General features: G+C 33.2%; 1 protein-coding gene across 1 annotated transcript; it reads right to left on the bottom strand.

Moving 5' to 3' along the window:
- Positions 1-11170: 11170 nt before the first annotated feature.
- LOC128204451 (deleted in malignant brain tumors 1 protein-like) lies at positions 11171-55331 on the bottom strand. The gene is made up of 17 exons (XM_052905866.1): positions 55114-55331; positions 51081-51228; positions 50570-50736; positions 46017-46164; positions 45461-45627; positions 43195-43342; positions 42678-42844; positions 39732-39908; positions 38960-39127; positions 38011-38178; positions 37576-37752; positions 36811-36978; positions 25504-25671; positions 18083-18259; positions 17431-17598; positions 14382-14513; positions 11171-13893 (listed from the first exon to the last, which is right to left on the bottom strand). Exons 1-17 carry the CDS (start codon positions 55175-55177, stop codon positions 13538-13540), a joined length of 2868 nt encoding a protein of 955 aa, XP_052761826.1. The 5' UTR covers positions 55178-55331; the 3' UTR covers positions 11171-13537.
- Between the last annotated feature and the right edge of the window lie 9140 nt (positions 55332-64471).

The following is a 64471-nucleotide window of genomic DNA, read 5'->3' as shown; positions in this document are numbered from 1 at the left end:
TGAAGGTCTGTCTGTCCGGCGGTAGACCATTTCACGTAGGTTTGTCTCAAATGAAGGTCTGTCTGTCCGGCCGTAGACCATTTCACGTAGGTTTGTCTCAAATGAAGGTCTGTCTGTCCGGCGGTAGACGATTCACGTAGGTTTGTCTCAAATGAAGGTCGGCCTGTCCGGCGGTAGACAATATCACGTAGGTTTGTCTCAAATGAAGGTCGGCCTGTCCGGCGGTAGACCATTTCACGTAGGTTTGTATCAAATGAAGGTCTGTCTGTCCGGCGGTAGACAATATCACGTAGGTTTGTATCAAATGAAGGTCTGTCTGTCCGGCGGTAGACAATATCACGTAGGTTTGTCTCAAATGAAGGTCTGCCTGTCCGGCGGTAGACAATATCACGTAGGTTTGTATCAAACGAAGGTCGGCCTGTCCGGCGGAAGACAATATCACGTAGGTTTGTCTCAAATGAAGGTCTGTCTGTCCGGCGGTAGACAATATCACGTAGGTTTGTCTCAAATGAAGGTCGGTCTGTCCGGCGGTAGACCATTTTATGTAGGTTTGTATCAAATGAAGGTCTGCCTGTCCGGCGGTAGACAATATCACGTAGGTTTGTCTCAAATGAAGGTCTGTCTGTCCGGCGGTAGACAATATCACGTAGGTTTGTATCAAATGAAGGTCTGCCTGTCCGGCGGTAAACAATATCACGTAGGTTTGTCTCAAATAAAGGTCTGCCTGTCCGGCGGTAGGCAATATCACGTAGGTTTGTCTCAAATGAAGGTCTGCCTATCCGGCGGAAGACCAATTCACGAAGGTTTGTATCAAATGTATGTCTGTCTGTCCGGCGGTAGACCATTTCATGTAGGTTTGTATCAAATGTATGTCTGTTTGTCCGGCGAAAGACCATGACATGTAGGTTTGTATCAAAGGTAGGTCTGTCTGTCCGGTCACAATAAAATTTGTTGAAATGTTTCTGCACACTTGTTCTTGAGCGGTTTGACATAGTAGATTCCCCTTGACCCGTAGATGAACCCTACATTTTGAAGGCACTTAAAAAAAGTTCAAGGCAGCATTTAATGTTTGTTGGGAAAAACTGACGTAAGAAAAAAACACCGTGGTTAAGCAGGTCAAAGGTTCACCGTTTTAAGAAAACATTTCACAATTACTTGAGAAGGGTTTGACGTAGGACCAGTATTTATTATTGACCTTTTCCTTGTCCTTAAATATGCCTCAGTGATTCCATTTAACCTATTGGTCAGCTAATAACTTTTGTTTTTAAGGTTATATGGTCAGAAACGGAGATTGGCTTACTTTATCCAAGGCACTTTATTGTTCGGTGACAAAACTTAGTACGAACTCATATCCTGATCAGTCGATGAACCATATGGGTTTTGAGGTAAAAGGCCAATGTCGTAGTGACAAAATGCTTTGCGCTCAAGATATTGATACTCTCCCTTAAGGTCTTCAAACAAAATAGGAATAACATTCTAATTAAAAATATATCGTTCGCTACATCATATCATGTTGGGGACGACAATAACGACGATGACGGCGATATTTCAGTGTTGAGTGAATCCCACATATGGTGCACACTTTAGCCACTGTTTCATCTGAATTAGCTCTCCTATAACCACAGTATATTGAAATGACTCAACTAGTGTTAATATAATATGATTTGTTTAGAATAATTAAATTCAAAACATCAATAGTTCAGAATGCATAAGTGCGATGCAGACCTGTTATGATTTACTAATTGCAATTTTTTTGTTTGTTGTTGTTTTTCTTCCTGTAATTATGTCATTATGTGAATATATTATATCTTCTCTGAATAAATATATTATCATTATTATTATTATTATTATTATTATTATTATTATTATTATTATTATTATTATTATTATTATTATTATTATTATATTAGTGGGCATCGTCATCGTACAGCAGTACAATATGTTCGTAACCAATTTACACACATGACAGACAGTCACTAATAAATTGGAACAATATTAGGAGAAAGTCATTATTATCATGATCGTCAAGCAGTGGCGCTAAATGTGCACCCATGAGTTTCATAGTAAATATGGATTCGTCCAATTGAAGTACTTCTGATACAAACTCAATGCCAAAGTAAGAAATAGCACACACATATTTAGTCCGCAATTCAGTTGTTGCTGCACTTTCACTGACTAGGTGAACAATTTTGTCGTGGCTTGGACATTACAGTTTTGACAAAGTGTTAAAGAGTCAAGTGGACAGCTGTGACATCATAGTTTTGCAACCTCGTGCGTAATGTTTTCTGAGCAGCACGACAACACGTCCTGTACACAATTGACGGAGAGATAATTGGTTGTAAAATTCTGAAGCTAGCAAACTCAGAGTCTGTCATAATTCTGTATCTCCACATTCCTGTTTCGTATGTATATACTAATTGCTTGACAGTTCTTTCCCATACATTCTTACTCGGCAATGTTGTCGGATCTACTAAAATATTAACAAAGTGTGTTACAAATATCAGGAATAAAACCGTACTTTATATGGTAGTGTTACAATGTATGAATGACAGATATCTGCGTATAAAAAATATTTCGACATGTACTTTTACAATCAAGGCTTAATATTTTGTGTAAAAACACAAGTTTCCTAATAATCACATCGCAGGTAAGCTTTTGCAGTCCAACCATTGCTTCACACATATCTAATCTTGTCGAAATTTTTCAATGGTATACCTGTTATGCACAGTTAGGTTACACCATAATTCACAACCATAAATAGCTAAAGGCTTGTTTATTTTTTGTAAAGATGAGCGCTTACTAAAGGGTTCACTTCAAAGGGCTGGACACCCTGTGCAGACAGAGAAAAAATGCAATATTAGCCTTTTGTAGTCTTTCTTGAATTCTTAACGAAAACTTTAAATTGGAATCCTGTCTAATTAATATTTATTATTATTATTATTATTATTATTATTATTATTATTATTATTATTATTATTATTATTATTTTTATCAATATTTTTAGCTCGACTATTCGAAGAATAAGGACGACTATTTGAAGAATAAGGAGAGCTATCCTAGTCACCCGAGCGTCGGCGTCGGCGTCGGCGTAACCACTTATGTTAAAGTTTGCGTACCACCTCAAATATTTTAAATCCATTAACAAATGGTTTTGAAACTTTGCACACTTGTTCACCATCATGCCCCAAACCTGTACACAGGAGGAAGTAACTCTATCAAGCATTTTGACAAAATTATGCCCCTTTTTCGACTTAGAATTTACGTTAAAGTTTGCGTACCATCTCAAATATTTTTATAGTCCATTGACATCTGGCTTTGAAACTTTACACGCTTGTTCACCATCATGCCCCCAGCCTGTACACAGGAGGAGGTAACTATGTCAAGCATTTTGACAAAATTATGCCCCTTTTTCGACATAGAATTTACGTTAAAGTTTGCGTACCACCTCAAATATTTTCAAAGTCTATTGACATCTGGCTTTGAAACTTCGCACGCTTGTTCACCATCTTGCCTCCATCCTGCACACAGGAGGAAGTCACTGTATCGATCATTTTGACAGAATTGTGCCCCTTTTTCGACTTAGAATTTACATTAAAGTTTGCGTACCACCTCAAATATTTTCCAATTCAATTTATGTAAATATCTCAGCACATCAAGTATTGCATTGAAATCTAATCTAACAGTGATCCATGCATGTTTCGCCAAAACTTTTAAATCCATACACCGAACAGCGGCGGAATAGTCGAGCGCGCTGTCTCTGTGACAGCTCTTGTTATTTTTATTATAAATATTATATTTTTATTATTATTATTATTATTATTATTATTATTATTATTATTATTATTATTATTATTATTATTATTATGTGGTAAAATAGCACAAATTAAATATGTAGCATTTTAGCATGTGGTGGAGGGATGTCTTTTAAATAGTATGGTCATATGTTGTACTTTTTATAAACATTGAAGCAATGTTTTAGATTTGGTGTTCACACATATTTGTGGGCCAATCCAATTCGAGGATAAACCCTATTTAATGAAACTCCAAATCATGTAGCGCAGATCTGACGGTGAATACAAACATTCATTTTCGTGTATTTTTTCGATCTACATTCGGTAGAGTCATATATTTTCATAGATCACTGTGCCCTCCGCGCATGCGCGAAGTAACTATGATTGGCAGTTAAGGATGCCGTTTTCAAGAGACAGATGAAGCTAACGTAATGAAGCCAAATTTGAAATCGATGTGTAATCAGCTACCAAATGGTATTGACATCTATTCAGTACACAACTAAAATATTTTTCTTTGTATATATTTAAATACAACTCTCATTTACTTTCCCTCCTTTAATATGCTCTTTATAATATACAGCCATTCAAGTATTTTCAGTACCATAATGTGCAAACTACTGTTGATCATTATGAATAAAATTCTTAACGAGGTCAACCCAGTCAACGTCTGTACGATGCAATCATACCAAGGTAATTATATTAATCTAAATATCCACAACATCAACAAAAGAGCCATTAACGTTCATGTTTCGGTGTTTTCCACCTTTTGTACAAAGATCAATCCATTTTATTTACTTTTATAACTCACATAGCCGAATAAAAAATATATATCGCCCGACGCGAATGGATGAAACTAACGCCTGGTCGGTTAAACTTTCGCGCAAAAATATCACGTGAGTACAGAAAAGAAGGAGCTTATGGGTCGAATAAGTGTGGACACCAAATAAGTAATACTAAATGTTCATTAAGGCGATCTTTAGAAAATGGTGTGAGCTTTCACGTCTTTTTTCCAATGTGGCCTTCTAAAAAATAATTTACATAATAAGCAAAACATTGATAACCGATCATTAAAAACACACGAAAACATTCATTCATTGGCGGTTCACGTTTTTCTCTTATTTCCAATTCACAAATTTATACCACTGTTACATATTCAATTTTAGTTAACACAAAGAGCGACATTTTAAGTATTTAGTCATGTGACTGAGGTAATGCCATTTGTAAGGAGATACCGTCAATACTGATATTGCGTTGATTGGCCTCTTTTTCATATCCTTTTTATATTGCAGGAATTCATTTACTTAGAAAGACCCCCGAACCACAGAGGTAGACGATATTAGATCAAAAATGGAAAAAAAACCTTTTGAAACAAGTTTTGACCTTTTCTTTCCGTCCCATGGTTTATATTATATGGTTGAATTTAAACTTTATTTACATTCTTTGTTTGCGATATTTTTATTAAAATAATCGTCAATGCTATTTTTATATATTTATACTAAATAAATGTATGTAACTATGGATGAATATCAAAATGACTGGGCTGATGAGGCTTGTTATTAATTTTGTAATTATTGATAAATGTTGGGACATGTGTGTCCGTCCACTTGGGCTACTTAGTGGGTAGCGTGACTCCAGTCTCTGACCGTCCAGCGTGTCGCGCTAGCAAGTTTGCTTCTTAGTTACTCCTGAATTGGCGATATCATTAATTGCAGCAAAACATAGCAATGGGCAATGTCAATGATTGTTGCAAAAAAGCAAAGGGCAAAATAAATAATTGCAGCCAAAAAATAGCAATAGGCAATATCAATAATTGCAGCTAAAAAGCGGAAGGCAAAATCAATAATTGCAGAAAAAATAGCAATAGGCAATATCAATAATTGCAGCTAAAAGTGGAAGGCAAAATCAATAATTGCAGCAAAAATAGCAATAGGCAATATCAATAATTGCAGCTAAAAAGTGGAAGGCAAAATCAATAATTGCAGAAAAAATAGCAATAGGCAATATCAATAATTGCAGCTAAAAAGCGGAAGGCAAAATCAATAATTGCAGCAAAAAAGCAATAGGCAATATCAATAATTGCAGCTAAAAGTGGAAGGCAAAATCAATAATTGCAGCAAAAATAGCAATAGGCAATATCAATAATTGGAGCTAAAAAGTGGAAGGCAAAATCAATAATTGCAGAAAAAATAGCAATAGGCAATATCAATAATTGCAGCTAAAAAGCGGAACGCAAAATCAATAATTGCAGCAAAAAAGCAATAGGCAATATCAATAATTGGAGCTAAAAAGTGGAAGGCAAAATCAATAATTGCAGCAAAAATAGCAATAGGCAATATCAATAATTGCAGCTAAAAAGTGGACGGCAAAATCAATAATTGCAGCAAAAATAGCAATAGGCAATATCAATAATTGCAGCTAAAAAGTGGAAGGCAAAATCAATAATTGCAGCAAAAAAGCAATAGGCAATATCAATAATTGGAGCTAAAAAGTGGAAGGCAAAATCAATAATTGCAGCAAAAATAGCAATAGGCAATATCAATAATTGCAGCTAAAAAGTGGAAGGCAAAATCAATAATTGCAGCAAAAATAGCAATAGGCAATATCAATAATTGCAGCTAAAAAGTGGAAGGCAAAATCAATAATTGCAGCAAAAATAGCAATAGGCAATATTAATAATTGTAGCAAAAACTAGCTATAGGCAATGTCAATAATTGCGGAAGGCAAAATAAATAATTAGCAGCCAAAAAGTAGCAAAAGGTAATATCAAAAATTGCAGCCAAAAAATAGCATTGGGCAATAACAATTATTGCAAAAAAAAAGCAATACAGTTTCGTTCAGCTCAGCAAATATGCAGTTCAGTATCGACAAATATAAAGCATTCTATTCAAGAAAGAGGTACAAAATCCGTCACGATAAATCAATGCCTGGAAAGCGCATACAATAACCTTATGTTTATTTTTCTCAATATTTGGATGCAAAATAGTGCTGCCAGACGCTCGCTAAATATATGGTAAGTTCAACAGGGGTTGGCGCGGCATTCAACGTACTGAACCCTGTAAACCCAAACTAAAACATGCATGAATGAATTGCAAAGGCTGCTATTAAATGAAACATATTACAATGTTTAATTAGGGCTTAAATTATATTTATTACAATCTAAATACACCTCACAGTTACGGTTTGCAAGCTAGGTATGGATATATTGTAAAATATGGAACAGACAACAGCATGAATCTGAATCTAAATCAATGACTATTCACAAAACAAGCTATACTGATGGAGCTTACGAACGTGGTCGACTCGCCGAGGCAAAACTGAGATAAAACCCTCCTTTTGGAGAAAACTCAGAAACCTCTGCACATTTGTCACCAGAGATACTGGATTGTCAATTACCAGTTGATGTCGGGTCTCATCTACCGCCAGCTGCTTAATGACATTGTATTGAACAATTTCAAAATGATATACACATAAAATGAAATCTTCAATTTGTATTATTGGCATACATTTGTAATCATTAAAATGTTAGATTAAATAATATCATCAAACATTAAATGTGTATAAGCAATTCGATGTCAGCGCGAAAAGATACTCGCTAGTGATGATTTTAAACCAAGTATATCATGATTACTAGACCACACACAACGGTTTGTTTTACAATGTCATTGAGGCTAATCGTAGGAACACGGGGTACTTTAATGTTCTGGAGCCTCAACGGTCTTGGGTTACGTGTAGATGATGCATCTAGCGTCTTCGATTAAGTGTTGCATAAATTGATGTTCTGAAATAGTTCACAAGCGTCCACGACTTGCCTCAAGCGTTGATCCAATGGGATGGCATTACTGAACATATCCGAAAAAAAACCAGCAGAAGGAGAAAATGCATTACAATCATCATCATGACTGGTTTTTCTGAACAATTACTCATAAAACAAGGTAAAAATCAAATATCAAGCTTAAAGTCAGATAGAAAGTAAACAAAACAATGTTCAACGTGTTTTGAAAGAGCTGAAACAATAACAGACACGAATATTACATTTCCATATATGGCTTTTCAAATATTCTGAGAAGGCGGAGCTTGAAAATCCCGCTGAAGGTTGAAATTTTTGAAGATTCGGCGTAGTTCCTAGTACAGGCCGATGAGCTGTTTTATTGGTTGAAAATGTGAGTTGCATTCTAAACAGTATTATTCAATTGATTGATCATTCAAAGTTGCCTTTTCTTAAGTTGTGCAAGACACAGTTCGTTTTGGAAATAATTAAGAAAAATAAATCAAAAAAATGAAATTTTATTTTCAGTTCAATTTTCGTCATTTATTCATGACGATGACATCAAACTAATACATGTCTGGACTAATTGTAAGAAAATACATAAAAGCTGTTATGGACGTGTTGCCTCGGTAATTATGTTTGGGTAGGTTTTGCTTTTATTTGTTCTGAAGGTCAAATTCAATTGAAATATTTCTATTTCGTAATTCTTTAAGATATGATCAACTAACTCTTTTCCATTGCCCTACCTGCAACAACTATCTACGAACGATGTTGGTGTTACGAGCAAGTACTATATCTTATCTTATTATATACCCATCATAAATCCACACGCAATACATATCGCAAAAAATACGGTAGTCCGTATTCCACTCCAGTGCAATACGGCCGTATTCCATTCTTATGACGTTCCGTCATAACAAGTATCGTTGCGCGATGTTAAAATGACGTCATAAAACAAAATAGTGCGTCTTTAAAATGACAAGTGGCTTTAACTGAACTAACCAGTAATGTATATCATAAAAGGGTTATTATTATAAATGCGTTTTGATCCTGAATATCGTATTCGACTCTCGTGGATTTTGGCAGATTTTGATTTCACTCGGCTTTCGCATCTTGAAATCCGAATCTGCTAAATCCACTCGAGTCGAATACAACCTCCCGAATCAAAACGCAGTACTAATTACCCTATTATATTTGATTCAATTTAAACTTAACACTCTTTGCTTTACAATGCAAGGTTTTATATAGCGGTTTGTCAAATTCAATGTTTCTCAGACAATTCGACTATATAATGGCTTCTCGGCCTTGCAGTTATTAAGTGTCAGCGCCTTCAGGAATTGCCTGATCAATACCCTGTTGATAGCTTCGCCATTGACAAATCAATAATCGCTCACTGTAAAATAACGTATATTAAATAAGAAGTGGTTTCAACAAGTTGATCTGGGAAAGGCTGGGATATCTGTGAATGATGGAATAAGTAAATTAACAAGACAGTCTGTCGCATCAATGGCAGATTTAATTCATCAGAGACGCAAATTACTTACCTCATAAGTCATTTAATGTGAGGACATGTCCTACTAAATTTTTGACTTTATTTCGTTAGCTGTCGAAAATGTATTTATGTATACCTTGTATATATATACATCAAAGAAACGTCTGGTCAACAAGCAACTGGCGGTCGTTCTCCTCTAGTATTCCTTGTAGGAATCATAAGCATTTTATAAATATTTGGTTAACCAATATAAAGCTGTGCTTATCTCACGAGCCTTAAAGAAGTAGTCCCCGTAGTCTCCTTACACTTCGTTTGCTTTGTTAATGTCGGTACATGAAGAGAGGTGGTAATATGTGTGGTCGGATAAGAAGTAGTCCCCGTAGACTCCGTACACTTTGTTTGCTCAGATAATTTCGGTACATGTAGAGAGGTGGTAATATGTGTGGTCGGAGAAGAAGTAGTCCCCGTAGACTCCGTACATTTCGTTTGCTTAGTTAATGTCGGTACATGTAGAGAGGTGGTAATATGTGTGGTCGGATAAGAAGTAGTCCCCGTAGACTCCGTACACTTCGTTTGCTAAGTTAATGTCGGCACATGTAGAGAGGTGGTAATATGTGTGATTGGATAAGAAGTAGTCCCCGTTGACTTCGTACACTTTGTTTGCTTAGTTTATGTCAATACATGTAGAGAGGTGGTAATATGTGTGGTCGGATAAGAAGTAGTCCCCGTAGACTCCGTTTGCTAGCTTAATATCAGCACCTGTAGGGAGGTGTTTTTCCATGTTTTCGGAAAGTATATAGTGCCTGTATGTATTTAGTATTTGCTTACACCCACTGGACTAGATATGTCATTCAAATACCAGAAAAAATAAAGCTTTTTTCAATTAATATTATTTTACAGTGATAGGTGTAATATCAAAATAACATGATAAATATCATACCGCCTCTTAGCAATACTTTCCCAATATATTTCTTATCAAGCTAGATTAATTATAATTTTTTTTACAAACTACACATCGATGTACAAAGCTGTTATCTCCTCGTATATTTTGATACTTACATTTTTTCTATTTCAGTTTATATGAATACCCTTTAAATTATACTTTTGAAACATCTAACCATTTTACAGTGGTGTATCAACTAGTGGAACCGTGCGCGTGTGGACTGGCTGTACAGCCCGAAAACTTCTTAATGTTATCACTTTTATCATGGATATTGTATTCTGTGTGGTCAGATTAGATAGCCTCCCTAGACCCCATTTACTTGGTAAATATCGGCACATTCAGGTGTTGTTTTTGTGTAGTCAGGTAGGCTGTGGCAGTTTTATTTCTCCTATGTTAGTTTTAACGCTATGTTTTTGTATGCGACAGTTTGCTGGCAAATGACAAATTGTATAATTGTTATTTGTTAGCAAAGCCGCTCTTATATAAAAGCTATAGATTCGTTGGCTAAATAGTTTCTATTATACCGTGTGCATCTTAAACTCAATACATTTTATTAAAAAAATTGTGCAAAGTCCTGGACATAATACAGGAAACAAAAGCAGATTTAATAAATACCAAATGAACAATGGATAAACGGTATTTCAAAAACAGTAAAGTAGTAACTTAATGCTAAAGAATTATTGTGTAAATTTGAACCAAGGTGTATTTAATACAATTTAGTAGCTTTATTGAAAGAGATTCGGTTGTCTGAACATTTTATGTCTCCTCATATGTATTTTGGAATGCATAATCTTAATACTAAAGAAATAAACTCTTCAAAACATGTAACTCTTCAAAACATGTTTAATATATATATATATATATATATATATATATATTAAAAAGCGAAAATTGCATAGCAGAACATAAAAAAGGTTAAGAATTGCACTATTAGCAACATGAACATGTATAACTTGAGAAGAAATAGAAAATTGTTAAAAAAAAGTTTCATAATTATTTTGCAAAAGCACAAGGAATGGTTGAGTATTAAACGTTAATACAAGTTTTAAGGTGAACAATTTAAGTTAATGCAAAAAACATTTTTACTAATGCATTATCATGTTTTTCTCTTTTGTTAAAATTTTAACACATAAAAGTTGAACGCTTCGGATTTTTTATGAGAGTAAAACGTTTTCAAATGAAAAGCTTTGGCAAATTCGTTCACGCTGTTTTTTTCGGGCGTATTTTCTTCTCAATAAAAGGGTCCACAGTTTATTAAAACAATTATCAAGGCGAAATGCCCATGAGTAAACATTTAATGGTGACACACATCCAAAATATTATCAATGTACAATATAAATCGCATAAACAAATCACACAGCCAAAAAACAACAAATTTATATACCAATGTAAAGCAATCAAATGTGAAACGAATTTTAACTACAAACAATTATGAAAATAAAATGACATTATCGTAGCCAATTTATTCATACATACTGTCCTCCATAAAAATTCGATTTACATTTTAAGGTCAACGAAATCAAATCTTGTCGTAAACACTACATTGTTCACCGTTAGTTTCTGTGTTCTAGAGAGTGTTGTAGTGTCTCGTATTCATTTTTATCGGTATTTGTTCATTTATGTAAGTATTTCCGTGGTCAGCCTCCCCTCGCAATAGTCACAGTAGCGAGATACTAGCAATAGTCACTGTAGTGATAAACTGACAATGGTTACAGTAGTAATAAACTGGCAATAGCCTAAAAAGCGATATACAGTCATAGTAGTTAGATACTTGCAATAGGCACAGTAGCGAGATACTGACAATAGTCACATAATATCGTACTGGCAATTGTCCTAGTATCCATAAACGGGCAATAGTCAAAGTATATATAAACTGGTCACAGCAGCAAGATACTGGCAAAAGTAACAGAAAATATATTTGGCAAAAGTCACAGTATCGAGAAACTGGCAATAGTCACAGTTAATAAAACTGGTAATTGTCACAGCAGCCAGATACAGGCAATAGTCACAGCAAATATAAACTGGTTATTGTCACAGTAGCGAGATACAGGCAATAGTCACAGCAAATATAAACTGGTTATTGTCACAGTAGCGAGATACAGGCAATAGTCACAGCTAATATAAACTGGTTATTGTCACATAAGCGAGATACAGGCAAAAGTCACAGCAAATATAAACTGGTTATTGTCACAGTAGCGAGATACAGGCAATAGTCACAGCTAATATAAACTGGTTATTGTCACATAAGCGAGATACAGGCATAGTCACAGCTAATATAAACTGGTTATTGTCACATAAGCGAGATAAAGGCAATAGTCTCGTAGCTAGATACTGGCAATAGCCATAGTAGCTTTAAACTAACGTACAAACCATTATAGATGTAGCTCTAAACTGAAGTCTCTTGCGCTTTGCGTTTCACAAGTTGTGCAGTAAGCAAATCGGCATTTGTTTATCAATTTGTAGGTCATTTTTTATCAATGCTTTTAATAAAATTAATCCAATTTTTATTTAAACCAGGAACAAGATATCCTTCGAAAATTACGCAATTTTATTATTAGTAGTAAAGTTATATAACATTCAAATTAAATGCTATGATAATGTTTTTACTTTGGGGTGTAAAATCTCCTCAATTAAGGAGTTCAGAGTAAATTTGAGCTGATGACAAACATATTCCAAGATATAGGAATAGAGTATACAGTATAAATCACATGAACATATATTCCAAGATATATCATAGCAACAAAATATTTCGCATAAAAACATATTCCAAGATAAATTCTAGCAAAAATATAAATCGCATTAAAATATATTCCAAGATAAATTCTAGCAACAATATAAATCGCATAAGCAAATCACGAAGCCCAAACATCACACCAATCCTTTAGGGTTAGTAATACATGATAAATTACCTCCATATGATTGCTTTTTGCACATAAACAACAATATTTCTATTAAAACTGACATTTTCTAGTTAGTATATTTCAATCAGTTGAAATAAACTTGGACAAGTATAATAATATTTTTATATATTTCTCAACTCTTCATATAATTCACATTATAATACAAAATGAATATCATCATCAAGTTCATTAACTGAAATACATTTTCTATAACAATGTGGTGTTGATTCTGGTTTGTGCCTTCTAGAGGATTTTACATCTAAGCGATGTGCAGATACTCTTAATCTTTACAAAGCATTTCTCTATCTCACGAACTGAACATATACAAGAGAAGAGTGAACTTTAAAAACTGCAAATAAAATATTGGTTCAAGCTTTGAGGGTAAAACAGTTATAAAGAACATACTATTTGAACATAATTTTAAAGTCTCCATAAAATAATATGTATGGTCATTCAATGTGAAACTTATAATGATTATGAACAATAATGAAAATAAAATAAAATAATCATTGCAAAATATATTTACACATTGACCCCCATTAAAAATCGATTTAAAATTTAACCAGAACGAAATCAAATCGCGTCATAAATATGACATGCTTCAACGTTTGTTTCTATGTTCTCGTAACATGCTTCATCATTAGTTTATGCGTTCTCGTAGATTGCTTCACCATTGGTTTCTGTGTTCTCGTAGATTAGGTCTTGAAATGTATCGTAGTCATGTTCATCGGTATAGTTTTGAGCGATAATAGCCGCGTCAATGTTGGTTTGTGGAACATGGGCAACCGGCGTACCTTCAGTGTAAACATAAGCTGGATTGTCGATCGTTTGCAGACTTATGGCATTTCTTTCCGAGATTCTGGTGTAACTATTTCCTTGGTTAGCTTCCAGTCTATTTCTTCGTTGCTTGATGAAGCAAGCGGTGGTCACAGCCAGAATCAAAACCACCACAGATGCAATCGGAACAGCTATTAACACCAAAGATACCTCAGTAGATTTGACTGAAATATTATCAAAACAAATTTTTGCATAGAAACGCACAGATATATAGTGGTTATTTTGATAGGAGGCTTTTATTACCTCCTGCATCACGTCAATTATCGTGTTAAAATGCGGCGGGTTTGTTAAGCGGTTTATCGAAGTGTTTAGAGAAACAAAACTCTCAATAGAACTCTGGTAATATACCAAAGGTGGGAATCCGTAAGCGGCGTAGACTGGGTTGTTTTATTGAAAATGTTGAAGAAATAGTAAAGTTATCTTTCTTTGTTCCCTGTACAAAATAATTCCAAAGACTTAATAATGAAATGCAAATTGAACATAAAATAAATGAGTTTCCTTGTTTCTTGTTTGTGATTTTATGTTCTATGTCATTGGCGTTTACCCAGTGCCATTAAACCGGTTTAAAATTTTTGCTACTGAGCTTGTTTCTGTTGCTTTTCGCATAAAAATTAATCTTTAAATAGTCTCCATGCAATGCAACAACACGTACATTCACACGTCCCACCAAGAGCAGCTCCGTTACTATCAAAGTACCCAGTAGGACACGAACACAGTAGAGTGGCATCATCGCAAACAGCATTGGGGTCAGTACAGGTAGTATCCGTACAGTCATAGCCTACATCTGAAACAGTTTTACAAGTAATTCTTTATTACATACATTCTTATTGCAAATTTGTAAACACATGTATTTTGCTGCTAACAATTGTCATTTAATAATAGCAAATCAATTAAGTATAAATGATTGTGTTTTTATTCAGGGCTAGTTTGGTAAATAACATGTACCGATTGTATTCCCATTTTAAATTCAGTACTTTATTATTTACTAATCGAGTTTTATATGCATGGTGACCAAGATTCAAATCATCTTTCTATTTACTCCCCTATGATATTTTTTTGGACAGAGCACGTTGTCAAGATTTGTCTAATATGTACCAGAATGTTCTGTTTACTGAATGTATATATGTTTTAAAATAAGCATGATATTTATAATTGTTTAGGGAATGTTGATGGGTGTTAAAGGATGCAGATTGTACGGTAACATTTTCATTTTGTATCAAAGGGCAATATTCTGATAATTGTTATTTTTGTTAAAGTTTCTGTAAAATGTTAACAAGTTTTTATGAATCTTTGTTGTAAAAACTTTGATTAAAATTAATTATTTTCTGAGGATTACATTTCAACCGTTAGTGTGAATAAGTGTTTTTTGAATTAAATTAGTGCTCAAATAGTCTGTAGATTATTTCATGCGGGATAAATTTTGTGGACATTCAAAAATACCGGGATCACTGAAGATATTATATCTTCTGGACATTATTCTATATCTCAAGTATTTAATTTCAACAATACTTATTTGAAATTACATTTGTAAAACTGTATATAAAAGTTGTTGTTTCAAATGTGTTGCTGGTTTCGTTTCTCTTCTTCTGTTGCGATTAAAAGTGTAGCTCACGAGAAATAAAATAATATATAGAAGTTCCTATTTAAATAAAAAAAACAGTCATACCAGAATCAATTCAACAAACATGCAAATAGCCGAATTAACCGCCATAGGCATGATGATATTTTAGTGCCTGTCATTATTGTCTGAACTTTTATAATTAAACAGATTGTGTGTTAAGAACATATGTCTTGCATTTTGATTTTAAAGATTGTACCGTTAAAGCAGATTGCAAATTTGCAGGTAACTTGTTCCTTACCAAAGAATCTGCTATTATAAATGAATGAGCGTTTCATGTGTTGTGTTTAAAATCTAATTTGGGTGTGATATTTGATTCGATTTTCAAAAGTCATCAATTTAAGTCGAACCAGAATTTTAATTGTCTTTTTAAATACTTTTGCCAACTCTTTTACAATGTAGTGTTCTTTTTCTTATGTGTGTATGCCTCTTGTTTGCCCTTACCGAATAATATATATGAATGGTAAAATAACACTCAATACACTCAATCAGAAGATAAGTAAATTCTTTAGAAAAGCTAGTTTGAAATTAGGCTTTGAAAGGAAACTTTGTGTAATTGAAGGCTTCAACTAATTCATATTATATTTGATTTACAAAATACCAAACGACCCAGTATGGAGCCCCGTGGCACTTGACTTGATTGGATATGTATTTTATATTTAGTACTTCATTGTTTATTAATGTAATTCATTTGTTTGTTGTAGCTTTCATTATGCGGCCATTGAATTACCAACATCAGTCAAGTTATTTGTGAATTTTAAAGTTAGAAATTATTCTTTATTGTATATAGTTTAATTTAAGCATTTGAGCATTACTCATTCCAAATTATTTTTTGAAACTTTAAGTATGTAAATTGTGTTGTTGTTTAATTTATTTTGCTGGTTTCTCTTTCTTTGTTGCGTTTTAGTAGTCCAATTTGAAGATTGAATGTTTATTTTTTCATTTTTTGTTGTCCTTTTCAATGGAACGATATCCATAATTGCAATTTTCAAAAAGAGATATATTGCCAGCTTATGAAGTAGAATATCATGATCAAATGGATGAAAGACCCTTTTCTTAAATCAGGAAATAAGCTTCCATAATGTAAAAATGCGTTCAGCCAATCATTAATTAGTCTCAAAGTGCATTTTGACAATAATGGTTTTGTCAGTTTTGTTTTTGTAATATATTAATACTTGTCAAAATTATTTTCAGTCGAGGAATTATATGTGTTTTTATTGTCGCGGGAACGAGATGGATTCATGATTATTCTGGTTTTCTCTATCCGAGTTATAGATAAGTAAAACACATTCTTCGCTTAACGTATCTGAAACGATCTTTGTAGATATACTACTGTTTATACATGTTGTCAGTGGCAAGACAATATGGTCACCACATAAGTATTATATATCGTTGTATGGATACATGTTGGATTTACCGTCTTGGAACGCCCGGCGGAAAGATGGGTTTTACTGGTTGGTTGAAACAGTTTATGTTAACTGAACTTCACTAATATTCAGTATTTATCAACATTTATTTCAACGTACTAAATAAACCATTAAACATATCGACAGATGGATGTTAATTCAAAAATATCAATGTCATATGTATGATATGAATGTATCTGATTTTTAACATTCACTATTAAAACATTTTGCGACGCAATCTTGAGATCGAAATTTAACAGCCTACTTTTACGTCGTCTTGAAGTTATTTAAATTCCGTTTAGATGACGATTAGGTATTATCAGAATTAAACACAAGTCTGGTGAGTACAACTTATAAAATAAGTGAACAATATATTCTAACTTATTTTATTTTGAAAATGAAAATATAAAGCCAAATGAGTAAATGAAAAATATATATCTCAGTAAATGCAGTGTGTGCCTGTAGAAGGCAAAACATTTTAGCTGCATATAGCTAGAAACTGTTACATCTATTATATTTGAAACTATTTATGTATGAACTTAAAAAAATATATACGATCAATTTTCAGACGAATTTTGTATTGTAGTGACAATCGAACTACACGTTGTTATTCCTGAAACAAATCGATACACTAAATACAAAAATAATAATGAATTGCTATTTCTTTCGCATCGTACCTGGATGACAGACTGGTCGTGTAGCCCAACCGCTTGTAAAGCATACAATGGTCTCTACACCCGACGACTTATATCCAGAATTACACGAGTATGTTACAAGTGCACCGAGGAGTGTGTTTGTGGGGGTTGTATAGGTGCTGTAAGGCACCGCTGGTACAGTGCCACAATCTGTGTATAAAAAACGTTATTGAAAAAAGAAAAATATATATATTGAGATTATATCAAATGATTGAAATTATATATGTTTCTAATAAACCTTTATTATTGATGAAATAAAATAAATACTATTCACAATCTAAGCTATGATGAGAATAAAATTATATTCAAATGATTTCCAATTAATTCGTTTCAAACCTTGAGCTTTTCATTATTATTGAATGGACATTTTGAACGGGTTCAGTACTTTCACGAAATAAAATGATTTGTTTTAACTAATGAATAAATTTGGTAAGCATTTATTTAACGAAAATGATGGGCCAGCGATAAATAATATGTAAGTTCATTGAACACGGTCATTATTGGACCTTTATGTTTTAAGAGCTGTGGTGTTTCATGTTTACACTGAACTCAGTGTTCTGTGCATGCAAAAAGTAAATGAAAAAGTTGATTTCACAAGCCAGTAGCCTAATATTTATACACAGAGCCCACATACCTCGAGTACAAGTTGGGGAATTACCGTCCAATTGGCCGTCAGTTTGACATGTCCGAACTAAATTGCCATCAGTATGGATGTGGCCTCCAGTGCATGTGTATGTTACGGTCGTGTTGTAAATAATTGTTGCTCCCGAACCTTTGGAAGCGTCTGTTACGTCCGGTACAGAGCAGATTACTACGGTAACAAATATATAACAACAAACATTTTGGTATTTAGATATAAAATTTAAGCAGGTTATATCCAGAAATTTTAACTATTGTTAAAAAAAGTGGAATGCATCAGTCCAATCGAATTTCAGACGGATATAATGATGTGGAGAAAGTCAAACCTAACGTTGCAATTTCTGAAACAATTCGAATACTAATTACGAAGATGACGATTTTTGCTTAAAAGTATTTTTTTCTTTTAATACTGTCATTCATGAATGTAATTTCATGTTCGATTTTGTATCGCAAACCTATGTAGTTTTTGTTAGCTGTAAAAGTTGGAGTAATATCTCTAAGCTTCATAAAGTATATAAAATATTATTCGAACAACACAATCAAGAAATTAATGAGACGACTAAAATTCGATTTTTGAAAAAATCCAAAACTTATGTCTTTAATATTTAGACGAATTGGGATATTTATTGATAAGAATAGGTTATTAAGATAGTTCTACAAATTTTGTACAAGTCTACATTCCCAAAAAAGTTGTTACATTGTCTCTATATATTCTGAACAGAATTGGCATAAACTGGAGTTTGTGAGCTTGCATTGACATAGGTATCTGTTTGTTGGTATAAGTCTATTAATGTATTTGTACTGGAAGGTTCTTATTGTTGTATCAATGGTGCATATTAATGGCAATGTAAATATTTTATTGCACATATTTGTCTCGAAATCTACTCGTAGAATTTGATTCCATTTATCTTTTTTACCATGGTTTGCTTTAAGGGTTTTTATTTTTATTGTATACAGATTTTATTCGGTTTTTGCTTAGTATTTTTCAACCTTGAACAAGTGAGACTATGTCATGATTTACAACTGATTCCTCTTTCAATTTATGTTTTATCTTACTCGGTATACTAGACGTTAGCTGGTAATACTTGAGGAAATCAGAATTGCTTATGGTATAAAGATGTTTTATCTCGTCAAATGCATAGAATTCCTTTTATCTGTAATCAAAGATATGTTGGACAAATTTGATACCCTTTTCATACCATTTATCATTGTATACACTTTGTTCATTTACCTTTATGTCGGACTAATTCCATAATATTATTTTACTTGAACTATTATTTTCAATATATTTGCTTATTTCAGACCATAAAAGTACTTCAGCTTAAAGTTTTTATTTATGTGCAATGATGTTTATTGTTTCTTCGTCGAGATTACTTTCGAAAACCAAACTGCCTCCAAAATGTAAAGCGTCATTATTAAAAGTTTTGCATTGATGCCTATTTGTTTCATCCCGTTGTCTCTTCACCCATGACGCTTTGATCGATTTATTTAACATATAGATATTTATTACTTTACATTTGTACTTTCCTTTTTATCTTATCGGGTTTATTTTTCCAAATGAACTTAAAAATTGACGTGTTAATGTCATCAAGGATGTATTTAGGTGGTGAAGGTAGAACTGTCATGGGATTGATAAGTTTTGGAAGCGCTAATGTTTTAACTACTGTAACTTTTTCCTATAAGCGTCAGTTTTCTGTGTTGCCCACTTTTGACACAATTCTTGAAACTTTGTAGCTTTGGAACAAGATTAATTTGAATCATATTGCTATTGCTCTTGTTAAAAACGATTCCAAGTGTTTTGGCTTCTTGACTGTCGTTTTGAAATTGATAACCATCTAAGTATGCAATGTGTAATGATTTTATACTCCCTACTCTTAAGATTGTAGATTTTGTTGAATTTAATTTAAGGCCAGATATTTTTCCAAAGTTATCTATTGTTTTTATCAAAGTTTCGAAAGATGGTTTGGATCCATCATTAATATATGTAGCATCGTCAGAAAAAAGAGATTGTTTTATTTCATTGTTATAAAGTTGTATCCCTTTAACTAGTTTATTTTTCTGTATTGTATTAGATTAGTAGTTCAATACAAATGATGAATATAGAAGAAGATAGGGGACAGCCTTGTCTGACGCCTCGCCCAATTTGAAATTCTTCAGAGAAAAAACCATTATGTATTATAACATTATTGATATCATTATAGAAGAGTTTGACCCAGTTAAGCTTTCACCAAAATTTAAATGTTCTAGACATTTTAGTATAAATTCGTGGTTAAAAGTATCATAAGCTTTTTCAAAATCGGCAAAAAATATCAACCCAGGCTTAATTGTAGTATTAAAATAGTTAATACTTTCATCTATAAGTCGTATGTTTTCGCCAATGTATCTTTTATAAACAAAACCTGTTTGAAAAGGGCTTACAATTTTCTTTAAAAATCTTTTCATTCTATTTGAAATGGATTTTGTTGCTATTTTATAGTCTACATTAAGTAAACTTATTGGTCTCCTGTTTGAGATGACTTCTAAATCTCTGCCTTGTTTTGGAATTAAAGAAATTAAACCTTGTTTCATAAGAGGAGATAAATTACCTTCTGTAAAACATTGACAAAGAATATTTTTATATCGTTCCAAAATATCTTATAAAACTCGGCAGTGAAACCATCAGACCCTGTTTTTGTTTGTTTGTTTTTTTATCTCTTTTAACGCTTGTCTGCATTCGTATTCTGTTAAAATACCTTCGCAGCTAGCTTTATCTTTATAATTTAGTTTGGCAATTGGTGTTGAGAAAAACTCACTTTTGTTATTTAAATCAATATCATGTAATGTGTATTATTTCTTGTAGAATGTCCGTTGAGCATTCAGTATTTCTGAAGGTTTACGAATAATTTTATTTTCAACTTTCAAAGTGTATATTGTTTTCATTTCTGCATGGCTTTTTTAAAAGTTTGCAAAGTATTTACAGTTTTTCTCATTATTTTCAACGTGTCGAGCTTTTGCCTGCAAAATAATTCCATTTATTCTTTTAGTGAGTATCTCGTCCAGTTCGCCCTTTTGTTCGTTTTGAAATTGCTTCTATTATTTGGTTACTTTCACTCTCTGTATTGTTTAGCTTTTGCTCTAAATTAGATATATCGTTTATTATGTTTTTCTCTTTCTCGTTTGTTTTTCACTTTAAATTCAATGAAAAACTTATTGTTGAGTTTCTTGTGTTTCCTTTTAATATCTCTCAAAATGTTATGGGGTTTGTTTCTTTATTGATTTTAGCAGTGTTTATTATTGTATCTTTTATAAGCTGTTGGTATTCGCTAATTTATAGTATACTATTATTTATTTTAAAATATCCTAGACCCCTTTTGTTTTCGGATTTATATATATATATACTTAACAATGATCGGTTTTAAATCCGTGGACAATTTTGCTACTTATACATACATTTCGCATGTAATTTGAAACTAAAAATAGTTCAATCGGCTATGGGTGATAGGTTTAGTGTTTGAATGCCAAGTAAATTGTTTTTTATGTTGGTGTTGTTCACGCCAAACATCAAAAAGGTTACAGGAAGTGATAATGTTTAATAGAGTTTGTCTCGATCGCTTATGTAATTCAACATTACCATTTTTCTTATCTAAACTTCTATCTAAAAAGGTGTTAAAATCTCCTCCAACAATTATGTTTCGATCACTATATTCATTTATGAAATTTTCTAATGTTTCAAAAAAGGGAGGTTCGTCTTGGTTTGGCCCGTAAAGGTTAATAATAAGTAACTCTTTGTTTTCTATGTTTAATTCTAAACCGAATATTCTACCTATTTTTATTTCATGAACATTTTTTATTTCTACAGGACAGTTAGGATTAATTAATATTGCAACACCTTCTCCACCCCAATCATCTTTACATTGTCCAATATTCCATTTTGAAACATGTGTTTCTTGCAATAGACAAATAGAAAATTTGTTATCTTTCAGCCATGAACAGATTTGATTTCGTTTGATTTTGTTTGACAAACCACGAATATTCAACGAGCAGACGGTTCTATCCATAAGGTAGGTTAAAAATGATGATTAATTCACCCTCTAAAACAGAAATTGCAAAGACAAAACATAATGTAAGCATAGTACTATTACACAATTTGGACTGGAATTCAATAATTTGGACTTTGATAAAATTAACATAAGGAAAACGATATTAAATAATTATTCAGCGATTAGAAGGAAATTTGCCGTTTAATTATGTTTATCTCTTTAAATTTAAAAGTATCTTCATTATAGAAAATACAAACAACGCCTAATAAATTCATAAATTACAAAAGAAGGAAAAGACGCATTAAAATGGAATATTATGTTAGCTAGAAAAAGTATTTATCATAAAAATTAAACATTACTAAAATGAAAACGAAGTATATGTTAGAAAGCATACACAAGCTGACCACCACAAACAGCATGTTTCAAAAATCACCAACAATAAAAGTTTTTTTACATTATACCTGGATGACAGACTGGCGGTGTGTCCCAACCGCTTGTCAAACATACAATGGTCTCTGCACCCGACATCGTATATCCAGATTTACACGAATATGTTACACGTATTGTTTCAAATATTCTTATAAAGCATATTAACGATATGTATTTTAATGTTGCACAATAACAATTTTGTTTATAATTAAGCTTAAACTGATTAACCTTTATTATTGATGTATTAACACAAATAATATTTATCATATTAACAACGACATATATGAATATTTAATTCAACTGATGTCCAAGAAACCCGTTTTAAATCATGTGCGGTGCATTTTTACCAAAAGGACAATTTGTACGTGTTCACCTTTTTACAAAACAAAATTATTTTGCTGATCATATAAATAAAATATTTAATGAGAATAATTAGACTTTGGTTTGCTATAAATTTTTCTACGAAAGCAGTAGGCCTACAGTGAATAACATGTTAATGTAGGGAAAGAAGGTTTAAACTGAAATCAGTGTTTTGTGAATGTAAAATCGATTAGCTGCCACAAATATGAATGTGACCTCCTACACATATGTTCGTAACGGTGGTGTTGTAAGAAATCGTTTCCCAGTCTTTTGAAGCGGCTTCTACGTCCGGTTAAAGGCTACTGTGATAACGAATATATGCCAGACATTAGCTCTTCGATTGCATATTTGAATTTATGCTTCAAATACTTAAACGGACTTTAACAGATTGCATCTTGACAAAAATTGTTTGATTGATTTATGTTTTTGCATTAGCACAAAACGAGAATTTAATGCAATCAAGCTAGAAAACATTCAATTACAATTGCATTACTTTTTCTTTCAGTAAAAGTAAGAGCCGCCTGAAGAACTTTTATTCGCTGATGTTATATAAAATATAATATAATTTTTGCATGAAAGTACTTGTTAAGAGTAAAATTTACAAAGATAATGTTTTAAAATTGATGTTCTTAATTTACTTTTAAAGTGTATTAATTGAAATGTGTATCAAAATTAATTGTATTTGCAGGTAAACGTACATTCCGCGACCTATATTGTAAATGTCAATCAAACGCTTGCTAATTGTTTTATCTGGTTTTTGTTTTATATTATGAAAGGCAAACTTTGATTGGGAAAAACACTACCTTTTCGATAAATTACCTATTTATACATTGTCTCAAAACTCGAACTTTTTCTTAATGACACACTTAAATTGGAATTAAATCGGGGGCTGTTCGGTGGTATCCGTCGCCAGAACCGTCAGTTTTAATTATAACACGCCGGGTGACGCCAGTAAATCAATGGGTTACCCAAAACATTGACGGATCGGTGGATGGGTGAATGGGATTGATTGATTGATGGTTGACAGTTAGGGTAGATGATTTATGACGTGTACAATGTACATCGTCAAAAACACATATGTTTACAATAAATCATGTCAACGTGCATTATAGCGGGAATTTTCCAAAATATGAAGAAAACGTGTGTTAGACATTTACGAGCTACACCCTGTTTCCACCATAAAGTCATTATTATGTAACGTTTGTTGTTGTTTTTCGAGCAGTTGTAAAAGAACGCACTTTTGCTAACGTTCCTATTCGGAGAACGTTGAGGACCATTTTCTTTCAATCCAAGAACGGCAAGGCTTTTAAACTAAACATTTAGAGCTAAACGATAATTTAACATACTTTCTCTTGAGTTCAAATAAAGAGTAGCAGCGTGAAGTTCACACATGGGGTTCTTGCTTCCTGAAGACTTAATATCGGTATTTCACAATCACCATGAAAGTATTGCAGCAGCAAAACCAACACAATGGCCAATTGAAAAGTCCAAGTGAATCTTCTTTAAAGTCTCAACAGTGGCTTGTGTGTGTTGATTTTTGACCGGTTGCGTAAAGCACATTGAAATGTTCAGGTAATTCCTTTAAAATATCCAGCGTATGTTGATTTTAAACCTGATGCAAGAAACACGTTGCTTGTTGAAATGTAAATTTGGGTTTAAAAGGCTGTGTTAAACAAATGTCGTCATTCTGTTATCACCAAGGAACGTATAGTAGTAATATCTCGTTGTGTTTTGATTCCCGTTTCGACTTTTTATAACACCATTTAACTGTATCGAACTAAACCGAACTTTTGGTATCGCCCCCCTGGACAGTAAATACATAAACGCGTTTTCTGAACCACGGACTATGACGCTGTAACTTAAAGCAATCCATCTGAAATACCATGATCAATATGTGTTTTTTGAGGGGAATAATTCTAATACATTCAGTCCATTATTCAGGGAAATAACACGAGTTCACCGTTAAGTTTAGCAGATCACAAACTTAATAAGGAAAAAATATCGATAGTTTCAATAACAAATTCATTGAACAAATAGTCGTTGCCACATTCATCATATTGAAAAATGATTAACAGCTTTTATTATTTATTTATCAGATAAAGCTTCACTAGTTTTGGGTAGAATATATTTGCTCGATAACATTTCACAATATCATTAAAAATTAAAAAAAAATGCATCATAATTATTATTACCAAAAGGATTGGTACTAATGTTTTTGAAATATTAGTAAAAAAAATAGGTGTTTTTTTAAATTTATAGAAAGATTATGAAGAAAAATATATTGAGAGTCATCTTGGTCTACCTTTCTAAAATTCTAAAGGTTTTATAATATATTTTTTTTCATTTTTGCAATAAACATGTTTTTTCAGGTTAATAGCCGACATATCAGTTGGTTTTACATAAATTCAATCCGTTCACATTAAATTTGTTTGAGCTCCTGTCAATACAAGCTGCATTAGTTAATTCATAATTAACGTGGGCCAATAACGATAAAAACAACCTTGATGAGAAAAAAAGTTCACTGAGTTGTATTTTGCAACTGCTAAAAACAATTCGAAATACTAATTACGAAGTTTACGATTATTTGTTATATGAATGCACGTCTCACCTGGATGACATACTGGTCGTGTGGTCCAACCGTTTGTCAAACAAACAATGGTCTCTGTATCCCTCGCCGAAAATCCAAAATTACACGAGTACGTTACATGTGCACCGAGGAGTGTGTTTGTGGGAGTTGTGTATGTGCTGTTAGGCACCAATGGTATGGTGCCACAATCTGTGTATAAAAAACGTTTTGAAGAAAAGGAAATATTCTAACCAATGAGTCTTTATCCCTTCAATAAATTGAACATTTTTCAAATATTTGTCGTATAGCATAGTAACAATTGCGGTGTATTTTGAAGAAAAGAGATGAAAATACGAGTTCGTGAATAAGTCAGCTCATTCTGACTAACCTTTATTATATTTGTATTAATATAAATAGTATTTACCATGTGAATTACCGGTAGAAAATAAGGTTTAATTCAAATGGTGTCCAATTTATTTCGTTATTAACCTTGAGCGATCATTTGTTTTTACCAAATTGACGTTTTCACAGGTTCAGTATCTTTACGAAACAAAATGATTTGTCTTACCATATAAAGACAATACTGAATGGGATTGTTAGGATTTAGGTTTTCAATTATCCATCGATAATGGTAAGCCCACGATAGTTACTCTGTACTCGGAAACACTATTTAAATTGAACCTATGCAATATCTTGAACGGTCAATTCTTATCAAATGGGCATTTTGAACAGGTTATCATTTTTACCAAGTACTTTGGCTGATCAAATAAATAAGATACTGAATGCGAATGTTTACACATTGCTATATATTATTCTGCAAGAGCAGTAAGCCTACACTGAATAACATGTTAATGTTTGGAAAGAAGGTCTAAATTATTTACATTTTAAACTAAAAGCAGGGCATTTACAATCGATTAGAATGTGAAATGGTTTAAACAACCAGTACACGAATCGTTCATACATATGTAGCCCTCATACCTGGAGTACAAGTTGGGGAAGTACCGTCCAAATGGCCGTCTGTTTGACATGTCCTTACTAAATTGCCATCAGTATGGTTGTGGCCTGCTACTCATGTGTACGTAACGGTAGAGTTGTAAGCAATCGTTGCCCCCGATTCTTTGGAAGCGGCTTCTACGTCCGGTACAGAACAGGTTACTGTGGAAACGAATATATTACAAAAAATCGCACTTCGATTGCTACTTTGTTCTTATGCTTCATATACCTAAACGGACTCTAACAGGTTTCATCTCGACAAAAGTGTTGTTTTAATTTGTTTAAATTGATATGCTTGATAAATGTATTTTTTATAAACAACATACGGCAATAAAAAGTCTCATTTGAAATACAATCGACCTAGTAAACTATCAATTTTAATTGCATGAGTTAGGTTTTTTTTCTGTAAAAGTAAGCGTTGCCTGTTGTTTGTCCATATAGTGTTGTTGAGTATTATTAATGAATGAAATAACTTGTTAACTGTTAAATATACAAAAGAGAATTAAATAAAATTTATGTTCTGAATTCATGTCCAATGTTTATAAGTTTAAATGTGTATCAAAATTAAATATCTTTACCGCTTCATAAAATGTAAATATCAATCATTTTATAAATATTTTAAATATCTTTAAACTAGTTTCCTTTTATCAGATGCCATTCTTGAATGAAGTGATTAAGATGTGGTTATGAACAACTAAGTTATATATAGACAAAGGGTGTTTTGGAAAACGATTCAAACAGTTTTACACTACAGTGTGTCGTTACTGAAAATGTTGTTCTTGTTGCCAATACTAAATTGGTGCCATTGTCTTAATTTTTTTATGAAGATGTAATTCATTGATGGTAAGCCATATGAAATGATTCTGTTCAATAAATTATGTCGACGTGAATATGCATTACAAATAATGAAACGTATTTATATACAAAAGATAAGTAGTAAACGGGACAATTGGGTGACAGACTTATTCTGCAGATATGCCGGGAATTTTCCAAAATATGGAGAAGACGTGTGTAAGGCAATTACAAGTTATACCCTTAGGAACGTGTTTTAGTAATTGAGTCATGTCTATGAAGTATTACGCAACGTTTGTTTTTGTTTTTGAGTTCTTTTAAAAGAACGCATTAGTGGTTAACGTTCCCAATCTGAGATCTATTGGCAAACATTGAAGATCATTTCATTTCAAGCTCAGACAGACAAGGCTCTTTAACGTTTAGGTTCATCTACTCTATCATGAATATCTCATCCAAACTATTATAGTAATGAAAACTAAAGTTTTAACTTCCCCCTGCCAACTCTCTCGTCGACCTTCTCCAAGAACAATATGACTAAGCAAGAAACAAAGACTCTACCGCACAGTATTAGGGTTACATACTACTGATTCGTTGATGATGAAACGTATCACTAACGAGTGGGTCACACTAACAAAGACATATTTGGTATCAACCGGATAGGTTTAACGGCCTCTATCAGTTAATATTGCGTCCAAACGAACGATTTTTCTCATTTATGCCTCTACCGTTCACAGTCGAGTCTGCTATCAAGTTAAATGATTTGGAATCGTTAATAAGCTTTTCATCACCAACTTACGCGAAAGTTATCGACGCGTGAAATTCAACGATGATGTGTTTACTCCTACTTTTATTGAATTATGTGATTGAACCAACTTTTCACTATGTCCTATAACTATTAATGAATGGTTAAATATAAGCCTGTGTCGTATTGATATCATTTATTTACCTTTACAATCATTAAAAGAACTGACTGCAAAGCCTCTCCCTATTCCTCCTCCCCCCAAGCTTAATATTTGATCGATTAGAATCCACTAGAGGACAAAGTTAAACGTGGATTCAAACATTTAGTTCATTAAAGAGTTCCAATTTCTAGGAACAAAATCATCAGCTAGTAAATCGAATATTCCACATGGATGACATTACATCTGATCGGCAAGTATTTTTTTAATCTATCCGACTCCAACCTCACAAAAAGTAAATAGATAACCCGGCTTTTTAGCAGTCGTTTTTTCAATTGAAAAAGTGTTAGTAAAGATATTTTAAATGTATATTTTTAAGTAACAGCATCTTCGTCACTGATATTTAGAAAACATTTTTAGAAAACGCGTTCATTTACATATATCTTAGGTGGGCGACACCCATTTTTCAATTTATTTATATACAATTAAATGGTGTATTATAAAAAGACTATAAAGAAATTCACTAATAGCTTTTGGTATATAAAATTGAAATAAACTTGTTTTTCAATCCTGATAAAAACACGAGGTATTATTACTAACTGTTCCTAGGTGAGACCAGAATGACTAGATTTGTCAAACACACACTACTAACCTTAAATTAACATCCCAACAAGCAACATGTTCCATGCACCCGGTTAAAAGCAACCTACGCTGGATGATGTAAAGGGATTAACTTGAACATTTCGAAGGAAGTATTACGCATCCGGTCAAAATCAACACACACTAAATGCTGTTGAAACTTTAAAGGGATTAACATGGACATTTCAATATGATATTTTGTGGCTTTGGCTGCTAAAATATGCTCATGGTGATTGTGATATATCGATATTACGATATGCTTTAAAGTGTCATACTAGACAATAGTCATCTTGTGACTAAAGTTTGAATATGTATACAAATTTGCCAACAATTTGCATTGTTTCATAGGTTCTAAAACATTCCCAAATGCGCTATGATAACAGTTCGTTGATTGGTTTGCGAGTAGCGCTGCGCGAACCTGACGGTGTTACTCTTCCGTTGAGCCGCAGACATTTCTGAAGTAAGTAAAACATTTAACCATATCATTTTGACGATAATAACTTAATACTAAGATTAAGAGACTTGTCTTTCTGAGAAAGTACAGAAGTGATCCTCAAACACAAACGTTGCGCAACACTGTTTACATAACTAAATTTACATACTAAATTGTGAAAACATGTTGCTTATGGTGTAACTCGTTACCGTCAAACGGCGTCATACGCACGTTGTCGGTATTTTGGAACATTCCCGCCTCACAGCGACTTCATGCATATGCTCATGCGCATGATGAGATGCCCAATCGCCCTTTAAATTACTAACAAAACCATTTTAAGCTAATCACTCAACATCACAAGTTGTAAGATTTATATTCTATCAGAGGATGGACAGGTTAAACAAAATACGTTCTAAAATTAAGTTAAATTAACTATTTAAAAAAATCTTTAACAAACGAGGAACGTTGTTTTGTTATGTTTAATAGAAGAAACTGTTTAAGACTGGTAAAACTTATCTTCCAGAGCAATGGTTTTGCAAACAAACAAAATTTAACCTTTTGATTCATATCACGCCCAAAAGTATTTTTCCTTGTATAACACATGTATTAATATTTGGACATAATGCATTTCCATAATGAAAAATAAACTATCGCGTATCCTTTATTTTCATACAATATATGTTTGCATTAGAAAATAAAGCATAAATACGGCATCAGTTGTAGACGCCCTTTTCAAAATCGGTTTTGGTGTCTTCAATAATGTTCTTCTAAACACTTTTCAACATGCTCATTCATAAAAGTGATAAATTGTTTCGATGAACAAAAACATTTCCCCTGTAATTATTTGAATCAACTTTTGAACATATGTTCTTTTTGAGGGGAATAATAATGCATTACGCTCATTGTTCAGGGAAGTAACACGAATTCACTGCTTCATTTAACTGATCACAAATATGCAAAAAAAGCATTTACTGTTTCAATAACATCAATAAACGCATTGCCACATTCATTAAACTGTTTTTAACATCATTTATTAATTATTGAATAGTTTTTGCTTTATCCAATTCTGTGTAGACAGCATTTGGTTGCAGTCGATAATACAGCTCAAATTTCTTGCATCATAACCATCAAAAGTATTGGTACTGATGGTTTCAAAATATTCATGAAATTTATCAGGTGGTGTTTATTTGAATTATTGGAAGATTTGGAATTAATATATTCTGATGTGCTTTTCGTTATGTTTTCAAATAAATCTTTCTATTTCTGAAATCAACATTTTGTTTTTGAAAATAGAATGGCAAAATAAACGACAAAAATTTTAATTTGTTTTTTTCTACATTTTTTTTATCTTAAACAATCTAAAAATCTATTTACTCCCGGACAGGTACAGTATTTTTTTTTTAATGGCATGGTTGAAACTTTGCTACGCCATCCTGAGGTTGAAAATCGACAGCCTACTTTACGTATATATTTTAATGAAAATATAGTGAATATTATGATAATGTTCAATGAGTAAGATGCACCATTCACTGTTGATGATATAAGTAGAAATATAAAAGAGTTAGATCTACGTCGAAGTGCTGGGCCCGATATAGTTTTAAATGAGTTTTTTTCATTACGAACTATGGCACATTTTCACCGGTATTTTCTTTGTTGTTTAATAAATGTTTAGAATTCCTGAATTTTGGAGTAATGGATGATTAATGCCTATTCACAAGAATGGTAGTCTGTCAAGTGTCATTAGTGCGCGATAAGCTTTATGTGAATGGTTCTCTATATGACCCTACTACGAAATCATTCAGCCGCCCTTGGAACCAATTTGATGGTACCAGACCACCCACGTCTGAGGCTCACCACAACGGAACGTCCCGGCAACTGTTCACGGAGTGGAATCAAGGCGGATATCACCACAGCCAGCATTGCCCCCCTGCACCCCATCCGTCAATGGCTCCTCCCCCTAGACAACCACACAGGCAGCACTCTAGCCATATACCGATGGGAGGCCCCCACCGACGTTCCGTTATAGCAACACGGTGCCCCGACGACCGGACATTAGACCAAGGTCGCCAACCCCACCGAACTACTTTTCGGAAAAAACACAGTCCCAAACCCACCATCCATGTGACAACCGAGCAGGGCTTGAAACTCCGAATCGCTTTGTAGCGCTCGTCGCTGATACCCCTAACCGAACCATACTGACTGACAGTAAACGAAAGGCTGTGTCACCCCTCGAGCTTGAAACCGCCCCAAAACGCATCGATGACGCTGGCTCCCCTACACTCCCGACAGTGACCGAAGAGATCACCGACGTGGACCACAGTGCCGCCATCGAACTGGTTGTCGACCCCCCGCCGAACCTCAACCCGCTGTAGACGGACTCCGAAACTAGGACAGGCAAGGAGAGTCATTGTTGATCTATAACCCCTTAAGTAGCAACAGCGATTTTGTGTATAATTGGCCTTATCCAAACACTGATGGTTTATATAACCATTGTAAAGCCTGTATAGCTGTAGGGGATTATTTTCCTGCACGCAATTCATACCCTAACAATTCTGAATGTATTCCACTTACTAGCGATACCGAAATTCAAAATAGTTTTGAAATTGCATCCGATTATTACGAACAAAATCAGGTTGATTCAAAATTGTATCAATCAAAATCAGCTGTTGTTAAAAAGGAATACTGCTATGAATATGATACTTTTGATCGTGTAAGTTATTGTGCTAATGCTGACGAATTGTATGTTAATCCATATAACATGATTTTTTTAGTTGATTGGTACTTGCGTAATATTTGTTTATCTTATATAACGGTGGATAACCTGCTTAGCGATGTATATGTCAATCGCTACAATTTGAATTTTCTAGTTGATGTTTACATGAATAATGATTGATTGTATTATGAAAATGAAACAAACTAGTTGTTTAAGTAGCGAACTGGGTGTTAATTGATATCAATATAATACGAATTTTCTAGTCGATTATAACATGTATAAAAACCGTACGTTGCATGAAACTGAAAATCTTTCAACAAATAGGTTACCGTTTGATAAAAGTGCTAACAATTACAGTGCTTCCTCAGAATATTTAAGTGTTGGTGAAAATATAGATATAAATAGCGTACATGCAAACACCACTATAAGAAATTTACATGTTCTGTCTCTAAATGTATGCGGTTTTAAATCTAAGCTGCATTGCCCCGAATTCATTGATTTAGTAAACCAATATTATTGGGCTCCAAGAAACGCACATTGATGATCGCTTTTAGTTAAAAGTGATATATCTAAATATATAACGATTTTAAACACTGATAGTAAGTTAGTAATATGGTTTTCCATAAGTAAAGACCTAGTAAAGACAGATACAGATATTTTATGCGGTGTAGTATATTTAGCACCTGAAAATTCGTTATATTCAATAGAGGACCCTTTTTCAAATTAACAGAGCGATCTTGAGACGCTTTCTCACCAATACAAGTATACTTGCTTGTTCGGAGATTTTAATGCCAGAACTAAGTGTTTTGATGATTTAACTGTAGATAAAGAATTTGCTGAAAGGCAACACTTTGAAGCAGTTTACGATGAGTTTCTATGTGAACTTAGTAAGTTTGAAAACCCGGAAAATGTATTTATTAAACGCAATAATAGTGACAAATCCAGTAATAATTATGGAAGTAGGCTTATCGATTTCCTTCAGCTAAATAATCTTTATATTTTGAATGGACGAACACATGGTGATATGACAGGAAACCCCACCTGTAAAGGCGTTAGTACAGTTGATTATTTTATATGTACATCAAGCTTATTTAAGTATATAAACTGTCTTAAAGTAAATGCTTTTTGCCCAATTTTATCCGATGCACACAACTCTGTCAGTTTGACATACAACTTCGAAACGCAGGATAACATGCAAACCATTTTAAACAAGGGAGATAAACTGATCTTATGTGATCTTATGGAATAATGCAAAAAGTAATAGATTCATTGAAAGTATTGATCAACAAAAAGTATCGTCTATCCACGAACGTCTCAAAACATGCTCCGAATCAAATATTTTTACTCAAGAAATAGCAGATAACATTGTCGACTCCTTAAATAATGTATTCAAAAAATCGTGCGAAAGTGCATTTGGTCTTACAAATTCCAGTAAATGTAATAAATTGAAAGATCATGAACATAATATCTTGCCAAAATGGTTCGGAACAAAATGTAAACAAGAACGCAGAGACTTTCACCGGGCTAAAAATATGTACAAATTTCGTAAAAATATACAGAATAAGGACAATCTAAAATGTAAAAGCAAATTATATAAATCAACGATGAATAAATTCAAAAATAAAGATAAAAACAAAATTATTAATAACTTACGGAACTTAAAAATCAAAGACCCGCGTAAATACTGGAAGTGCTTAAGTAATAAAAAATAAGTAAAAATGAAGCTAGCTTAGACGATTTGCACAATTTCTTTAAAGAAGTAATTTTTTCTCCAGATGTAGAAATAGCTGATATAGAAAACGAACACAATAATGACATTAACGAAGAAATTAATGCAAGAATAACCGAAGAGATTGAAAAAGCAGTAAAAACACTCAAAAACAATAAGGCGTGTGGCATCGATCACGTTAAAAATGAGCATATAAAAAGTACGTTTAATATGTTCAAAGATATATATGTAATTTTATTCAATTTAATCTTAGACAAAGGAGTTGTCCCACAGTGTTGGACAACCGGTGTTATTAACCCTATCTATAAAAATAAAGGTGATCCTAGCCGTCCGGAAAATTATAGACCAATTGCATTATTAAGTTGCCTTGGTAAATTGTTTATTGTATGATAAATAATCGCCTCGATAAATACGTTGAATCCAATAATCTTATTGATGACAATCTAGCTGGTTTCAGAAAAGGATATTCAACAACTGACAACGTGTTTATATTAAACCATTTAATACAGTATTTGAATAACCGAAAAAAGAAACTATTTTGTGCGTTTATAGACTTAAAGCAAACATTTGACACTGTATGGCGAACAGGCTTATGGCAAAAACTAATTAAGACAACTATTAATGGAAAATGTCTGCAACTTATACAGAACATATATAACAACATAAAATCGTGTGTTACGAAAGATTTAGAATATTCAAACTTCTTTCAAAGTAATATTGGCGTCCGCCCAGGCGAAAATCTATCCCCGCTCCTTTTTCGCTGTTTTTAAATGATTTGCACTCCTATTTTACCCAAAATATAATCAATGACGGTGTTGATATTCAAGATCCTGCTCATAATGACAATATGCATACGTTCCTTAAATTATTTATTTTATCATACGCTGATGACACAATAATCATGTTAGAGACAGAAATAGGACTACAAAATGCTATTAACACATATTCCAATTATTGTGATCTATGGAAACTAACAGTCAACACCACAAAATCAAATATAGTTGTTTTTGGTAAAGGTCGACAACGGCCCTATGATTTTAAATTCAAAAATAACAACTTAGAAGTAGTAAACGAATACAAGTATCTCGGGATTTATTTTAGTAGAACCGGTTCATTTGCTAGCTGCAAAAACATATAGCTTCTCAGGCAACACGTGCATTGTATAGTCTAATAAGAAACTCAAATCGCCTATCATTACCTGTTGACCTACGTATAGAACTCTTTGGTAAAACAATTAAACCTATTTTGTTATATGGTGCAGAAATTTGGGGATTTGGTAACAATAGCATACTGGAGAGGGTCCAACTTAAATACTTGAAAAATGTTCTCAAATTAAAACGATCAACACCAAACTACATGGTCTATGGCGAAACAGGCATGAAACCTTTATCAATCGAAATAGAAGAAAGAAATATAGTTTTTTGGGGAAGGTTACAAACACCATTCAATAATACACAAGAAAAACTCTCATCAATGATATATAAAGTTATATATAACTTAGCACTTCCAATAGATGACAGAGTAACAAAGAAAAAATATCCCTACATATATTTCATTAAAACGATTTTCATCAAATGTGGCCTGAATAACCTATGGCTTAATCATGAAGTAATAAATCACAAGTGGTTAAAAAACAATATAAAGCAAAAGCTAACCGATTTATTTTTAAATGATTGGTTGTCGAATATGGAAAATGCAAGCAACAGTATATTTTATAGAATTTTTAAAAAGGACGAATTTCATTATTTGTTTGAATGTCAATGCTTAAACGATGAAAGAAAACAGTTTCAAAAACCTTACTTTTATAGACATCCCGATACATTTAAATTAGAAAAACTAATGAATACAGGCAGTAAGCAAACACAAATAAATCTATATAGATTTGTTAATATTATTCTTTCAAAAATTAAGTAACTATATGCAATATAGTGAATTGATAGTTATATATAGTGAATTGCTTGAAAATTTCCATTCATTATTTTGAGTTTTTGAATGTATGTATTACATATGTAAATATATGTAGTTATATGTATGACATGTGCTGTAGTTTAAATTATTATAATTATGTAAAACATTAAAATTGTCATATTGGCGTAATACGATGTTAGTTAGAAACAAGCTGTGATGTATTATTACATGTCTCATGTCAGAAAAACAAAATATTGAATTAAAAAACCCTTTGACTTCCTATCATTTTGTTTCGGATAGGTTTTCTCATATATTGTTTGTATGACTTTCTCTTCTTTTACAGTATTTCGTTTCACTTGTAAGATAATCCTTTTCTTATTTACTAGTGATTCAAAGGTAATATTTCTACTATTGATACAACCTTATTCATTGAGAATTGTCTTAAATGTTTTCTGACCTCATGTGAATGTCTCTCCGATACTCGTATTGGGTATCATATAAATTTACAATGTATCTGCCGCCATGTATGTATATATGTTTTGTATATGACCTCATTTGCCATGTATATGGTATGAGCGAATAAACGGTGTTTGACTTTGACTTTGTCAGCTATTCAGAATATTAGAGGACATTAGGGAAAATATTTACTAGGTGTATCAATGAACGTTTGATAACATTGGCTAAAAAAAACAGAAACATACGTATACGTTGAATCTTTCAAAAATTAGATCTACGTTTTTGCTTTACATAGTTTGATAAATCATATCCTAAATATAAATGAACAGTTGATTTGTTCATTTGTTGATTGTTCTAAAACATTTGATAATCTTATTCGGCCTAACATTTGGTACTAATTATATAAGTAATGTCTTCGATGAAAACTGCTTAATGTTATAAAAGGTTATATATAGTAGTGTCAAAGCTTCTTGGAGAAATTTGTGGATTGTTTTCACTAGTCTGGAGAGTACAGCTTATTACATTTGTGGATGATAACTCTCAACTTATTTTGACAATGAAAATGTTAAGCCAAAGTATATACAATCATAGTAAATACAATGTATATCTAAAGAAAACAACTATTTTAGCAGCATTTAACAAGAAACGATTTCTACTATTATAATTGTAACTATTTAAGTATGGAATTTAACAGATTCATATGTACAATCAAATTTCAGACGGATTTTACTTTGTGGAGACTAAAAACGAAGATGACGATTAATCATTCTATTTATGAGTATCTTACTTGGATAACAGACCGGTCGTGTGGCCCAACCGCTTGTCAAACATGCAATGGTCACTGCGCCCGACGACGTATATCCAGAATTACACGAGTACGTTACACGTGCACCGAGGAGTGTGTTTGTTTGGACTGTATACGCGCTGTTAGGAACAGCTGGTACAGTGCCACAATCTGTGTATAAAAAGCATGTTGAAGAAAACATAGGAAATCTTCTTAATAATGAGCTTAAATCCTGTGATTTAAATTATGTATTTAAATATGCTTTAAATAATCTTATTCAAGTAAATTAACAATTCAAGTCAATAATGATGTAATTAACAAAAACAATATTTCTTGCAACAGTAAGCTAAGTCTAATTTGCCTTTATTATTTATGAAAGAAAACAAATTATATTCACAATCTAAACTTCTATGAGAACAAATTACATTTAAGTGCTGTCCAAATATTCATATCAAATCTTGAGCTTTTTATTAATATTAAATGGACGTTTTGCACCGTTGCAGTACTTTTATGCAATGAAATGATTTGTTTTAACCAATAAATAAATTGGTAAGCATTTATTTAACGAAAATGGTGGGCCAGCGATAAAAATTATATGTAAGTTCACTGAACACGGTCTTAATTGCACTTCAACGTTTTCAGAGCTGTAGTGTTTCATGTTAACACTTAAAACTGAAAGCAGTGTTCGGTGCAGGAAACAAAAGTAAAAGGAACATTTGATTCCACAAGCCAGTAGCCTATTAATATGTATCCAAATAGCTCACACACCTCGAGTACAAGTTGGGGAATAACCATCCAATTGGCCGTCAGTTTGACAAGTCCTAACTAAATTGCCATCAGTATGGATGTGGCCTCTATCACATGTGTACGTTACGGCCGTGTTGTAAACAATTGTTGCTCCAGAATCTTTGGAAGCGTCTTTTACGTCCGGTACAGAGCAGATTACTACGGTAAAGATAATATAACAACAATTACTTTGGTATTTAGATACAAAATTTTAGCTAGATATATCTGGAAACTTTAACTAGTGTTATATTAGCAACTGCAAATGTTGGTAATTAAAATAAAATGGAATTTATCAGTCCAATGGAATTTCAGACGGATATAACGATGTGGAGGAAGTAAAACCTAACAATTTCTGAAACAAATCGATACACTAAATACGAAGATGACGATTAATTGTAGTATTTGTTTGCATCTTACCTGGATGACAGACTGGTCGTGTTGCCCAACCGCTTGTGAAGCATACAATGGTCTCTACACCCGACGCCGTATACCCGTTATTACACGAGTACGTTACACGTGCACCGAGGAGTGTGTCTGTGGGAGCTTTATACGTGCTGTAAGGCACGGATGGTACGATGCCACAATCTATGAATAAAGAGAACTTATTCCAACGCCTACCCAGAGGCCACACGTGTAAGCTTCTCTCCGTTTTTAACCAATGTTTGTAGAGGCATTAACAAAAAAGTAATTGAATGTATATGCTGAACGATTGCTTGTTTAAAATGTGAAAATAGAAAATTGCGTGACTTGAAACAGTGTTTTAGTCAAAGTTAAGTTTTGCAGATCACAGATCGACATTTTCATTAACAAATTCATTTAACAAATGGTCAGCCACATTCATTTAATTTAAAAACGATTTACTGCATTTATTATTTATTTATCTAATAAAACTTCACAAGTTTTGGGTAGACTGTATTTGGTTGATAAAATTTGATAATATCATTAAACTATGCCTAGTAATTATTATCACCATAAGTATTGGTACTAATGTTGTCAGGTGGTAGTTTATTTCATTAAAAGAAAGAGTATGAATTTAAATACTTTGATAGCCATCTAGGTCTACTTTTCTAAAATTTAAAAGTTTTTAAAATTATTATACATCTTTCAATTTTTGTAATTAACATTTTTTTTCGAAAACTAACTGACACATCATTTGTTTCACATAAATTAAATCTGTTTACTTTAAATTTGTTTTAGCTCCTTTCAGTACAAGCTGCATTAGAAAATTTATTATCAAAAAAACTCGGGGAGATAACGTTCAAAGGCAACCTTAACGAAACAAAAAGGTCACCAAGTTGTATTTTGCAACTGATTATTACTATTAACTGCTTATTACGATTATTCATTATATTAATGCAATTTTCACCTCGATGACATACTGGTCGTGTTGTCCAACCGTTTGTCAAACAAACAATCGTCTCTGTACCCGTCGCCGAATATCCAGAACTACACGAGTACGTTACATGTGCACCTTGGAGTGTGTTTGTGGGAGTTGTGTATGTGCTGTTAGGCACCGATGGTACGGTACCACAATCTGTTTATAAAAAGCGTGTTGAAGAAAAGAAAACTTTCTTACTAATGAGCTTTTATCCCTTCAAGAAATTTAACATTATTCATTTCTTTTTATTATAGTATATAAACAAGTGCGGTGTATTTGGAAGAAAAGAGATGCAAATACGAGTTCGTGTACCAGTAAGGTCATTCTGACAAGCCTTTATCATTTTTTGTATTACTACAAATAACATTCATCTTGTTAACTACGGTAGAAATGTAGGTTTACTTCAAATGGTGTCCAATTTATTTCGTCATAAACCTTGAGCGATCAATTTTGACCTTATTGACGTTTTAACAGATTCAGTATCTTTACGAAACAAAATGATTTGGTTTACAAAATAAATACAATGCTGAATGGGATTTTTAAGACTTGGTTTTCAATTATACAACGATAATGGTTAGCCCACGATAAATAAAATGCAATTGGAAACACGATTTAAATTGAACCTATGCCAGATCGTTGATTTTTCTTATGTTTTCCTTTGTTTACTGAAAGCAGTGTTTAATAAAAGCAAAAGCGATAAGAATGTTCAAATGTGTTTCATTAAACAGTATCCGAATATTTATATCTCTAACTCACATACCTCGAGTGCAAGTTGGAAAAGTACCATCTAATTGGCCGTCAGCTTGACATGTTCTTACTAAATTGCCTTGAGTATGGCTGTGGCCTCCTGCACATGTGTACGTAACGGTCGTGTGGTAAACAATCGCTGCCCCAGTATCTTTAGAAGCATCTGTCACGTCCGGTACAGAGCAGGCTACTGTGATAACGAATAAATAACAAACAATAGCACTTTAATTGCAATTTTGTACTTTTTATACTTCAAATACCTTAAGGGGATTTAACAAATTGCATCTTGACACATTGTTTTTATCACTACATGTAGTTTTATTTGATTTAAATAATTTCTGTATTTGTGACCAACGTACGATAACATACATCATCATTCAAAATACAATCAAGCTCGTTACTATTCGATTTCAATCACGTAATTTATGTTTTCACAGTGAAAGAAAGCACCGCCAGTTGTATGTTCAAATATATTTTTAACATTTAATTTCTGGATGAATTACATGTTAAGTGTTAAATAAACATGTTATAATTTTTCAAATCCACATTAAACATCAGCACACACATACTTGGAACACAATTTCACGACATCTTTCCGAAATGCTCATTTTAGAAATATATTTTGAAGATTGATATACATGTATATATTTAACCTCGTGACCACCTAAGAAAACTATAAGGAAATTCATGCCAGTCGTGAAATACTTCATGCGCACTCAATTCGTTCAAATATTCAATGTCAAACTATTTTGTCTTTGGAAAATCACTGGCTACTATTCCTCCTGCTACTGCTTCTGCTCCTACTACGCCAACTACTACAAATACTACAACTACTACTACTATAACAAGTATTGCTGCTGCTGCTGCTGCTGCTGCTGCTGCTGCTGCTGCTGCTGCTACTACTACTACTACTACTACTACTACTACTACTACTACTACTACTACTACTACTACTACTACTACTACTACTACTACTACTACAACTACTACTACTACTACTACTACTACTACTACTACTACTACTACTACTACTACTACTACTATATTACTACTACTACTACTACTACTACTACTACTACTACTACTACTACTACTACTACTACTACTACTACTACTACTACTACTACTACTATTACTACTACTACTACTACTACTACTACTACTACTACTACTACTACTACAACTACTACTACTACTACTACTACTACTACTACTACTACTACTACTACTACTACTACTACTACTACTACTACTACTACTACTACTACTACTACTACTACTACTACTACTACTACTCCTACTTCTGCTACTCCTACTTCTGCTACTACTACCACCACCACCACCACCACCACCACCACTACCACCACCACCACTACCACGACTTCTACTACTACTACTACTACTACTACTACTACTACTACTACTACTACTACTACTACTACTACTACTACTACTACTACTACTACTACTACAACTACTACTACTACTACTACTACTACTACTACTACTACTACTACTACTACTACTACTACTACTATATTACTACTACTACTACTACTACTACTACTACTACTACTACTACTACTACTACTACTACTACTACTACTACTACTACTACTACTACTACTACTACTACTACTACTACTACTACTACTACTACTACTACTACTACTACTACTACTACTACTACTACTACTACTACTACTACTACTACTACTACTACTACTACTACTACTACTACTACCACTACTACTACTACTACTACTACTACTACTACTCCTACTTCTGCTACTCCTACTTCTGCTACTACTACCACCACCACCACCACCACCACTACCACCACCACTACTACCACGACTTCTACTACTGCTACTACTACTACTACCTTTTACTACTACTACCACTTCTACGACTTCTAGTTTTCAAAACAAGCACGGAATCGCACCTAAGATTTTTTTGTTAACAGGCCCCATTTTATGAATATATATTAACCTGTCATAAAATATAACTCCGACATAATCACTTTGACTGCAGTTGATATGTCGCCATTGGTTGAAATCGGGTCAAATACAAGGATGTTTGAACAATGGTATTTATTTTACCTGGACAGTTGACCTATTTTAAGTTCCCCTATTTCATGGACATGTTACAGCTTGGAAAGACAAAAGACAATGTAATTGTTTAACATTTAATCTTACGTGATATATCGATCTTTGACCTACTCACATCAGTTAGCATGGAACATGCTTTTTTCTCGTAATTTATATGCGTTATTATGATATCTACTTTGCATGGCCAAGTTCAAGCCCGGAAACAAAACAAAACAATTTGTTGCTAAACAACCGTCCAACCGTCCGCCTACCAACATACCTTAAAATAATGACCTAGATTTTCATTCAGACTTTATTATAATAGTAATATCTTACTTTTCATGCACTATTGTAAAAATGCCAGTATTTCAAACAAAATTCATAACTACCATTTTGAACTTGGTATGGTCAAAATGCTGCATAATAACATTAGTGTATACGTATTCAATGATAACAATAAAACAATGATGATTTCTGAACAAATGTCAAACCCTATGCACAAAGTTTAAAGAAATTATTTCTTATTAGGAATACATGCATTCCATAACTAACACTACTAGTTCATGATATTTTCATAACTCCTACTTCCGAACATCTTGCTGTCGCTGTAGTGAATATTTTATGTTTTGTAAGTGATAATTTTCATCTACGAATGATCATTATTTTCCTGTAATTAATAGTTAAGGCTTGAAACATTCGCATTTATTTAATTGTTTCCCTTTGTTCTCAAATGCAACTTATGCATTGTAAATAAATGTATTTATTTTGTTTATGCTTTGTATGTTGGATAAATGTATGTACTATACTATTATATTACGCATGATCAATTGAACTCCCAAGAAATTTAGAAGTATAAAGATGATATTTACTACATGCAACTCCGACATCATCTCCATGTCCACAGTTGTGCTGTCCCCAAGGTCTGAACATACACAAGTTGATCACACTTTCGTTTCCTTGACAAATAACATCGTCCAGCCAAATCGGGCCAGTACCTGCACCGTAATAGGCATCCGGAAGTACCGCAACATTGTCCCTGTAATTGGACAATTCCCTTTAACAAATATTTTTTATTCTAGATTATTGACCCTTTCCACTAATGATATTTTGATATTCAAAAAGGGACCATTTGTAACTCAGTCGCTACAAATGCTGAAAGCGTAAAGACAACCACTTGATTCCAATTCCTAGATCGAAACTAATACCAATTGATACTAATTCTAGTTCATTTTCACTTTATCATTTGTGTATCTGATACTTCTAATTAAGTAGGAATTTTGTGCATGAATAAGTGTTACAGCGGAGAAAAAATGTTTTCAAAAATCAACAAATATTTGACCCTCAAATACAACAGTATTATTTTATTTTCCTATTAAAATAACTTACGTAGCATATCCGAGCTGTCGACAGACGACTTTGGCAAAGTTTATGTTTGTACTATCATCACAGATGGTACCCCATGTTCCATTGTGAAATACTTCAACACGACCAACTTTTGTATGTCTGCCGTTACTTAGTCTAATAGCACTTGAGCCTAAATAAGAAAAGATGCTTTTGAATTTTAATTTAAACGAGGTTTTTAAATTGTCAACGGTCAAATGTGAAAAGCTTCCACAAGTCAATCCGCATGCCGTTAGGTATTCGAAAAGACATGATAGCGGTCTTGCCTGAAAAATAGAAATATTGAATTTAAAATCAAGCTAGGCTTTGACACGTTGAGGGTTCTAATATGACCCGCAACCATTAGTCGTGAAAAAACTTATTTTCTAGACAGGCCACAGTTCGTCCAGGTTTCTTTTTGTACTATAAGAAGGTTTGTGCAAATTGAACCAGTGATAGGCATCTCGACTTGTTATGTATATGGACTTCATACCGCTTTACTGACATTGTGTTATTACTAGGAATGTAAATGATGACAAATTGATGAACACGTATAGCAGGGATGTTAAACAAGTGGAATACAAGAAAATCCAACACTCACCTTTATAATTTGACCTTTAATGTTTAATTAACCTTTAATTTTGAACACTGATCTGAATAGGACTTGACAACAGATTGTCCCAATATCGGCAAATCCGGTATTTCCTCAAAACAAGCCAAGAAATGTTAATAACAGCTAGTTTGAGGCCGATTATACATCAATTTATATGACTCAAAATATATTTCGTCGCTGTCTCAGCTGAGTTTACCCGTTTAAGAAAGGGTATATTGGTTTCCAAGTTTATAGTATGACTATTTTGCTTGTGAAAGTCACGTGCTTAGAACAGATACATAGACTGACGCTTTTTTAAATATATCTGTATTTACGTGATAAACAAACCCAATAAAATTCTAATTGGAAAAATTGGGAAAGATAAATTTGCTGTGAGCGATGTGATACAGCAGTTAGTAATATTCGATGCGTTTTACACAACGAAATCAATTTCAAGTAACTTTTTTTACAATTTTCTTTTTTTTTTCCAGTTGTAGCATTTGTTGTGAAGTCCCTTTAATGTGACCTTGACCTTTGACATATTAAAAAAACACTTCACAAATTGTTGCCACACGCTCGTTCAACCGCCCGTTCGTAAACAAAGCCGATATTAATAGTCTAGGTTTTTTTAACTTGATAGTATGTTATTTTCAATTCAATTTTGTAAAAAATGCCATTATTCAAAACGAAATTCAGAACTGTCTACTGGAACAATAAATATGGTGAAGTTTAAATGTGTTTTTTAAATCATACGAATATAACGGCAATGTTCGGGACAAAAGATTGGCTTAGTAGATTATATGTTGTCGAAATCACTAAATATATTCAGAATAACAAATAGAAGTCAAACAATAGTTCCCATATCGTAAACAAAACTCCTTTTTGGAAGAAAATTTTGTTTAAGGTTTGCAGTAATCTTGGACGCCTTTTTGAGCTTGATTTAGTCGAAATGCCTTATAATTGCATCGATGTATATCTGTTCAATGTTTTTAATAAGACTATCATGATTTCGGACTAAATGCACACATGTGAAAGAAATTTAGCATGAAGTTACATTGTGAGGCCTTTTTAGAATTATATTCATTCCATTACTAAGACTACTAGCCAATGATATTTTCATTTATACTGAGTTCAAACAATACACTTTCATTGTAGTGAATATCTTATGTTTATGTGGAATTATTTTGATCTCGGATTTGTAATTAACGTTTCTTAAGAATTTACTAGTTAAAGATAATTTCTGACTTAATGTACACATGTGAAAGAAACTCAGCATTAAGTTACATTGTGAGGCTTGTTCTTAGAATTGCATTCATTCCAATACTAAGACTACTTTGTAATGATTGTTTCATTTATTTTGAGTTCATATAAAACGCTTTCATTGTTGTGAATATCTTATGTTTATATGGACTTATTTTGATCTCTGATTGGTAATAAACGTTTCTTAAGAATGAACTAGTTAAGGTTAAATATGCTTTTTAGGAAATACGCATTTTCTTTTATTGTTTTTTTTTTTCAGTAATATCGATATTTATTCTCCATTGCACTTCTGTTTTGTATCTTATTGTTTAATAATGTATGTACACGGTATATATCATTGATATATGAACCAGACTTACAAAACGTTTTTAAAATGCGCTTTTAGCCTTTAGAAATGGATTGATAAAAGGTGATATATACTACATGTAACTCCGACATCTTCATTATGTCCGCAGTCGTGTCGTCCCAATGAGTTGTACCTACACAAGTCGACCTCAGGCTCGTTTCCTTGACATGAAACATCGTCCAGCCAAATCTGGCCACTGCCTGCACCAAAATAGGCACTCGGACGAACCGTTGCATTGACCCTTGAATTGAAAGGGTCTAATAAATACATATTTATATTCTTGAATTGCATTATTTCTGATAATTGACCCTGTCTGCTCATTCTATAAGCAACTAATTAGATAAACTGTTTTTTATAATTAAGAGAATGAACGTTTGTAATTCAATCGATATAAATTCTTTTAGCATAAGGCCACCAACTTGATTCCTATTCCTGGTTAGCAATTAATGTTGATGTTCATTTTCATTTTGTTTCCATTTCTGTATCCCAGACGGCCAAAACATTTGGAGCTTTTGCATAAATAAGTAGTTAAAGTGAGATATTGTTTTTTTTAAAAGCAACAAATGTTTGAGCAAGAAATACTTTAACATTTTTTTTAAGAAACGTTACCTTATAAGCAAAATAACTTACGTATCATATCCAAGCTGTCGACACACGACCTTGGCGAAGTTTATGCTTGTTCCATCATCACAGATCGTACCCCATGCTCCCTTGTGAAGTATTTCAACACGACCCTCAAATTGCGTTTTACCGTTTCGTAGTCTAATAAGACCTGAACCTTAAAAAAAGAAAAACATAATTTTCAATTCTTACGTGGCGTTTAGTTTGTCACGATTCAATTATGAAAAACTTCCGCAATACCCTAGGCTTGCCGTAAGTTAGTCGAATAAAACTGGAGCCGATGCTGCCTGAACAATGAAGTTAGTGATGATAGGCACACACATGGACAAGGGTAACACTATGCCCACGAACTTTGTACAATTGTGCATAAAGGAATACATATTTATTAGACACGACCAAATGTCACCAGGTTTAAAGTTGCGCTATTGAAAGGTTTGTTTAAATTCTACTAGTGATGGAAAAGCATGCATGTGGGCAAGTATACCTGTTTTCTTAATGTGGTTTTCTATGTTTTGAAAGAGCTTGGTCAAATCCTCAATAATACCAAACCCCCAAAATAGAAATATTGAAACAGATGCATAAATGGTTGTTGAAACAAAGTATTTTGATATATATGGAACTCTCATCTTTTATTGGCATTGTGCTTTCACTAGGAATTCTGTTGGCTATCCATTAAGGGTACTATGACAAACAAGTGAAATACAAGACAATTCCACCAATGTCTCTTTACGCTTGGCATTGACTTTAAACCTCTTACACAGGATCATTCTTGCTATAACCCAATCCATGGCAGACTAACATACCAAAGAAGCCAAGATATAAGGCATTCTTACCAATTACCCTTTAGTGTGACATAAACCCACTGATATTTGTCTAACACGTCAAACGCCAAATTCTCGTGGATTCCATTTTTGCAGAGTAATTATCCTCGGATATATAACAGCCCGGACAAATCAAAACAAAACACAATTAACTTTGACCAACAATTCTTAAGTGTAGTATTGACCTTTGCCTAACTGACATCGCTCTTGCAGACGACACGCCGGCTTCTTATTTGTTATTTTAAATTGCACCTTTGCATGGCCAAGTTATAGCACGAACATAACACATATTCCTCCCAAACACCCACCAAAACGCCCGCACAAACACCAATATACCCCTTATAACCCAGATTGGCTTTAGAAATTGTTTTTATGTTGTTGTTTATTTTATACTGAAAAATTAACCTATTTTTAAAACAAAATTCTGATTCCTAACTGCCCTTTTTCACAAACAATATATAAAAAATCCATTTCTATTCAAATGCACAAATATATAAGGGACATACTTAGCTCAGCCTTGCTTTTTTAGATTTTGTGCAACTTTTAGTAAATAGTGACTGGATTGGGTTTAATTAAGTACTTAAATTAATATCGTTTTAGTGATTTTATTTTTTCGATATCACTTAATTTGTCTAAGTCATCAAATATAAGTCAAAAATTAGTTCAAAATTAGAAAACACACCTACATCAAAGCTGATGATCATTTTGTTTAATTTTTGTTGCCCATCGTTGACGCAATATTTAGCTTGGTATAGTCGAATGGTTGTATAAGTACATTCAGGTTGTACATTTGGCGGCAATTTTAGATTTTGATTTTATCTTGTCAAAAATGATATTTGAGCCCTTAAAGGAAAGCCCTTACAATCCTAATTTGTTCTGATCCTCGAACTTAACAAATGTTGAAACTGAACGAGAAAAGAGCTATTGTTATTGTTATTTTTTCGTAATATTTTATGAATATTAATGAGATGGGCGTGGATTCCAATCACTTTGCTTTTTAATGTTTACATTTTAACACAAATTACAATTGTGTAAGCTAGCTTAAACAGGTAATTTCAATTGATGCAGAAAAATCATCGGAGCTATGACACTTGAGCACTTTTATTGGCAGCACCATGCAAAAGATGTCTAGATTTGCATAACTTCGTCTAATTTAAGTACAATTCCAATATTTATTCAATAACGAATACAGTAAGTTAACAGTTATTTTAAAATTCATAAAAACACACTTAAAGTCCGAATGTTGCCCCGTCCTATTTTTATTCCAAAAAATATCATTAATTGGCATGTTCATATAAAATTTACAATTTCGAACATTTTTTTGCCATCTAGATATCATTTTGAATAATGATTATGTGTAAAATATGGTATTACACATATTCTTCATTTTACAGATGACTAACGAATACATGTAAATGTTCATGTCCATATTTGTAGGAATATTGTACATTTGAATCTACTTGCGGCCATTTTAGACACACTCTTGAAAATCTCGAGTTGCCCTTTGGCGGAACAAGGCCATTAATCTGATGCTAGACTGGCAAGATATGAAAAATACAACATTTTATATGCACCGTGATGCAAAATTGGATTTTGTTGCCGTTGTAATGGAACAGATATTAAAACATGATTATATAATTTGAATGATTAAGTTTAATTCAGATAAAAGAGCTCACAAAGAGCCTCGAAAACCCCTTGGGCTATGCAAAAATTATTTCGAAATTAACGAAACTATTAACAAATCCTGGACAATGAACTGAATCTTATACTTTTATTTGACAGTACGAAATGTTGCCTTTATTTGCTTACATGATTATAATAAAAAGCAGTCAAATCAACAAGTACTGTACACCCAGACTTCCGAATGTATACCTAGATTAAAAACGAGACAAAATAGCATTTTACACAACGGCCCCTCAAGGTCTATCCATATGTTTTAAACCCATAATAATTAAAACAAGTGCTCATTGTAAGATATTGCAGCAAACTGTGGAATAATATTACATCTAGTGACATTACTAAAACAATCGAAACCAACATTTTATTGTAAAAAAATCCTAGGATTTTACTTTACAACCAGATCTGTTATGTGCGAGTCCATGTTAGGACATAACAAGTTATACTTGTCTGTAAAAATAAGGCAATTATTGTTTTAACACTTACTTCTATTTCTGGACTCTAAATGTACTAGTAAAATAGATTCATAAGACGATAATGTCAGTACGTCTTAGATAATAATGGATATGAAGGTTTTATACCTGACATGTGTTAAAGCGTATGGTCTTCATTAACCTTAATTTAATTCACCTTGAACAAATACCATTTGGACACCAATTAAAAACTATTATGAACTGTATCGTCCTTTCGAAAGGAATTGTTGCTGTGGGCAGATAGAACTATTTCGGACGGAGATTTTAGACTTTTCAAAATGTTAAACCCAAATCGTTTCAAAGCAACCGTGTATTATATTTTTTGAAACGAAATATATCAAAGATATCCGAATGTTAATTATTAAGCTTCAATGATGTTTCAACTGTGATAAAGGCGTTACTATCGTAGAAATACACAGCGTATATGAATGCAGTATACACGAACGAGCTATTTAGTGTTTAATCACTGACGTCACAGAACTCGACGTCACACTTGCCCATGCACTAGTATCAATGGAAGGAGAAACATTCTTTTTCGCAGTTCTTGGAGCAGAACTCACTGTTTCTGACTACCAGATGTCTCTGAAACTGCTCTTAAAGGGAACCTTTTCTGATTATGCTGAACTGTGTTGTCCTTAATAATATGAATTATTATTTGTATCACACATCCATATCACCACGTGTGGTGGAAATAAAGACTTGAGTTGAGTTAAATGTATAGTTATATAAACTACTTAAAGTAACTATAACTAATCATTTTTTGCTATCGTACAAAGCATGGCAAACAAACAGAGAGACGAAGCTAAAATACAAGATATTCTAATTAATTAACCTTTAGTGTGACTTTAACCTTATACCTACTGGCTTGGGTTTATCAGGTCAATCGCCGAAAACTAGTGGTTAGCATATGTGCCGAGTAGTTATTCTCGGAAATGTTACAGTCCGGACAAACCAAAACAAAATTAACACTTACATACGATTCTTAAATCTGCTATTTGGTTTTATCCTTTGCTCTACTAGCATCTGTCTATGATATATTGAAAAATGCATGATATAAGTATTGTTCATAGGGAATATTATGTTAGTACGTTGGTCCGTGGTGTATCACTTTCTCGTTGCTTGCAAAAGAATCCGTATCGCATTCGACCTTCGGTCTCGTGTGATACGGATTCTTCCACAAGCAACTCGAAGTGATACACCATCTAGGACCAACCTTCTTACATAATATCCCATATGTACTAATATGTCATGCCTATTTCTATTGAACTCCACAGAAAAGGAGAAATGAATGGTAATATTTACTGCATGTAACTCCGACATCTTCTTTATGTGCACAGTTGTGCAGTCCTCATGGTCTGAACATACGAAATTCAATCACAGATTCGTTTCCTTCACAACATCCTAATGATCATTATGAGCCTTAAGTGTGTATAATTTAAGGCTTGCACCGTGAAATATTCGCATTCTATTTAATTGTTTAATTTTTTGTTTATGCTTTTTTATATTTGATAAGTGTATGAACTGTACTATTATATGAAACATTTTTCTTTTGAACTCTACAAAAAAGAATAAGATGAAGGGTTATATTTACCACATGTAACTCCGACATCTTCTCCATGAACACAGTTGTGCTCTCCCCATGGACTGAACATACACATGTCGATCACAGTCTCGTTTCCTTGACAAGTAACAGCGTCCAGCCAAATCGGACCATCACCTTCACCGTAATAGGCTTTAAAACGTACAGCCACATTGTCCCTGCAATTGAACTAGTCTGATAAATAAGTTGTTCGTTTTAAGAAATTTTCTTTGATTATTGACCCTATCCACTTATGATATTTTTGCAAATTATTTGATATACAAAAGAAGGACCTTTTGTATCGTTATCGCTATGTATGCTTAAATCAAAGAGACACCACTTGATTCCGACTCCTGGATTAAAATTGCTTATGTCTTTTTCAGTTGATCATTTGTGAAATAAATGCTGCTATTACATTCGGAACGTTTTGCAAGAATCATTGATTAAAGAGGATTAAAAGCAACTGATAATGACACAGAAATACTTAGACATTATCATTTACCTGTTGAACAAAATAACTTACGTAGCATATCCGAGCTGTCCACAGACGACTTTGGCAAAGTTTATGTTTATACCATCATCACAGATGGTACCCCATGTTCCATTGTGAAATACTTCAACACGACCCGTATCTGTATGTTTGCCGTTACTAAGTCTAATAGCACTTGAACCTAGATAATAAAAAAAACAAAAAAAGATATTGAATTTCAATTTAAACTTGGTTTAAAATTGTCTACGTAAAAAGCAAATCCCTCCGCATGTCGTTAGATTGTCGAAAAGGGCTGGTGATCATGGTGCCTGATAAATGGAAATATTGAATCTAGATTCAAGCAAGGCTATGACATTTGTGTTAATTTTAAATCAACCTTGCACGGCAAAGTTACTTCCCAAAAAGTGCACAAATTGTTGCCACCAGCTCGCCCAACAGCCCGTTTCCAAATCCAGACTTTAAAAACCTAGGTTTTCCTTAAGACCTAGTAATATATGACTTGTCATTCAATATTGTGAAAATATCACTATTTTAAACAAAATCTGATTTGTCTAATGATACAATTAATATAAGTTTCCATATCTATTTTAAAACACTAGTCTTTTAAAACTTGAACCGGAAAATGAAATTAATTTATTTCATTGCGTCTAAAATGTCCATATTCCATTGTGAAAAGCTCCTACACGTCGAGTAAAAATGGTGACGATGGTACATTTATGACGGAAATCATACTCAAGCAAGGTTATAATAATTCAAAAGTTCTTGTACGACTCACAACCATTGTGCCAAAAGGAAAACATAATCACTAGACATGCGACCAGGTTTTCAATTTGAGCTATTAAAAGGTGTGTGAAAAGAACTTAATATGAAAAGCATACAAGTGGTCAAGGAAAACTGTTGGCTTAAGCTTTACCATGTTATACTAGAGCATTGTCAATTCATCAATTATACCAGACTCGCCGCTGAATTGAAACCGTGAAACAGTTGTGTGAAAAGTTGTTGAAACAGATACCAAGTACTTTGATATGGAACGTTTATTGCCATTAAGCTTTGACCAAGAATGTAAGTGGTTGCAACTCCGTATCACAACAAGAGAAATACAAGAATATATGTTTCACCATTGTCCCTTAAAGTGTGGCCTTTAAAATAAACCTCATTACATTGGATCATTGTTGCTATCGTACTAAGTATGGCAAACAAACAGACCGACAAAGCTAAAATACAAGAAATTCTAATTAATCAATCTTTAGTGTGATTTAAACCTAAGACCTATTGACATGGGTTAAACACGCCAATCACCGACATCTAGTGGTTAGCATTTGTTCATTGTAGTTATTTCGGACATGTTACAGTCCAGACAAAGTAAAACACAACTATCATTTACAAACGATTCGTTAGTGTTGTATTGACGTTTGTCCTGCTTGCATCGGCCTTGCACGTGACATGCCGGCTCCTTCCGGAGCTTGCCACCATTCGATTTTAAGCTGGATTTCCGTTTGCCATTGGGCTACACCCAAAACACGTGGAATCTGGAATAAGTCTAATAATTCTTGAGAAACTTGAGGCCTGTCTATCTTTTAAAGGGATAAAAACTCTTGGTGGTTTTGGACTTGACTACACAGTCAACGATTAAGATTGTGGAGCTCAATATGAGGTCTGGGACAATGTTCTGACACTGCTTTAATACGGACCATGTCTTTGTTTTACATGGAAGGGGATAAATATATGTCATGAATGGTAAAGTTATTCTACCATCTTAAAAAATAGATAATCAAGGTTCATTGCTTTTCTGGAAGCCAGGACTTGATTGATACCTGACGGCAACCGAACACTCTCTTTGGATACACTTCATCAGTCAAAAAGGCATTTGAAGCGTCCAGGGAAGCGTAACGGCATTTGCTAGAAAATAAACTGTTGCTAAAGACCGACAACTCTTATTTGAAGTTCGACCAGTTTCATTGAGTCAGTGTCATTGTGGTGTACCAAGTCATCTTTGCAGCATCGCAGCCATTGTTGCCGAGATTCGCCAACAGCCTTGAGAAGAAGAGCTCGAGGTAACTGTCGCAAATGGGCGGCGTTTATACTCTTCTTAAAAATAAACAGGTTTCCCTCCCGTCTACCTGCGTGTGTGTGTGTTGTGGGGGGGGGGGGGTCAATCGAAACAATAACCTAGAGGAGACCATGTACTTGACTGGTCAATAAACTGTTTGTGCATCAGCAAAGAGTAAGATTATGTATTCAATGTCTGTTTTGGTACACCACCATTTGAACTACAGTACAACTGCGATCGCTCGAGGTCGCCAGGTACCGAGCCAAAACCTCGAGGGAACCGACGTTTCGAACGACCCGATTTTCAATTTTTCAGTTTGATATGTAATATCTTTCAGTGTATTTTAATTTTGAAGTCGACAAACAGACTGTTTACTAAGACACCGATTATGTGTTGCCTTGTGGAAATCGCTAATATGTTCAAAGGTTGACGTAAACTAAATGTAAAACGCAAAAGAAAAATATAGATAAATGAATAAATAGAAATGTTTATTTTAACAAAAAAGCACAATCGTAACAAGCAACATTTGAATGACAGTACATAGTGTGGCATTAGTCAGGTTTAAGTTTCGCAAAATCAAGGATTGTTGATTGGCGTATCTTGTCGGTTTCGCGAAACTGTTCAATCGTAATGTGACGTGACAGCGTACAAAGCGTCTGAAGATCACAGTCAGCAATGGTCAGAACGCCGGTTCTCGAACGACCGCTTGTTCGAACGACCGCAGTTTTACTGTATATCAATAAAATATTTGTTTCTAGTCATTCAAGAACCCTCAATTTAAACCTTTGTAATTCAAATGGGAAGGAATGTAATAAAACTATATAACAACTGTTGACAACACTGTTGTACGAAGTTTACCAAACACGAATACGAAAGTGATTCCTCTGGGGGAGACGCTCGAAAGACGTGTTTGAGGATCACAGTTACAAAAACAATAAAACTAACAAATAACCCCTGGTGAACCCATAAATCGAATACTAAAAGCACAATTTCTTTACATCTAATCTACTTATTCAAATACAAGAAGAGAGCATAGAAGGAAGTGAAAAAGTACATTATGTTCGTAAGAAAATAATCATTTAAAGTTTATAGTGGTATTGTACATCTTGGCTCCCTTCAGGAGAAAGGTCACTTAACGGTGAATCTGACGCAGTTGTATATAATGTCACTATTTTGGATTGCTTGCAAGTCCCAGAGATTATAAGGAACATGCAATCAGGTTACTTTTCGATTTTTTTTAAATATCATTTCCTGTTATACTTATTAATTGCATGTACACGTTCATTGACTTCAACTTTATTTAGCCCTGGCATTTCCAACACAGTCTGTAGGAATCCACAACTTTCATAAACCCCACATTCTGAAAACTTCACTTTGTGGCCAGTATCCCTAGAATGTTTATAGTATTCTCTAATATAATGTTTTGTCTAACTGGTGAAATGCAATTTTACTATTTTACAATCGTTTTCACAAAATCAAAATATATGGAGTTTTCTTAGCATACAACGAAAATAAAATACTTGCCTGTATAACATTCAAACTTACCGTGTGCCATTTTGGAAATGTTGAGTCTTTAACAAATGTTTGCAAATAAACCGAATTGGCAAACTTATACCTTGTGGTGAAATGAATTGATTTCTGCCTTTACCAGAAAAAATATACGCGGACCAGTTTATTTTTCAAAATACCAAAATTCATGTATCATGTCATAATACAGAGATTTAGTTTGTAAGCAGTGAAATATGCTGTTCATATGAACAACAATATCTTTATTGATCTTTATCAGATGAAAGCATATTTTCACAGCTAATAGGTAAATAGTTTTATCAATAATGTTATTATAATTAAATAATTCCGACAAGATATGAAAACATTAACTATTTTTCTTTTATATTATCGACATAAACTGTTCACTGGACTATGTTTTGTATTTATTTAGGCTACATGAACATTTTTGACATAACACTTGAGAAAAGAAATCACGATTATGTTTTGAAATTGAATGAATACTCTTACCTTGACAGTTTATACACGGAATAAAAATAACCATCAGAAGCTTCCAAAATGGGCCAGTTCCCATGATGCCAAACGATCCTCAGTGATTTTGTAGAGTTCCAAAGCAGAGTTACACCAGCTTAAAGTAGAATTTACAATAAATAATTGATCTAATATTAAATTATTGCAAATAAGTGTCCATCAATATGATGTTCATGATTTGTAAAATAGACGATAAATAGTCCAGCTCAATCACACAAGCCCTGTGCATTCTTACTGCAAGTGATACAGCAGATGTTTACGTGCAAGCACTCTTGGCTTAAGTATGATGCAAATGAGGAATTACTTTTACCCACCTATAGTGTTATTATGATGCAAATGAGGAAGATGTGGTATTGTCATCATGTAACACTCGAGGGTGCTTTTAATGTTTTGTTTTGTTTTAATTTTAGGCCAGGCTTTTTAAAGGATGTTTAAAATATGTAACATACAGAATTTTATTATGCGTGCTCCTCTTTGGGTGAGACTTAGTTCTTTCTAACCACCTATAGTGTTATTATGATGCAAATGAGAAAGATGTGGTATTGTCATCATATCACACTCAAGGGTACTTTTTATGTGTGTTTTTTTTTTTCAAAATTATAAGCCAGGCTTGTTAAAGGATGTTTAAAATATGTAACAGACAGAGTTTAATTCTGTGTACTCCTCTTTAACATTCGATCAGACTTATTTCATTCTAAATGTTGAATATAAAAGGGCGAACCACCTGTATTGTTATTTTTTATCAAAATACTTATAGTCTTTAATGGCGAAACTTTATAATGATTGAAACCGCTGTCAACGTTGCTAAGACGATAACAATTATGCGTTTTGTTGATAATAATGTTGACGATGCTACTGATAACGAGTGTGTTGATAATAATGAGTATCATAATGCGATTGGTGTTGATGATCATGTTGGTCTTGTACCAGTTGTATTAACCAAGTTGTATACCATAGTCAAGATTTGTCGATGAAGTCCAGTTTTCATTATGCATACACAGTGGTGATGGTAAAGAATGGTCTCTATCATTAATACACTGTCTTTAGTGTGCGGACTGCTCTTAATCTTGGTGATGAAGACATGATATAATAAACATTATAATGATATAATTTAATAATTTAAACACATCATTAATACATTGTCGTCATGGTGAAGACTGGTTAAAACATCAAGACATCTGTTTTAAACCATTAAACATACTAGTGTTTAGATCGATATAAACTATACACAATAGTTCACAGTAAACAGTTACGTGCATTTACTTGGAACTGATCTGAATAAATTCAAATGCGAATTACATACAATGATAGCGATGATACTGTCAGCAATATCGGCAATAAAGTGATTTTTGATAATGCTTATTCATAATACACCGCTTTACAATAATATATTTTATATGTCCTATATCTTATGTTTCACAAGAAAAAGATGATACGCAATTCGTATTGTCTTCCTGCAGCTAATCACCTCATTTATCTATAGTATTATATTAAAATGTGCACTTGTAAATGTTGTTTCAACTTGAGTTATTCAAGAGAGTATTAGTATGAAATTGTAGCTTTTCAAGATGATGTACTTGCAATATTTAACTCATGTCTCATTAAATTCATTGCATTCAAGTTGGTTCAACAAAATACTTATCATCTCTCTTTGGCACGATGCTACACGTACACATAATTTGTCAATCAGATATTTTTATATTTATTTTACTTATAGCAAGCAGTATCCTATAAAATATCCGATACACAAATTTGTGAAAGTTGGATGCCTGGTGACCCCATATAAGTTTGTAGGGATTTTCTATGCACACACTCCCTCTTGTGAGTAAACGGAAGACGCTTATGAACTACTTTAAATATGGTTGAGACATTTCTCAAAACAATAACAAATCACGTAACAATCACTAAAGTAACGAATTTTCAAATTAACATTAGGTCACATCAATGAAACACACGTAGTATATTTGTCATCGACGTGGAGATGCTAAGAAACATTTGTATAATAATTTAACTAATAAATATTCATTAATACAAATAAAACAAGCCATTCTTAATAGAGAAAATAAGACAAAGCAAAAAGCAGTTTTGACGTGTTTTTTTTTTTTAAATTAATTCGAGTTTTTTTGTTTAGTTTCGAAAGGTAATACATGCCCACTTTTTTCTCTACATAAAAGCTGGCATTCAAAGATTATCTATATTGTTACAATGTTCCCATGTTATTTTGTTATAACTTCACTTCCGATCAATAAATTTATTCCTGTGTAATAAAAGAAATGTTTAGTTTTAATTTACTTTGTTTTATTTTCTTGTGATCAGATTGTCAAATATAACTTCCGTGTATTCTTTTGACCACTTGTTTCATGCTTTTGTTGTACACTTAACATGTTAACCTTGTTCCGTGTAATTGTCTAATTTTGCTTTATCAAATTTGAGATGAAAGATATATGTAAAAACAGCTGCATTTATGTAACTATTTAACTTCTTAAATATTTAATAATATATTCCAAATTTAAAGAACATCAATAGCATATTTTAGGATTATATAATATGAAACAATTAAAGAAATGACACTTAAAAAGTCTTTATGAAACAAACTGTTTCCGATAAGAAATATTATTTACTGTTTTAATTTCAGTAAATTGTTTAAGGGATTCAGATTATTTCGTTTCGAATAGGTGGTCTATTAAAGAGTTTACATATGGTCTTTTATATTTCCAAGAACCAGTTAAGTCATTACAATGGCCTTCCTGATTTATGCAACTTTTCTCAGCGTACAAATGTATGTATGTTTGTATGGATAAATGTGTGTTTGTATATATGTGTACGTGTATATGTATATGTATGTTTGTTTGTGTATATGAATGTGTATGTATATGTGCTTATACAATTGTTATAGGTTCAAAAACACGTTTTCGATTAAATAATTTTTTATGTCATACGTACAGTAAAAAAATAAGTAGATTTTTTATTATTTTTAAAGAACGAATATTTAAAATACCCTCTATTTATCATCAAATGTATTCATATTTCTTTCTTTTTTTGATATTCTTCTTGCTAATATTTATGACTTTTGCATAAAAATAAATTCAACTGGAAAAGAAGTATGTTTTTCACTGAGTTGATTGTTTTCACAGAGATGCTTTAAGGATACCGTCCCTGTTTCTTTTACCGAGTAGGCTGACCAACCAATGCATAACATGTTTTCATCGTGATCTGCGATGCAAATGTTGGATATCGAACTTGTATAGCTGTCTTTCTGCATAGCAAAATTATATGCATGGATCACATCGATACAGTGCACATGTATGTTTTGTGCAAAATGACTTTATACTCGGTCGATATCAGATACACATTATTGCCAATGGCTAAAACTCCTATTTAAAATGGTTTGTTATGTCCTTGTCTTTGTTTATTGATGATTGTTCAAAGTATCACGAAAAAATGTTAATATAACCATTTCAATTTCTTCAAAAAATATTTCAATTGTAGAGGATCAATGTATACAATTATTCACTTTTGAAAAGTATAGTTATTTTGAAATGTCTGAAATTGAAGATATAAATTTGAAAAGTTCTTTGGTTAAAGATTTGCATGGGTATTTTGACGATAAATTTGACCAGCTGAAAAGGAATGTAGAATCTGATACGGAATGGGCGGCGGAGTCGGCTAGGAAAAAGATGATAGTTTAAAATTATGTCTCATTATAAAGACCTGGCAACAATGAACAATTTGAATTTAATTGGGAAGTTCTTGACTTTTGTGATAAAGCTGTTACTTTGAGGGAAGCTGACAGGGCTCATCAGTTCATAAAGGAAATAAATACTAAAATTGAGCATCTAAAATTATTATATTTGCCGATAACTCCGCTTCCGGGTGGAACACTATTGCAGAATACCAATAGTATGCTGTTGCTAGTGGTTCCGATGACGATAAGCGGATTCGTTAGGCTGAATTCGACTCGTCAAATTGGAGAAAAAAAGATTGAAAGTAGTCGGCTTCCTTTGTTAATAATGGCCCAGCTGTGCAAGCCTTCTTCATTTCAAAGATTTCGGGGAGATCGAGGCCGCGGATCCCTGGCAGAAGGACGTTTCGTGCAGAGTGGAACAGTCATCTGTTTCAAATGCGGCTCAGAGTGAGTCTTTGCTAGCGGATGTGCCGCAGACCTGCAAAGAACCACCATCTCCATGTGTATCGGGCGTGGCCGAAGAGTTACCAGCCGGTGGCTACAGCAACCTCCTCTCCACAGACACAACAATTCGTCCCTGCCAATGGCGGACAGTGATTTTGATAAGAATTGGTTATTATAAAATAAAACCTGTTTCAAATAGACTGAACTACGGACTGTTTTTTTTAAAACCCTATTTCATAACATTCTGTTAAAGGAAGACTAAAGAATTGTTTAATATTTTGAAAAGATACTTTAAAGGCTGATAATTAAATTTTTATCTATTATAGAAAATGGATACGTCTCACCTTTTATTATTAAACCACCACGTTTTATCATGTAAAATAATCAATCAGCGTAACGAAATAATGAATTTGTATCTTCAGCAATTCATGATTTGATTCAGAAAAAAAAATGTGGTTATGAAGTACCTTTCATTTCACATAATTTGAATCTTCTTTCGATTGCAGTTAATTCTTTCGGGTAAAAAGATATTAATTTAGGATCCAAGTGTTGTGAACACTTTCTTGAAAGACAAAAGGGTAACATTTTGAAGATCACAAAATAGCGAAACAGTATTCTGATTCGAAAGGTATCATTTTAAAATTTGACTTAAGCAGCAGCTACTATCATATATTAATCAAACCAAATCATCACAACTTTTTGGGGTTTTCTAGGAGGTTTGGGTCTGCAACTACAGAATACTTTTTGATCAATGTTCCTTTGGTGTCAGCTCGAATGTTAGCCCAGCTATCGGGTAAGTTAATTTCCATGTCCCCAGTATTAGGAAATTTTTTTTTTGCAGACAAAGCAATTTTTCAAACAAATTGAATCAAGGAATAGTTGGGATACCGAGATGGATATTTCTTCTTGTATTACATTTTTTAATTTTTTGGAAAGATGTTTTGCCGAAAACTTTTTCAGCTGTTGCCGGTGCCGCCTTTATAGAGCACGAGGGGTCTGTGTCCCATAAAACATTGTCGGAATCTGAAAAATGTCGAAGTTGAACATAAAGAGAATTGTTTGGCTATACGGCTTTCCCTTGTCAGTTGTCTTGACATAATAGCGGGTAAAACTGTTCAGAGGCATACATACAGTCAAAGTTGTTTGAGTATTGTTGCTTTAACTGTTTATTGGGGAAGATACATCGATTTGTTGCTACCTCAATTTTATGTTATACCATTTTTTTTAATCATTTGATATATTGAAAGATTGTTGGGACATAAGTTGCACCCTATTGACCTTCGAGTCCCGTTTTTCCTATGTTGATAGGTGAGAATGATTCATTTATGAAATAAATTTATGAAATTTTGGTGTTAAGAAGATACGATATTTATATTCAAGATAGAAATACTTCTATTATTTTCGGTACAGAAAGATTTACAATTGTTGTTCTTATAGTAAGATTGAATTGTGATGTGTAATGGCAACTCATGAAATGATAATATCATATAGTACTAGTTGTTTAACTTGTATAAAGTGAGACTTCTTTTGGTATACAGGTTGTATATTCAGATCTGTTAGATGACAGGAAACATCCAGCATTTGTCAGACTTTCTCAAACAACCCAGAGGAGCTATTCTCAGAAGTTAAATATGTGATTTCGTCTGGGAGAGAACATTCTACTGTTCGTAGCTTTTCATTAGCTTTTAACAAATTTAGAGCAAGGTGTGAAAAATCAAATTTAAAAAGTTTACCAGCTTCACCTGTATCTGTAGCCTTATATTTAGTGACCGTAATTTAGGAAGATAGTTAGTTAATCAAAACTGAATTCTGTAATTTACGGTATCAATTGGGCATATGTTGTTGCTAATGACAACAATCCTTGTGATGCTTCTTGGTTAAAACTCTGTCTTTCGGGTTGCATAAGAAAGGTGGTAAAACCGGTTAATAAAAAGGAGCTTATAACTAGTGAAATTTAAAAAAAATATTTTTGTGCGCTTTTGTTTCTGAGAACAGTTCTTTGTGAGACTTTAGAGACATTACTAGTTTTGTGCTTGCATTTGCAGGATTTCTTAGGAGAAATGAAGTTTTTTCTTTAAAGCTGCACTCTCACAGATTGAATGTTTTGACAACTTATATAATTATATAGTATTTGGACACACATTGTGAAATTGATATTAAAAAGTTAAATACTGACTTTTTTAGAGAAGGAAATAACGTTATTATAGGTTAAACTTATCCTGAATTTTGTCCAGTTCAATTGTTACGTACATATTTGTTAAAATCGGGCAAAGACATTGATTCATCAGAATATGTTTTTAGAGCTGTGCGAAGTTGTAGAAAACATATACCTATAAATTGAGGATTTTGGATAAACAATTGTGACGCGTCATGAGACTTTTGGCCCGAAACCGATAGCCTCGATTTCGAGAAAAACGTGAGCAAAGTTGAAGCGTAAAAAAATAAGAAAGTAATGAATTTATTATCGTAAAAAATAACCATTAAACAATTTGTCACCCTAGATTGTTCAGTCAAATATATTCTTTAAAATGTAATGGTCATAGAAATAGTGTTTTTTAACCACTTTCTTTTGTATTGTTTATTACTTTTGGTGTTATCTCCCGTAGTTGTCATGAGCTATTTTTTAATTATTAGTAACACAACTGTACACAACTGTACACGATTCGTTTAAGACAAAATAGTTGAATTAGGTTTAGATGCCAGTCATTTTGGTTTACATTCGTTTCGTTCTGGTGGCGTTACAACATGTGTTAAAAAGAAACTATCTGAAAGTCTATTTCAAAAACATGTCAGTTGGAAATGTGCTTCTTCCAAGGAGAATTATGTAAAAAAAAACTTAAACGAAAGGTTGTCAGTGACACTGAATTTGGACTTATAGAACGTTTAATTAATGTTTGAAAGCATTAATTGACATTTACAAAGATATTCATTCAAGGTTTAATGAAGAGCGATATAAAGAGTTTATTTGATAAATATTTGTGGATTTTGTAGGAATGTAGAATAAAAAGTTAATTTGATTGTTTCTTATTAGCTCGACTATTCGAAGAATAAGGAGGGCTTTACTACTCGCCCCAGCGTCGCTGTCGGTGTCGGCGTCGGCGTCTGGTTTAAGTTATAGGGCAAGTTGGGAATTTCACTTATAACCCTAATATCCTTCATTCTTCATTCAATTTACCGAATACATCACACAGTTGTTTAAGGCCATCATTTAATGAGGTTAGATAACTCCATTTTATCATTTATACATATTATAGCCCCTGATCCAATATGGAACTTAAGTTAAAGTTTTAGGGCAGGTTGGGATATTTATTAATAACTTCAATATCCTTCATTCAAATGACTTGATACTTCACACAGCTGTTCAGGACCAGCACACAATGGGGTAACATTACTCCATATTATTCTTTATTGTTTATTATTCTTTTATTTATTTTTGTTTCGACAGGCATATTTCTATAATCTTTACCAGATGTTCACGAAGGAACAACTATTTATTAGAATGACTTGCGTCATTGTCGGACAGGCTGGTGGGAGAGCAGCGTCAAAGTCACCTTATGTTTAGAATAATTTTAGCAAATCTTGACATATAGTGACCAGACTTGCTATAAAGGAAGAATTTAAGGAGACCTTTTATGGGATTGCGTTTGAGGCCCCTAGGATCAAGGTCAATGCAGATGTTACTGTTTATATAAAAATGGTTTGTATTGAAAAACTTAAGTAAGGGTCGTTATATTGCGACCAAACTTAGTATATGAAGATTGTTCCACAGACCTTTCATGGCATTTAGTTCTGGGCCCTAAGAGTTATGGTCAAGGTCACAATTGCTAAAACTGGTTAGTACTGAATAACTTATGTCATGGCTGACATAGTGTAACCAATCTTGGTATGTAGGAAGAGGTTATGGAGGACTCCTATGGGATTGTGTTTGGAGTCCCACGGATCAAGGTCTCTGTTACAAAAAATAAAAGGAAGCAGTTGAAACTAAATCTCTTCTGCCAATCATTAAACAACAGGTGTTGTCACATAGGGGTTCTTGTTGACTTATAAATTTATTTTTTAGGCTTTTGACAGGCACATATAACATCATGGTTTTCACTTCTAAGACAAAGCGGCGTAGTCGAGCGTGCCGTCTTACGACAGCTCTTGCACATATAAAGTAATAAATATGTTAACCTCAAAAAAGTATTTTTGTGTTATTTGACTTGGATAGACAGGGTTAGCTGCCCTTGTAATATTTGGCTTGAATAGACAGGGTTAGCTGCCCTTTTGTGAGTTTTGGCTTGGATAGCCAGGGCTAGCTGCCATTTTGTGAGTTTTGGCTTGGATAGCCAGGGCTAGCTGCCCTTTTGTAAAATTTGGCTTGGATAACCAGGGCTAGCTACCCTTTTGTGGTATTTGGCTTGGATAGCCAGGAATAGCTGTCTTTTTGTGATACCTAGCATAGATAACCAGGGATAGAGGCCCTTTTTGTGATATTTGGCTTGGATAGCCAGAGCTAGTTGTCTTTTTGTGATATCTAGCTCAGATAACTCAGGAATAGAAGCCCTTTCGTGAAAGCTGCATGGATATGTGGGGCTAGAGATCTTTTCGGATATTGAGATTAGATAGTTAGGGCTATATGCTTTTTTGAAATATTTAGCTTCGAAAGCTAAGACTTGAAATCCTTTTGTGATATTTGGTTTGGATAGCCAGTGCAAGAGACAATATTGTGATATTTAACTTGAATATCCAGGGCTTGTTGTCCTTCTGTGCTATTTAGATTCCAACGCCTGGGCTAGAGGCCATTCTGTGATATTTAGTTTAGATGGCCAGGGATTTAAGGCCCTTGCATAATATCTAGCTGATATAGCAAGGGCTTGAGATATTGTGATATTTAGCTTAGAATTTTAGGGCTAAATGTCCTTATTAATTAAATAAAAGAAATAGTGAGTACATGTTTTGCTGATTGGATCCATTGTATTTGTATATGACGTCATTATAAACAACTAATTTCTTTTTTCATGATATAAGAAAAACCCTTTGAGTGAAATGATTCAAAATGTCGCACTCAAAATGTAAAAATTCAACCCTTTTAAGTTAAGGATGTAATGTATGCAATAGCAATTTCTTTGATATATGTTTGCGTATTACATAAGTCAAGTAATGTTGTTGTTTATATAAATATAATCATATACCATTGTTGTTTGACATTACTAATTATAGGAATTG

This window comes from Mya arenaria, chromosome 10, assembly GCF_026914265.1.
Source record: "Mya arenaria isolate MELC-2E11 chromosome 10, ASM2691426v1".
Classification (NCBI taxonomy): Eukaryota; Metazoa; Mollusca; class Bivalvia; order Myida; family Myidae; genus Mya; species Mya arenaria.
This window is presented reverse-complemented; position numbering and strand designations above follow the sequence as displayed.

What these genes read in the sequence shown, in the direction of transcription:
- LOC128204451 (XM_052905866.1), bottom strand. Translation starts at nt 55,177, where the DNA reads ATGGGAACTGGCCCATTTTGGAAGCTTCTGATGGTTATTTTTATTCCG. An exon ending in TCCGTGTATAAACTGTCAAG is followed by an intron (nt 51,229 to 55,113) that starts GTAAGAGTATTC and finishes TTTATTATCTAG; the next exon opens with GTTCAAGTGCTATTAGACTT. An exon ending in CGACAGCTTGGATATGATAC is followed by an intron (nt 45,628 to 46,016) that starts GTAAGTTATTTT and finishes TTTCAATTCAAG; the next exon opens with GGTCAATGCAACGGTTCGTC.